This window comes from Saccostrea echinata, unplaced genomic scaffold (assembly GCF_033153115.1).
Source record: "Saccostrea echinata isolate AGI-Se365-2 ecotype Australia unplaced genomic scaffold, CSIRO_AGI_Sech_v1 ptg000002l, whole genome shotgun sequence".
NCBI classification, from domain to species: Eukaryota; Metazoa; Mollusca; class Bivalvia; order Ostreida; family Ostreidae; genus Saccostrea; species Saccostrea echinata.
The window spans coordinates 21,226,426-21,298,209 of NW_026889751.1; the positions used below are offsets into that span (position 1 = coordinate 21,226,426).

The window sequence follows — 71,784 nt, forward strand, 5'->3', positions numbered from 1 at the left end:
GCACTTAGTATATCCATGCTTAAAGAGGAAATAAATAAATTCAAGTAGGTCCAATTCTTATTTTATGTTGCGGACACTGGATTTAACTTTTCTTGATTCTTAGCAAAATGAATTAATTCTTGGGCTCAGATTTATGTTGATTACGTTAGATTTAACTTTTCTTGATTTTCAGAATAATAATTACTAGTGAAAAAGCTCACGTCAGACAAGCTTTTTAGGAGAACTAACACTCGTAAACATATACAGATGTAACAAAGACGTCATACCTTTATCTATAGGAGCATTCATCATCAGAATGAAATTGAAAGACGTGTTGTATCGTAAAGATTTTCATCCCTTTTTAGTTTTTTACCTTTAGTTCTGTCATCATTTGAATTTGTTGAAATGGTAGTCGAATCCTGCTTGTGTCAACATTAGACATTACTTTGGGGACGGCGTTTGGAGCAAGATCCCGGAAGCGACTAAATATCCTAAAGAAAAGAATTTCTCTTGTTTTCAAAGAGAACTTGCTATAAAAGTACGGTTTTAAATCATTATTTCATTATTAAAGAAGTTTCTTATCATAACACACACATGTACAAACCTTAAAATTTCTTTTTTCGTGAAAAAGGTACAGTCCTAGATGAAAAAAAAACTACACTATCACTGTTAAATACAAGAAATAAGCGGCTATAAAAAGGAAGAAAATTCTGTAAATCTATTCATCAGTCATGGAGTATGTGAAAAGGCACAACTTAAGAAGATCCTGTAGATAAACAACATATACATATATAATAAGTCTGGTCACAGACCAGGTGGACAAGGATAGCATACAGCTGTTTTTCCAAAAGCAAAAAATTGACGGTTATCAAAGAGAACTATGCCTGTCTCTTTGAGGGGAACAGTCTGGACCAAAAGGTGGAACGAAATGTGAAAATAACAAACAGTGATCATGCCCAAGCCCATTTAAACAATACAAATTGTGAGCAGAGCCAGTACGGGCCTCTGAAATCAAAGGTAGGATCAGGTGCCACGGAAGAGTAAGCATCCCCCGTCGTCGTATGCCCCTTTTCATGATCGGATAAACGGGAAAATCTGTGGACAATTCAGTGTGTAAATAATGGCCCAACAATTTGTATGAAAGACGTCATGCAGTCAACATTCGACTTAACGACAGATTATATTCACACAAGGCCATTGTATCGAACACAGAATTAGCCAAATGCTGACTTTAAAGGAGATTGTTAAAATCTTTGTTTAATTTACTTATTTGTTAAAAGCCTGTCTCGTTTTAGAAGATGTTTCTACTATCACGATGAAAATTTTACTGTTATAAGAGATTTTTCTAGTTTCTAAAATTAAGTTACTGTTTTGTGTTTTTTGAACAACTCTCTCTAAATTCTGGAGCTTTTCAAATCATTTTCTTTATTGAATTTACGACTCTTAATCTTTATTGAATTAAAACATCGGCGATTTCAGATAATCCAAGCCAATTGGGTTTAACACCTGTCATCGTTTGATATTGCTAAATTATCTTTAGGCAAAATAGCATCAAAAGGACGATAATCTGGCCCTCAATTATTTTAAGGGTTTACTCAAGTGTCAAAACCTTTATCTATTTGTCTCCAAATGTCATTTTTACACATGTCATTCTATAATTGTTATATATACTGTTGAATTTGTTTTGGATGATCAGTCGGAATCGGACATGTAAATCTATGTGTAGGTGATAATGATGTAGCACTAGTGTTACATAAATAAGGGAAGTTGACGATAGAAAAGTTGAAGTCATCACGTTTATCATAAAGTTTAGCTGTTAGTTTAACTGCCACCAATGTTTTTGTAGTAAAATATACAAATATGAAAAAGGTGTGTCAGACACTGTGGTATCTTTTGTTTCGAGTTCAAAGGGAGATATCTCGTCAACATAGGATAATTGATAAAATATCGTCGATATATTTTAATATCGAATTTAAGGCCATAGCAAAAGACTTCTTCTTTTCATTAATAAGATTTTGGATAAACTCTGCTTTATATGAATTCAAATTCATGTCTGCTGATAAGGGGGCACAATTAGAACCCATTGGAATTCCAAAAGATTGTTTGAAGACTTGGTCAAAGACTACATAGATGTTTTCAATGAGAAAATCGAGCATCACTTGTGTGTAGAATCAGAATGTTTTGTAACAAAATAAGTTTGCAGATGACCAAAGACAAGATATGCATATTTACGAGTTCCATTTTTATTGAAGAAGCAGCTCTCTATGATATCAAAAAGCTGGTCTCTAATTTATCGTGGAAAATGGTTGAATAAAGAAGTGAAAAGTTGTACATTTTGATGCTATATGATTTTGGTAAAATTTTGTGATTTCAAATTTTCTAAAAGTTCTTGGGAGTTTTTAAGTATCGCTACTTCTCGAATATGTTGTTGTACATTTACTTCAGTAGATGAGACTTAGAGACGTTTTGAATAAATCAACAGTGCCCCAATTCCATTGACTATAAAACCCATAATAAATTTAGATTTAAAGTCTTCATTAAATGACGCGCTTACCTGATATGCCTCTATTTGCTCATCAGTAAACACTCCGACTTTGTTTCCCATTTTAGATCCTCTGATATGTTTATGATTAGGGAACTTTGATCTTTTTATCTAAGGTATCTTCTGCTACTTTCACTTTGTTTAATCAGAATATCGAGCCCGAAGTTATATTTCACCCTGAAACTAAGATTATCTTTATCATACCCCAAGAACATAACCTGAGAATAGACTAAAAGTCAAAATTCCAAATTTATATAACTTTTGAAGTAATCAAGAAAATTAAACCGAATTTTCATTGTGTGATTGTATTTTAATATTTTACAAACACGCAAGAGGGCAAAGTGCTGCTGAGCCTTTGAATTTCTTTGCCGCCATTTAACATTTATTAAACTGAAAATCAAATTTCTATTTCGGGAGGAATACTTTCTGGTATTTTCAAAATAAAGTTAGGAAAAATATATTCAATTAAAATTAGATCCTTGGTCCGCTGCAACTAGATCGATCTAGTTGGAGAGGGGGAAAAAATCTAGTTTTAAATTAGATTGGCTCAGGGAGGAACCCCTCTCCTCCCCAAAGAGGTTGTAGAAATTTTTATGATTTTTCTGAGGTATGGAAAGAAATAAAGCTACTTATGAATACCCGGAGAAAGAAATGCATGGACAATTTGAAAGATGCCGTGGTCAAAGACAATACTTTTTCTTCCATTTTAATCTTGATATTTCATGTTTATATACGAGTAGTTACCTAAAATCTTTCGCATGAATAAAAGAAGTTATTCTGGTTGGAGTATTTTTCCCGGTTCCTACATATGACAAGTATATCGATGTCAATCCACAATATGGACCTTCTATCGCAAAAAAGAATTCTCGGGAATATAGGTTCTGATGAATTATTATTAGATACATGTTTTTAGATATAAACTTTGAGTTTCTTTCTCTTGTAGTTGTGAAAAAAATGGCTTTTTGATAGTCCTTTTACAATGTCTCAGTTTTGGTGCACGTGAAAAGTTTTAATATGAAGGAAATGTGATACAATAATAAATTATTCCCCAAAATTACTTTTTTGTCCATTTAATGAATTCTTCAAATCTAAGCCAAAAAGAATTTTCAAATACAAGTTTTCTTACACAAAATATTAAATTTTGAAGTGGTCCTATTTTACCTTATTTTGCTGCACTCCTAACATCTGGTATGTTTTTATTATTATTAACATTGTTTCAAAAATTAAGCAGATCGTCGTCTTCATTTTTATCATTTATTCAGTTTTTCATACATGTATTTTCTTTTCTTTAAAATATGAGTATTTGGTTAAGTAATAAATATTTTTAAAAATATTTGCTTATGTAATATATATTTTTAATATATATTTTTTGCCCGTTATGCAAATTATCCCACATATCCAACTATCGTTGATGCCCTGGCATACCCTACAAACTAGACAGTGATTCCTTAAATATCGGTCCAGATACATGTACCTGCCGGATCCAAATTAAAAGCTCCCTCGTTCTTTAAAGGTCAAAATATTGAATTTTATCAGGAAAGTCTTTATTTCCAACATAAACCATTATTATTTATTTCAAAGATCCTCAAAAATATTAGATTTTCAAAATGTCACAAAAAGGTGTTGCATTCCTGACAGTTTTAGCATCTTTTGGGGATAACTTTTTTGCGACTTTAGATGTCAATGGAATATTTGGCAGATATATTTAGCCAGTATCAAAAGACACATGCTGAGTCATAGAAATTTATTCACATCGTCTGTTTTTTTTTTTTTTTTTTTTTTTTTGAGTATAGATTGATAAATATGTGTCCGGGAGGGGGGGGGTCACCCATATAGGAATACATGTATATAGATGATACAAAACATGAGAGATTTACAGAATGACCAGCGACCACACTGGAACTCTAAATAATGTTCAAACTGGGACTGGAAGAATATAATTACGTAATTTTGTTGCAAGTTTATTTAAAGGGGTGTGCATACCCAGCACTCTTTCCTATAAAACTTGTTACTTTTTCCTTTAAGAATTTGATACGCCTGTGGAAATTGTTTGCGACTTCTAATGGAAATAAAGGATCTGATCCTGAAATGAATGCATATATACATGTACCTGCAAATCTGATGCCTGGGTAATAGAATTATCTTTCTATGTATAGGTTCTGCCTTGCTTTTGTAAGCAGATTATTAGTTATCAGTGTTTCATACACAAACAAAACAAAACAGGTTTTTATACATGTATATCTATAACGATACTTTTATTTATTAACATTATTCACATACCAATTCATTCACACCGAATCCAATCAAAACAGGTCTGTGTAACAACAGAAAAAATCTAATTAACTTCATAACACTGTGTAAAAGAATAGGTATATTAAAACGATACACACAAACATGAATCCAAATTTACTAAATATCTTATTTACATTTAAAAAGAGACTATATATTAAATCATATTTAGTATGGCTCAAATTTACCGCATATAACAGGTATTTATTATAGACATACTTTTTATAAGACATTTTCACTAATATTTTCCAATTTCACCCTTCAAAGATATTTTAATTTTCAGCTTTCCTGTTAATTTCATTCTAATCAATACACATAAGATACTGGAATATACTTTAATTTTTTTCAATTTTGTTTAAATTGCAACATACAGAGGCAGACGTACTCATTATACACTAACACAAATCAATGGATAGTTTTTAGGGTATGGAAGGGGGGGGGGGGGGTGTGCACGTACAAACAAATCTTGAAAAGTGTGTAAAAATTTGATAGTGAACTCATTTAAGGAAATCATTATAAACAATTAAAATGCAAGCATATCAAAGCTACCAAAACTCATTTTTATTTTCAACCTTATTCTGAAAAATTGACAAATAAAATGGGAACAAGCAGTAAGCACTTTAAAGAACTGAAAGCTGACAATAATCAAACCTGACATGAAAAAAAAAATCAAATGATATTTTTTTCTTAACATAATTATAACCAGAAAAAATATGAAGCAAACAATGATTTTAATAATATTTTTTTAAGATAATGAATTCTATTTTTATACAAGTTTATACAATAAAGAAAGTACAACACATTCTGACCAGCAGAACTTTAGAAAAGAGGGAAAGATTTTATCCGATGCAGATCAATGTCTACAGAATATACATATTGCATACTGTATTTCTGTGTAAGTGTAACAGGGTGTACAAAGACATTGTTAAATCATCAAGAATTAAAAAAGATGGTAGCCATCTGAAATTCATGGGGAAAAAAAATGGGTTTCATCTTTTAAAATATCAATAAACTTCTACAGGGTTTTGTGGACAATCATCACGATTTTTTTTTAGTGGGGGTGGATTCAAAAGCTGACAAAAATTTTGTTGGTGTTCTGGTGTGTGATATAAATCCAACAATTCGAAAACTGTTTTTTGGTTTCATGACTAGGTAGTTTAGAAGGTTTTTTTTTTTTTTAAAAAAAAGAAAAAAGCTTTCTTCCAATTCAGAAGTGAGGAATTTTTACTTCTCTTTGGTTCACATTGAAAGTAAAATACCACAATATAACAAGCATTAACTAGAATTGAGCCTTCTATAACAGCTGCCCACACATATAACTACACATTGTCTGATACCATGTATCAAAACAAGAAATTAATAACCATATAGTGTCATGTTCATGCATGCAAAAAAGAATTAATTGTCATATTCTAACAAGGAATACGTGTTCACTTAATTACATTTTCTTCACAAGAACTTTATTTATGCATAATTTCACTCCAACATGAAGTTCTCATCAACGGTAAACTTAAATTACATCATACAGTGGATATCTGAAATTTGTTTCTAATAATGCTACAACTTCTAATAAAAATAAAGTTATATGAAATGTGATTTACAGTTAATAAATTACATGTACTTGATTATTGTACAACGTACCTATATTGCTACAGTGCAAACTTTCTAAGTTTGAGTGCATATGGTGAAGGTTTTTAGGACATACAAGGGGACATAACCCACACAATAGTTAAAACTGGCAAGACAAAAAAGGTGAAAATGAGAACTAACTGACAGAATGCTTAAAAATGAATCCATTTCTATTATCTATTAATCTCTAACAAGCACCAAAATAAACAAGGAAAAGTTGGAGAGACTGAAAACAAGTGGAACAGATAATCTCATACAGGACAGGTATACCACAACAAGAAAGATTCTACACAAACCATTTAAAAATGCCCTGAGCACACAGTATCAATAGACAAATCAGAGTTTTGTTTGGTTTTTCAAACTTTCAAAACAATCACCATAAACCTTACTGTGTCTTACACAGAATGTTTCAAAAAGGCATTTGTCAGGGAAATGGCAGCAAGCTAAACAGAACTGAACTACTGAGAATCGGCTAATGAAACCCTTTGTGTACACGACAGGTACCTCCCAATACCCCGCCCCACATGTCTGTCTAGTGGTGTATTTTGGAATAGCTCAATGAGGAAGATCTTCAACAACCTCCACATAATTCACTGGGAAGAAACCGGTTCGGCCATGCAGAGAGCCCTCATACCAATTTTCATCGATCTGTGAGATGAGCTTGATCATGTCTCCCTCGACAAAGCCTAGTTCTCCCTCATTCTCTGGCTCGAAGTCATACAGAGCTTTTGCACATGGCTCTTTCTTGGCTGAAAACAATTTTATTCTGTATTAAGAAAATTTCACATACATGTATGTTTACTTGCACAGTTATTTGTCACTGAATAAACAGAATGAATTACTGGGTACATGTACATGTACTTCAATAGTATAGTATGATTTTTGTTACTATGTCAATGTTCAAAAATACTACTGGATAATCAAATCTATCTTTGGTGAGCTTGCATGTACATGTACAAAGTATTTCATAGTGTTACTTACACAAAATAGAAAATGAGTAAGATTAGTAATGAGTTTTGACCTTGAAAATTAGTACATATGCATTGTCTTTATGAGTGCCAACTTCAGCTAAGTCTGATTAATTCACAAGAATGAAACTTTAAATAGACTGTAATTGCCATCCCTTATAACCTGTCCATTTTGTAGAGAATATCAGTAGTTATCCCTCTTTGTTCATATAACAATGCTTCTCTCCCAAACTTTCATAATCACTAACGTTGCTTCCTGACTTCCCATGTTCAACTTTAATCACATGTTGCTAGTCATCTACTACACAAAGGCATCTTTTATGTTATGTAATAAAATTTTTACTTTAACCTTTAGAATGCTTCCATTCACCATCATACAGACAAATAAGAAAACATTCTACTGAGAAATGTGGATGTACACAAATATTGATTCTTGCCCTTTCTGAAGAGAGTATGAGGATACTTATCCCCCTTCATCTGTAAAACTTATTGCTTCTCCTTTTTACAATTTTAAGAGGTACCCCAAAAATTCTTATTGTGTAAGATTAGCCTGGTTATGTAGATCACTACTAGATGTGCTAGTGCTACATGTATTACTTTCTGAAATTTTCTTTTTGAACCCAAGAATCCCAGAGGCCTAAAAAGTATCGTTCAAAAATTAACTTTGTTGCTCAAGTTTCTCTTATAGTATGTGACTTGGCGTGTCATGTAAATGTAGATATGAACAATAAGATTTAGGAATTTTGATCTCTGCTCCTGGGCTTCCAAAGGAGCCCATAAAGATGTTTCTTGATGAAAGTTTATTAAACAAGCTTTTAGTTAAATTTAGGTTTTAAGAATTTTGCACTGATTTGAAATAGTGAGGCATAAGTTGCAAACGAGCAAGAAGGTTTCAGATTCTGAAAGCAACCGATTTTCTGGCTGACTGAACATGTTAACATCTCTTAGCAGGATTATTCTTATCAAAGATTGATGGTCAAGACTTACATAGATAGAAAAAATAAAGGTGCATTGAATCATCATGCTTCAGATGCTGCAAATGACCTATATTTTTGGATGAGTGATCAGAAAGATGTTTGGACCAGGTCCATTAACAAATAACTAGAAGTCCTAGTGGACCAACTTTACATAATTATTTCAATTTGGGATGTACTGGTATACTGTAGATTGGCAAATAATCATGATGGTTTCAATTTCAATATGTTCGTGATTCATCATTTTTCCGAGAAATTAAATCCATTGTGAATGCTATCATTAGTTTATAAAAACATTTAAATGCTTATACAAAATTTTAATCAATTTCTTTGAGCGTGAAATTAAAACCAACGCGATTGGTACTTTTTGAGAAATCGTGAAATTTTAACATCGTGGAATTAAAACGACTTACAGTATATCAGGTCATGCATAGAATACTGCATGTGACCTATATTTCCTGGATTAAAGATCAGGTGGAAGTACAATTCAGTCAAGTGTAAATGTTGCATCCTGGGATGCATATCTAGTGTAAATGTTGCATCCTGGGATGCATGCTACCAATCACGTTTCTGATGCTGTGACCTCATTTTCTGGATTGGTGAATAGATGAGCCTCCTTCCAATCTCAACTATGTAAACTCTATTTTTGTTAAAAATGTATGGATATTCATGCAATAAGCTAAGCTTTGCATGCTTCATTTCACAGATTGTGTGATAGAGCAGGCCAGTTCCCAAGTGGGTAGTCTTACAACCACTTACATGTACACTGCAAAGATGTCATCATTATGGGTGGATACTCATCCTCAGATACTACATTCACTGGAACATTTAAATTCTGAAGTTAGTGTGTATATCCTACATTGACCACACTTTAAAAAAGATATTGCATCTTGGGATACATATCAGTAATATTGCTTTGGATGTTGCTTGTACAGACTATGACTGGCTATGTACAGAATCTTTCTCTAGCTAAGTGGACAGTGTTTGAAACTCACTGCAAAATTAGCCAGACATGCAGAGCTGACTGCTAGTAAAAGTTGTCAGCCCTGCCAAAGATCTACTCACCCGAGAAAATAATTGTCTTTTATAAATTTGTTTTAAACGATTATGTGACTGGAACCAGGTCACCATAACTTCAAACCAAAATATATAGACTAATGAATTCTTCCTCTTGTCTTGTTACACTTTGCTACCGATAGTATTAGTTGATATGAAAGAGATTTATCAAATATATGAATTTTAATTATCAAAAATTTTAAGGTCCAACCGGGCATCAATACATGCAAATTTGTTCGCCCACTGCAAAATTTGCGTCTCGGGCGGTCAGGCGCACAGTTATTTCAAACACTGCAAGTGGGTCTTTCTCTAGCCAAGTGGGTCTGAACAAATTTTAAATATGACCTCACCTTGAAGACAAACAGCCGAGTGCAGGTCCAAGTTATATTGTCACTCTTGACAAAAGCTACTACTAGATTCTTACTGTTGGGGCATATCAATTTCTTTTAACCTTTATAAACTTACCTGCTGGAGTAACGGTTTATACAAACAATGCCATACTAGTACTAGTAAGAAGCTAGTGGATTTCTATGATCCATTTCACACTTACGTGCACTAGCAGGGGGAGTGTTGTTAAAATTGTAGCTGTCAGCAGTGTCATACATGTGGTTTGAAGCGGTTGAAATTCGGCTGGATGACTTTGGTACGTACTCTTTCTTTGGTCTTGATAAAGCATCACTGCGTCTGAAATAAAAATTTTAAAAATAAAATTTTTTTGTGTACTTTAATTTTTATTTTAAAGAAATAAAGATAAAATCCATTAAGAATAACCCAAACAATTTTCATTTAATTTCATGCAGTTTATAATGATTCTGGTTTGTTTTATATGAATTAGTAGCTGCTCTACTAGAGATGTAATTCTGTCTATAGAACCTTACTTTTGCTCTATGGTGTCCAGTAAATCATCAAGGAGTGATGCCGCCTGTTTATGGTACTCCCTTTGAGCCTCGATGAAGGACTGAAGCTGAGCAATCTGCTCCACCTTAAATAGAAAACAACCTTTAAATACAAAACACTTATATGTACATTGTCTTGAGAAACATTTGATCCACAGAGAAATGCTATCAGTTACAAGTATTATTACCCTTAACAAATATATTTATTGTACAATGTATGTACTAGGAACATGTGAAATCCATTTTCAGAATTGAAAAAAAAAGTGTTCTTATTAAGCAGTGACTAAACATGATTTATTGTGTTTAAAAAGTTTTTCATATATTGTGGTATTTGATAAATTATTTTTGTTTTTATAATATATACATGTATATACACTGTAGAGTGAAATTCAAGAATCGGTACCACTGCAGATTTATTTTATGTACATGTTTTCTAAATGCTGGCAAAAAAGTGCTTCTTTCACTATACAAAATTAATGTTCTTGTTATTATTTATTTTAAATTATAATTAATTTATATTCATCTGAGTAAAATAAATTAGGAAATATTTTCTTAATCGGCAGCTACTTGCAATCAAAAAAAAGTTTACTTTGCATGGGTTTTTTTTTTTCATAATTATTAGACGTCAATAAGACTTGAAACAAATTTTTATTGATGAACACACATCACATGTACATGTATATTATACAGTTTTTATCTCTCTTTAGATCCTCCCAATTTCTCACCCTTTTAATCAGACTCATGTTTCTCAATTTTACTCTATCCCATTTTCCCCCCTAATTCACCCTCTCTATCCTTTCTTGCCAACCTTTTTCTTAAAACCCTTATACTCAGCCATATTTTTACAAAAACTCTCTTATTCAGTAAAAAAATCTTTCTGATTATCAATAAAACAAATATTTACTTCATTTTCCAGTAAGTTTTGCATAGCTTTTTCTGCAAGTTCCTTGGATTCTTCAAACTTTTCCTCTGCCACTCGAATTTCTTCATCTGACACATTGGACCCTAAAGAAAAGCCAACGACAACTCAATTTTGAAACAAATAAAGAACAATTTAACCAGTACTAATATTGCCAAGTTTGATAGAGAGCTTCAAGCAGATATTTCACACTGTTAAAAGCCAATAGCACACACTGTCTAGCCTGAAATAAAAATTACCTTTCAATGGTAATATGTCAAGCCAAATTCCAGAATACATTTTATTAACAGACAAGCCAACCATAAATTTAGTTTTCAACAAATAAAATTTGATCCATTAATTTTCATCTTGAATATGCCCAATTTATATTTTTAAGTCTCAATTCTCTTCTCATAACATTGATGCTACATACAGGGTTATATATATATAGAAATTTGGGTGAAATACATCAGTAAGCTGCTAGAAAGCATATCTGATTCAATTGTTAATTAATATTATGCCCTGTCAGTCTTTTGAAACAGTATACAAAACTGATCCCACAACAAGCTTACTCAGCATGGAAAATTAGGTCTTAAGATCTGTTAGAATGCAATAATTTTTTTTTCTATTTTCACCAAACCACCAAGTTCATGCCAATGATATTTTAAAACATGCACCACCACTTAAAGTAAAAAAAAAAAAAACAACTGAAAATATGGTATACAATATGTAGCATGCAAGCATTCTAAATTTGACATTATCAAATTTCTTATCAAAATGCACTGTATAATATCACCAAGTATATCACATAACATTGATACTTCTCTGGCCAACTAAATACAGGGGCAACATGCAGGGGTCTGAAATAATGGTCAACTGAAATGTTCTTTCATCCACTTTTCTTTTTCCTTTTTTTTTAAATTAAATTAACTCAAGCACAATAATGAAAATAAGGTCCCACAATGAACTGACTTTGGCTGGAGTGATGGTTCTGACCAGACCGAATCAGAGACCACACGATTTCTATTGCACATGCAGAGGAGGAAATTAGATGTACATGTACAAAATAAGAGACCACTTGGCCACATCACTCTCCTGCGCTGTCTAGAACTCAAAAAAATGAGAAGAATTTTACAAATTTCAGCATAAAAAAGATCTGAAAGATGAAATAATTACATTTTTTCCTATTCACTTATTATTCTTATAAATCCCTTATCTGCTCCTATCTTAGCTCCACAGACCTAATTTTTAAATAGATTCTTCTAATAATTAATATAATCCAGCTCAAATATTGAACAACTCTTTTACATAACAGGTATTATACATGCAAAATGACACCAGACAAATTTAACCAGAAAAGCTCACCTGAGATTTTAGCTCAGGTGAAATGGTTAACACCAGGACAATGTTTCCCCATGCAGGACAAAAGAACTAAAGCCAGAGCTAGCCCAGTGTATACATAAATGTCATAGTATACCTGCAGTTTTTCCGCCAGCCTCTACAGTGCCAAATATAGCATAATCAGGTCAAAGGTGACATAATCAGTTCAGGTATTGTGTAATTAGGTCACACTAAATATGGTCTACCTCACATTATTGATGTCAACATCTACATGTGTGTATATTACAAAATGTGTCGGCATGTAACTTTAAATGTCGTGGTTTGAATATCCTGATGTATCATCTGATGATGTCACAAACATTCAAGTGATGTGTCAAGAGTCATGATTAAAATGCATTTACGATGTCCTAGCATGGATCATGTTGCATGATAAAACAAGAATTTTCACATGGTATTCTATTTCCTCGTGCTTTACTAAAATTTCCTTCTCCATATATAAATAAACACCATATGCCTTGTTTCCTTAATCCCCCAGTGCTTTTAAACTAGCACTGAACATCATTATGCGGAATTTCATAACAATGACACATTATCTGTTTATATACTTCTTGCATGATAACATATGCCAATCCTATTATGAGTTGGTGATTTTCTATTGAAATTTACAATTTACCAAGAACAAGCTTACAAATACATGTTCCATTATTATTTTTTTTTAACGCTCAAAGAAAACAACACTTTAGTGCAACCAAGATTTTCAAGTACCATACATAACCAAAGTTGCTAATTGGAATGTGAGCTGGTAAAAAAAAATACAAGATAAATATAAGTACTTAAAAGTGTCTCCAGGTCTTTAACATTATAATATCATATAATTCATGTTGAAATTTACTACTATTTTAAATCCTGTTCTAGTTACATTGCGTTCAGAGACATAATTACTCCAAAATTGACAAATGACTGCCAAAATTGAAAAAAAATATTTTTAAAGCAAGAATTCATATATTTCACAAAAAAATTGCATTTATTTAATAATAAAGTATTTGAAAAAAAAAAAACAACATTACTGCAGGATTAAATAAAATGACACAAATAAAACATAAATCAAAATAATGTAGAGGCACTGCACATGGAGACAATTTTTTTAAGAAATCTCCCCCAAGAAGCTTTCAACTAGCTCATGAAAGATTCTAAAATCAAAGAAAATGCTGTTTTTTCAAATATTATTCCTATATTCAACAGTAACAGACCTGTTTTACCCAAATTGTTGTCTCTCAGTATTTTTTATTAGATTTGTCAGTGAGATTTGGCATTTGCCCGTAAGATTTCACTTTTCATCGACTGTACATATATTACTAGAAAACAACTACATTTCTGATTACCAAAACATGGTTTAATAACAAAGCAAAACATCATACCCTGCTTTCTGTTGAGTTATTTCTGTCATTTTTTTAAACCACCGCGTTTTGGCAACTTGAATGTTTGAAATTTTTCTCTTTTTTAGCAATTAAAAAGCGTCAAACTGAGACAGATAACGAAAACTAATTGCTAAAATCCATATGAACGGATTTCCGTATTTTCGTTATAGCAAAACGTGAGACGTATTTTGGACTGAAAATCCGTACAAAATATGGCGAAATCGTAAGAGTAAACAGGTCTGCAGTAATGAAATTGCTGAAAAGATACCCAACATTGCTTAGCATTTGTCATAAGGGTTTTTAGATAATTAGATGCAATTCACAAATAATTAAATAATTTTGTTAAAATCCTGTGCATTAACAGTATGCCTAGTTATTTCATCTATGGATCATGTATATGGTCACATATCTGCTATCATAATATATAATACAAATTACTGATACAGTGTTTATATATATATATATATATATATATATATATATATATATATATATATATATATATATATATATATATATATATATATATATATATATATATAATATGTGCTACATAATACTTCATAAATATTCCTGTGTAGTTAAACAAATTGCTTTTTCATTTTCTTCCTGATTCAAGTACCCACTAAAATAAAATGCATGCAAGTAATATGTAGTATGGATAAAGATTACGTTTGTTACGGTTTATTTTTCCTCTTATTTATGACATAATATATATTATAGAGCTCTCTAAGATTAGCTAACTGGCATATAAATATTTCCATATAGCATAATATACATTTTGTTATTACAACTATTGCGATCTCATACTACAGTCCTACATTTTTTTCCCTCCATGGGAAATTTCGCAGAACCTTGCAGATTGAAGAAAAACTCTTTAATTATGTATAAATGTAAGCTATTCTACGTCAACACTACCAAGTAGCAATACCTGTTCTGATTAAGAATATTCCAATCAAACCTTATTTTTAATTATGTTAATTTTACATTTAATTTTATTGAAAATAATGAATTACTACAAGCAAAGTGATAAGCATTTTTGCTGAACTATCATATCTGGGATGGGGCAATAGCATAAGCTTTGTGGACAATCAACACTTATAAACGAAAGTACCAAGAGTACTGTTATGCATAATCCATGCAGTACAACATGTATATTTACTGAAAAACAATGGGGTCTACGCGGTAATCTATGAAAATGCTACGAACCCCCAACATGCACTGAAGCACAAATTATACTTAAACATTTGATGTCCTACCTCCTGCAAAGAAAAGAACACAAAAAATCAAACTCAGGCCAAGGTTACCAAACCACAAACAAACCACACAGCAAAATCATTCAAATATAAACCATTCAACTTAGCTACAATACTTTCAAGTGTCTAAAATATATCTATGAAATGATATAAAGCTGGATGAAATCAATATGCATAAATGGAAAGAAAAAAAATGATTTCAATTCCCAATATCTATTTTATTCTGAAACCAATCTCCATAATGTTTTATCCCTAATCTTCCTATATTCAAGGAAAAACCCAGAAATATTCCCATGAATTCCCCTTCCTTTATTAAAGGTTTTAAATCATTAACTTACCTTTTTCTTTCTTCCTTTTCTTACAGTCAAAATCCAGCCTTCTACCAGAGAGCTTCTTTCTGTGGTGCTGTAGATAAATAAACAGCAAATATATCTTTCAACTTCAAACTTATCAAAGAAACATCTTGTTTTTTCATCAAAATACAATGAAGAAATATAGTGAATATAATATGCAATATGCAATATAATGACCCCCTCCCTGTCCCCTTCTACCACAACCAAAGAAAGAAAGAATGACTCTTTTGTTTAAACTAGACAAAATTCAAAACAAGTCATTATTTAGGATAAAAATCTATACTTATAAATTGATGAATTTTGCAAATAAACTCTGAAACGGGTGCACCCGAGTTCTTACTTACTCCTCTAAGAATACACACGATACAAGATGATGTCCGTAAACTATAATTAGATTTCACTTGCATTGTAAGTATTGTACATTATATTAAAAGTCTACTTTTATTTTCTATAAACAGCCATGAAATAGCAAAAACGTGAGTACGGTGGTGTTTCCGGTTGGCGGATCTAAGTTACTGGCAATTTTTAATGAAACTGGCAACAAGCAATCGTTTATTTATTTCATTAAACGTCATTACTGAATTATTCAATCAAAACTTGATTTAATTGATATAAAAGAAATAAGTTGTGATAACTGATAAAAAAGGAAAATGTGCAAATTATTTTCGTCATTCACCGATCGTAATATTGACGGAAGCTTCTAGAACATCATATAGCATCGAGCCCGATGTTAAAAAGAAAATAGCTGCTTTAACATAAAAAAGCTTTTGTGTCAATGGTCATTGAAATAATGGTAAATCACTGATAACCCTGTAAGTTGTGAATATATTTATATATCGAAAGACTATTACATTTATTTAGTAGGTTTTCCTAATAAATTTATCGGTAAAATTTGTATATTCCTCACTGAGAGCATCGTGGCAACGAACCCAAAGTACAATTTGGACTTCGTAATAAACCTGCTTACACGAAAAGAGAAAATTAATGAACACGGAATTATTCAAATACAATTATGCTGTAAAATTTTGTGCTTTAATCAATACATTTCAGTTTTTTTCTGAATACAGTCTTTTGTATCAAATACTCGGCCTATTCCAGTGGCGGATCCAGACACCAAAAAAAAAAAATTGATTTATTAAATTTTATGTATATTTTGGACACAAAAGGGGGGGGGGGGGGGGCTGGGCCCCCCTCTAAATCTGCCAGTGTATTCATAGGGCGTTCCAATTTTTACACAGGTACTTGAGTCTTGGATTATAGATATGTATGTACCTTATTGATATGTAAAAAAAAAAAGGTAAGGTACAGTTTTACATATCAATAAAGTACATACATATTTATAAAACATGACCCAAGTACCTGTGAATTTTTTCAAAAAAAAAAAAAATCAATTTCTCGGTAAAATGTGCATTTCTTGACAGAAATGAAATAAGAGTATCTGAAGTACAATATCCATAATACAGTATATACAATATCAATAACATAGTATATAACAGGTTTCACAATAAACGTCAATTAATGAAATTGTTATTGAAGTTTTACAAAGGGGGTGGGGGTGGAGATGTACTTCTACTTCATGCGGGATTTTGAACAAAGTATTTCTTCCTGCTTTAAGCCTGTAGGCTGTCAGTAGAAACTACAATATATATATATATTATTGGATTTTTTATGTCGGTAGTGGTATAAATTCAATTCCCCGCGCTTGCGCGAAATTTCATCTAGTGTTATATAAAGAGAACACAGTGATTCAACAATTTTACAGAAGAGTTATCTTTCTTAGCAGGGAGTTTTCCCCCTTACTAATTACTCAGATATATTTTCTCCCTTCAGAAATCCACACAATTGTGACCTACATTGACCTCCTTAAGGTCCTTGGATTGGAGATCTGATAGAGGTCCTAGGAAATTCTGTTTGACCTCGTCCTCCAGAGCGTACTTGTGGTCAGCGATTTGTTTGAACACCTCCCCGGCCTCCGTGAGGCACTCCCCTGAAATCATACATCAAAAAGAGATCAGTTTACACACATAAAGTATATGGAAAAACACATATTTTCACATCAGAATAATGAGTTTATAATAATAACATTTGCTATTAATTAGACTTAATAAAGGTTTCAACTTTGTTGAATATTTTAGGTCCATCCAATGTACATAAATGATTTAAAAAAAAAACAAAACTTTCTTGCTAAATTTCTTGGCGCAGTGCACAATGCAGTTGCTAAGCTATTTTATAATTTGAATTTAATTTTGTTTATAGTTTATTTAATATCCAGCATTTAATGTTTTCAGTTCACTGTAATTGATAAGGTCATCAACTTAAAATTTGACTTTTAACCTCTACGTATAACCTTCACCTAATATACAGCTTTGACATTGACCTTCACATTGATTAACTTGCCCAGATTATGATGTAGTTCCTAACTCATGGTGTTTAAAATTCATGGTCAACCAAGATAAATTAAAAAAAACTAGAGAAAAAATAAATGAACAGATAAACACTACAACTCAAAGACCAAAAAAAAAAAAAAACCAATATGTGTATGCAATGAAAATGTCAAGCAACATAACCAAGATCATGACTTCTTTTCATGACAGCTTTATTTCTGTTTTATCAGGTTACCACACTTTAACTGAAGTATTTGAAAAGAGAACAAAAAAATCAAAGAAATGGGGTAATTAAAGATTTCTAACTAACTTTTCCTGCTTCTTCTATTTCCCCCCTCAGTGTAAAAAGAACTTAACAGGAAATTATCACTAGAAGATGAGAATACACTCAAGGACACTTAGAGAGCCGTGCGGGCTTTACATTAATTAACATCACAGATGTATTTACTTCTCTACAAACTGAGGGAGCCACAGAAAAAAGATCAATGAAACATAGAGAACTAATGTCACAAGGGACAGCAAGAATAATTCGATGAATTAACTGTTTGTCAATTTACATCCAAAACATAAAACATATTATCATCAACACACAGTGAGCTATGGGGAGATGGATAGCTCAGAAGGATATATACATCAACATATCCATCAATCCTAAATTTGTGTGTGTATTAATGCGCGTATATATAAACCGTAATGAATGTGGTGTACAACAAAATATGAGATTCGTCATTCGAAATGTACAACAAAATATGAGATTTGTCAATCGAAATTTCAAGGAAATATTTGTGAACTTTGAGATGCACAATTGTAAGATGATAGTTCCACTTCAATTATATTCAATCAATGCAAATCTATGTATCACCGACACCTGTGCTATATTGTTAAAGATATGTACTTGAAAAATTACTTCCCAACAAACAATATTTAACTCATGTGGTGAGAATATTTTATAAACTTCATATTAAATTGTGCACGATGTCTATCAAACAACGATCCCATCAGATGAGTAGTCTGTTTATGTTAACGGTGGCAAAACAAAAGAGCAAAGCGACCTTGTTACTAATTGTATGTTATCATTGCTGGCAACTTAAAACACTGGTTTCTGGTTGCACAAGTTTGGTGAGAAGATAATGTAATCAAAGTCATAAATCATTTGTCAGACAAAACCACTGTTTTTCCTTGAACATTTCAAAACTGGGACTTTTTCTGTAAGCATCCTTAAGACTTAGACTAAGGGTAATTAATAATTTTTAACCAAATATTTAATAGTGATAAGATTTTTATGTTGAATACCTAAATTACAATTCTACACATTTCCAACAAAATCTTTTTTGGAGGGTGGGTAAGAAGGGAGTTGGGGGGGGGGGGGGGGGGGTCCTACATATTTAAATGAGAAAATGATTGAAAAGTTAGGTTACTAATAAATTACAATAAACATGATGGATAATGATTTTAAAAAATGGCATTAATCTTCTTCTTTTTTTTGTGGTTAAAACTGCATTTACAGAAAAAAGGGTTCTCTCCATTCCAATAAATTTCCACTGTGAAAATAACACTCTGTCATGCACGTCTTCCTTTAGAAATCACTGGCTGATTTATATTCTAAAAAAAGAGATTTAAACATTCCATCTAGGGATATCACTTGTAATGACATGAACAAGATAAGCCTCAGGCCCTTCTTTTTTTTAAATTCTTTAATAGTTACATTCATTCTTTATAGCAGATAATCTGTGCAGATTTCTAGGACTATAAAAGCAATTGAGTTTAGTTGCTAAGTGAATGGCTGTAAGGTTACATAAGAAAATAGACAAAAGCATTATCTCCGACAATCATGTAGATTTTACATAATATTCTAACAGGTGCTACAAACAGCCATGCACAAATTTTACCTAGACTATATGTCAACATTGACACAGATCACATCTCAGTTAACTTACAATTGTGTTTATATTGTAAACTTGACATCAGACACTACATGTATAATATATAGGACAGTGTAGCATATGTTTAATCATGAGTAATCCAACTATACAGAACACTCATTTTAATGTCTTAAATACATTAGATTCATAACCCCACTATGTTTAGCATATATATTTTAATTTTTATATAAACTATTAATAACTACTCAACTATTTTAGGGCTGTGATCTTTTTTTAAGTGTACTTTATACTTCCGAGACATTAAGGGACTTAGTACCTGCATATTAATTATTATCAAGGAGTCGGCATAATTTTTTCTCAGAAAACATTACTCTGACAAGATTCTATGTCAAACCTTAAAGATACCTGTATACTGCTTCCTTATAAATGTCCAGTCAAAAAGATATGCCTCAATTTTCCATTGTTATGATCATAGTAAGGCCTTCGATCCATACCATAAAATTAAGGCTATATTATTAGCCCCTTTCTAATTTGCTTAACATGGAAACATACTTTACCCCACAAACTGAAGGGGTAAATTTCCTCACTCACAATTGATTAAATCAGACAAATATAGACATGATAAAATATAATTTAAATATCAAGTAGTCCCTGGAATATTGAACAACCCCTTGTCTTTTGCAGTCCAATATCATCTTCTCTCCACTCACAGTTCATGTTCAGAAGTAATGTCAATATTCTGTGAATTACACGTAACTAATTTTCCCAATTTCTTCCCCCAGTTCTAAACAGTACACTGACAATGACAAACATGGTTTCGCTTATATCAATGATCTTAACCTCTTGTCCTTGGATCTTTTAGCTAGAGACCTAAATGTCTTGAAAGGAAGACAGTAAGTTGAGATACCTTCAAGTTTTGTACATGTACTACACAAAGGTGTGTTCATAAGAAAATAAATAATTATGATCTTGACCTTCAACAAAATGATCTTAAAATCTGAAAGTTACGAGGGCATGGATTCCCAATGAGGTGTGAGAGGCTTATATTTTATGCTATTTTGTAAAGCAGGTAAACCAAACATAAACCAGATCAAAGTTATTTGGAAGGGTATTCCTGGCAGCATAAATAGATAGAACATGTGGGCTATATATGCCCCATAAAAAAAACTCACCAAACACCATATCCTCCCCCAAGTCCTTGCCATGTCGGATCATGTGTTCCCCAAGAGTTCCCTCTGGCTGTGGGTAGGAAATATTCTTTGTGTTTCCTCTAACCTTGGAGAAGTTATTTACAACCATCATTTTTGTTCTGGAAGCTACAAATTTACAGAAAGTCATGTTTATTGAGTTTGTGACTGAGTCAAATGTATTTTATATCAACAGAGCATAAATCTACATGTTTTTCTGTTAGAGACATCAGAATGGTAAACAGAAATTAGTTATACCTGGATTTGGTTGGAGATATTCCTGTGTTTTTGAAATTAAGTCATCCACCAACTTTGACATCACATCAATTTTCTATAAAAACAAAAACACTCAGTGCTTATAATAAATTACCTGTAAATTGCACTTATTAATGAATGTTTTTCTGACAAATATGTATTTTTGACTTTTTATCTATGCATTTAAATAAACAATTATCCATGACCATCTCGGATGTCAGGTTTACTTACCCTTTCCATCTCTATAAATTCTTCATCTAGTTCTGTTCCTTTAGCACCACCAATCTTTTCACTCATATACTAAATTAAAAAAAAATAGAATTTATTTGAAGTCAACATTACTTAATCTATATTGTTCTCAGGGCTCAGGGAATAAAACTTAAGCATTTTCATGCTTTTCAAACATCATTATGACTTGAGAGTAAATAACTCTTAGATTTTAACATGATACATTTTGTATCTAAAGAATTGCTGGTAAGAAGGAATGTGTGTAGCATAACTTAGTTCACTAAAAATTCTCACATTCTTACAGACCATCAATATCTAAGAGAATGTTTTGTTTTATTATATTTATCCGTTACAATTTTTAAAAACATAGTTTTCTGTTATTGCTTTGTTCTTATCAGACTTTGTTATATCATAGATATATATATTTAACGTATGATGTCTTCAATATGTATTGAATTGACTTGCATTTTTACTACATTTTCCTCTTTACGAACTTTGGGGGAAATAGAGTCAGTTTTTATTTTGCAATAATACAAACCGGTCCACAACACTGAGACCGTGGCTTATAAACTAACTCATTAGTAATTACGAACTAAACAGAAAATACCTGGTTTGCTTTGTTAAACTGCTTCTTGAATCCTTCCCACGACATGTTGATAGATATTTATCACTACAATCCAAAGCTGTCAAAATTTATTATTTAGACGTACTCCCACTAATCTGTTGACGAATTTAGTTCTAGTTCCGCAGCTAATAGTTAGAAATGGGAAAAAATTCTGAATCTGATAAATTTGGATTTCTGTGTAATTTTTATGCAAAAAGATAGTATTTCAACAGAATTCATTTAAATCCATTTTAAATTGTAAAAAAATGTAATAAACACACATGAGAATAAATTTAATTAAATGAATCAACAATAATAAACTTTTAGATGAAAGATAATTCCAAAAACATGAACAACTTTAAAATAATTATGAGATTTCGTTGATGAAAACCAGCATGATTATTGTATTGTTGATTGTACCAAATACAATGAACAAAATTTGATTTTACAGAAAATTACAATTGAAAAAGGAGTTTTAAAAATTCTGATTGATCAAAACGCTATCTATGACATGATAGGACGAACAGCGGGCTAAAGTTATCCGTACATGTACTTCTATATCTCGAGGATCACGGAAATCAAAATCAAATATCTATACAGAATACTTAAGTTGTATTGATAATTAAATATTTAAAGTTAACAAATAGAAAAGCTGAAGTTTTCTATATCACTTGAACCATGATTGTGGTTCTCATTCTAACTTAGCAGGAAAGGAGGGGGGGGGGGGGGGCATGGTCTGATCAAACCTGATCCTGCTCCGATCCCTTAGTGCATTAATACAAAAAAAATATATCTTTGATACTCTTTTCTGAATATTTTGAAAGATTTTCCTATATTTACATGTAGCTATATGTAAATCTTTTATCCCATTCCATAAAACACATAGATTTTAATTAGTTAAAAAAAAATAAATTGAAATCAAGTCCGTTTAAATCTATAGGGTATGCTTGCATATCAATTCAATAATTTGTAGTCTTGCCGTTATTGAAAAGAAATAAAGATAAAATATACTTCATCCAATGTACTTCATCCCAAGAAAAATCGTATCCCCACCTATACATGTATACGTCAATCAACTTGACGGTCTAGATGTAAATTGAAAGATCAGCATATATGACAGTAAATGTAAAATAATAAAAAAAAATATAATATTGAATAATAATTAGGTATTTACTACCGCACGGTCAAATCAAAATGTATAGGGCAGTGGCCTGGTTAATTCGCGCAGAGGTTGTGATTTAATTAACTCTTCAAACTTGAATCTTCATTGCATAAGAAGCTCTCACACAAGTTTCGTCTTTTTTGATTACGTGGTTTGATAGGAGATTGGAATATTCTATATTTAAACACGTACTTCTTTCTCTGCTCCCCTCCCCAAAGTGACACGATCTTTCCTTTATATAGATCTCATTCTTAAAAAAATACAAGAATAACAACAACTTTGAGCCAGGTTTGATTGAAACTGAAACGGTGATTATAGAGAACTAGTTGAAATTGAAAATGTTACAAGTCAAAAATTAAAAGGAAACTACGAGTGTCCAAAATGCATCAGTTCATTCCCCTTTCATTTAGGTTTTCAATAAAAAGCTTTAACTAAAGTTCACTTTGTAAGGCGAAGTCTAATGTTATTATTGTCCAGTAGAGTTGTCAGCCAGTTTGTACATTTCTCTCGATGCACGGAAGCGTGTTCCATCATCCGCAGAAACATCCGGTCCGTTTCGCTATTGGTTCCATGAAAAACGATTTTCTTCATCATGTTAAAGTTACATTGCCTCATGTTCATTTCTTCTTTTCTTGAATCCTCCACTGACAAAGGCGCTGTCCCCGGAAGAGCCAGCATGTTATAGATAGTCAAAACTGAGACCCGATCCCAGTCCAACGGCTTAGGTTGTCGACCGGAAGTATGCAGTCTAAACGCCGCCATTTCCCACGCAAAAAGGCGTGCATCCGGACTAAGGCTCTCCCAGTCTTTTGGGGGCCAGTACAAAGGTTGTGGATCAGTAAGCAATACCAGCGGACAAACATTGGTCCACTCCCGCTTTGCTGGAGGGATGATAGGCATGACCCCGGTGCTTAAAAGGTCAAATGCTGTTTTACGGGATTCAGTTGTTGGATGGGACGTGTCAAGAACGATAACCTCACAATCATTGCACTCATATTTTGCAGATGAATGGCGGGGTTGTCTGTTCGTTGAGTGCACGACAATCTCTGACACATTCTTTTCTGTTCCAAGATTAAAATACCCGGGGTCTTCTGAGGGCCCGGTGTCTGCTGAGAGTTTAATAGTGGAAGAAGGCTTGAAAAAGTTGTCCCCCTTGTATTTCTTCACACTGATGTCTTCGTGTTCCCCATCCAAGTCAGAGAGGAGAATTTCTCCCCCGTGACTCACACTCAGAGGTGAGATTTCGGCAGTGTCAGGCTGCAGTGTGTGAGAATTAGTGCTCATTATGGTCGGAGATCGTGATCGGAACTGAGAATCAGGCACTGGATGGTCATCCTCTTCCTGTTGACCGTGAGGGGGAGTATCCATCGGAGGGGAGTAAGAAGGTATACAATTCTGTGTCTTGGTCTGCTGGTGCAATTTAATACCGTAGGTGAGCTTTGTAACCAGTCGACAGGGTATTCCTAGCGTGCTTGCAATAGTTTCCTTCATCCTCAAATGATTTGTACCTACTTCTTTCATGCTTGTAGGTGGTTCTTCGAAATTTGGTTTTAAAGCAGCCTTCTTTTGAACAATGCTGACATATGACCTCGGGTCAGATGTGATCTCTTTGGCCAAGATACAGCGGTACCAGATCTGACATTGCCCCTCAGTATACAAAATGACAACGATGCCGTCCAGGGTGTCGCAGATAGAATGAATAACCAACTCCTCACGGGTAATACCAGGTCTGCGGGGGGAATACGTGTCCGATTTGTTAGTTTTTACACAAGGTTCTGCATTCTCTGAATGTTCTGAAGAATCATCTATGTCCATCATTAGGGACCTTTCTAAATTTCTCTTCGCCGTAACCTTTGACTTCGCCTCATCCGCCAACTTCCAGCCTCGTTCCCAATCGTTGATGGAGCGACTCGTCTCCCTCACTCTTCCGAGCCAGTTTCTCACAAGATCCCGAGCTGCGCTTGCGCAGGCACTTTTGGAATCTGTGGGTTCGATGCGTTGGCGATACTCACGTGGAACAAGCGAAAACCAGAATCCATTGGGCTCCGTAAACAGGTCATTTTTGAGTGACCCTAATCTATCCAAATTTCTTTTGTGTTCTTGTAGAACATGGTCTCGTAAATCCGGTGTTGCTCTTCGGAAGACTTTTTCTTGTAGGCAGAAGGGACAGAGAACGTAAAAGCTCATGGTGCCGAGGAGGGGAGCTTTCCCAGGAAAAAGAAACCTAAAAAAGAGTTACCTTTTGTTACCTTTGATGTTGTCAGCAGTTATACAAGATAACCTGAACAAGAAACACTAATATGGTTCCGTAGTGTTTTATTGCTTCGAAATTTCAAATGAGATTTGACAAGGAAGAAATAAAATATTCAAGATGTTTCGAAAGGTTGAAAATATTGAGAACTCAGAATAGAATTGAGACGACTATTTACATAACTTAATCGCTTTTTTAAAAAAAATTAAGATCATTTATGATCAAAGTTTTTGAACTCCGGAATGAAATTAAAAACGGATTGTAAATTAAAAGTTCTAGATCTTTTGCTTCAATATGAAAAGTGAAGATATTTTTTTATCTATTAATTTATGTTTACCACGAAAAATCCCACGTCTGAAGTCGCCGTTAATCCATAATCTTACTCTACAGTGTCTGCTTTGTAATAAGTATGTTACACTAAAAAAAAAAAAAGGAATACACGGATCCAGTTTCCTTTAGGGTTTTCCTGCAGCGCTTCCGGTCGGTAGTTAATTTGTGTGTTTCCTGGATTAAACATCGCTACCATCAATACGTGTACATTGGCCTGTTTGTGGCAATTTCATTGTATAATTTTCAAAATATATCGTTGTAAAAATTTTATGCTAAATCTGTACAATATCATTTCTACAATTCTACCAAATATCATATAAATTTTAATTTCCAAAACAATGAATGGGCACCTACCTGATGGATTGGCCATGCCCATGTCCATTTTTATAAGAATACACATATCTGCATGTACATTTTTTAAGTTCCTACTATTTTATTGGTAGTTAATTTGTACTCGAAATCTCAAATAACCATTGTTTCTTAGAGTTTAATGGCATTACGTGTTCACTTGTTTCGAGGGGTGGGGGGGGGGTGTAAAATAAATCATCAAGCATCTTAACAATCACTTGTATGCTGGGAGAATTCCCAGAAAACCAAAAGAAGTAATGACGCACACGGAGTTAAGGTAAATGGAAATAAATGTTCTTTTTTCTTTCAAATTCTTGAACATAGTATATATATATAGGCATTGCTGGCTGTAAAATACACATCCCCACTCAGTCTAGGCCATACTCATTGCGTCAAGTAATATTGTATTGTAGCCCGGAGTTTTATGTCCATTGTTATTAGATTTCCCATTTCCCATTTTTTCTATAAAATTTGTCGTTAAACAGCGTTAACCTTCCCATATATATTGAGATATATTGAGATCGATCTGTTCAGTTTGAACATGATCATTAATGAATGAATGAATGAATTTTTTTTTTTAAATTATTTACATTGCCCAGTATCATAATATGTTAAAAAATAAGAAAATTAACGAAATTGAAAAATAGTTTTACTACTTTTACTCACAGACACTTACTAGCTTAATTACATACAGACTCGTTCTTTAGATAAGAATTGAGAATAACAAAATGGTTAAAAAAAAGATCTATGTAATACATATATATAATCTCAACTTTACATTCTAGATCTTTCTTTCTTTCTTTTGTTTATATATTCGTTTTTATTTGTTCGTACTTTCTCTATCAAATGAATGTTTTTATCTATATTAAAGGCTTGTGCCATCGCTAGAATCAATTCTTTTGTAAGACTTGTCAGAGTAGTCGCACTTTGAAATGTGTCCGTTTTTATCCGAAATAAGGGGTTTATTTTCTCGTATCAAAATGAAAAAAAAAATATTAAGATTGTACAGAAACGGTTATATTGATGATGATATGTGACAAGATAAAACAAAAATAATTTTATAAATTTTCAGTAGTTGCAAAAATATTTCGACAGGCGCGTTTCATCTCCCGCCAACTACGAACTCCTTTTCTTCACTCATTCAGCTGACGGGCAAGTTCATACTCTGATCAAAACACAACAGTCATTTGGAATGGCTCAAGTTGAAACCACGACAGTCAAGAAAAATGGTATTTATATAAACAAAAGTATTTGTGAAGTATTTATTCGTCATCTCTTGCAGAAATAAATGTCTTCATTAATAACAATTTTAGTTTTATTGAAATGTAGAAGAATAACTTATTCTTATATCTAGCATTATATGTCTGAATATTGGTTTCAGACAGTGACTTATTGTCTATAGGCTCAGATCAATTCTGTGTCTGGGTTGTTTTTATTTGGGGGGGAGGGGGGTTAAGTGGTCGACAGTCTTGTCTTTTTTGTTACGTTATAATCATAAAATAGGTTGGGTCATGCAATCGCCCAAGTGAGATATAATAGCCCGTTTGGGGTATTATAGCCCAAATGGGATTTAGATTTACAGTTCTTAAAAAAATATATTGGCTACAAGTATTATAAATTTGCATGAATTGAATGCAGTAACTCTTTGGGGTGCAAGTTATTCTCTTTAGAGAAGTGGACAGGCTTTCGCCTACATCCATGTAGGCGAAAGCCTGTCCACTTCTCTAAAGAGAATAGGGTGCAAGTGTTTCTATGACCTCAGTTTGTAAGAGTTTAAGATCTTCGAGGGGTCAATCTTTGAAAAAGTTGGGATACAGAAAAACTTGTTAACCAAGAGTTATTGCTTTTGAAGTATTTTGATGCAGATTTATAATTTCCATGGCTAAATGAAAAATCTTAATATTTTTTTCACTGTAAATTTATCCAAAATGGGCTATTAAATCCCATTTGGGCGATTGGTCCCAATCTATTAAAAAAAATGGTTGAAAAACATCTGAATACTCTGGGATGACTTTTTATCTAGGGTGCATTTTTTCAAGGGCCCTTTTGGGATATGAAAAATGTTATAAAATTTTAATTTTTCCAGGGACAAGCACCCTTAATGCTTATGTTGTAAATTTTTGTGATTTCTATGTAACAGTTACAAAACATTAGCATGGGGGATATATTTTGTGGAAGTTAGAGTATTCAATAAGTGCATTGGGTTTTTGGTGTAGATAGTATGGTACCTCTTTTCAAAATCATTTGTGTGGTGATAAACTTTGCAATACCTTAGTCTTTGCAAAATTTGCAAAAATTTACCAAAAGCAGACATTTCTACATTTACAGTAATAACAATTACTAGTTCATTTGATATATATTTAATACATTAATTACAAAAGGTAATGAACATGAAGGAGATGAAAGTCCACCATTGAAGAAGCTGAAACAGCTAGATCTCATGCAGATGAAACAAGGTAAGACAATACAGCAGTAAACTGGTAAATATTTGTGCTAATATGGTATGAAATTACAGTTGAATTTCATTATCTCCGACTTCAATATCTTGAATACCATCAATATGTTGAAGAGAGTTAAAAGTCCCAACTACCTTTTATTTATACTTGTATTTTACTGATAATCTGAAACAGTACTTGTACATAAATTGACGTATTCAAAATTTAGTGCAATCACTGAGTTTTGAGTGGTTAGTGTAATCATGAATTAGCTCTACACACGTCCGTGTCATATTTTGTATTTATAAATGATTTTTTTATCGGTATTCATGAATTAGCTCATTGTTGTCCGCGTCAAAGCCGCTAAAATATGGACCCCGCTTTTTTAAGTACACATGCAGTATCTCAAAAGTTTTTTTTAGGTCCCATCAGGTTCGAGATAGCCAGGTTTGTGTGTATATTGACTTTAAACCAATGAAGATCATTAATATTCTTTCCTTATTTACAGGTCGGTTACCATTTAAACCTGTCGATGTCAAGCCAAAGACAGGGTTAGGTAACACACCTCCTAGTTCTAAGAAACGAAAACTATCTGATGGTGAATCTCCAAGTGCTAAACCTTCAAAAACTCCCAAATCACAGGAAAAAACAGTCATAGAAATAAATGAGTCTGAGGTTAGTTCTAGTTCAGAAGCTGATCATCAGTCCAGAAAAAATAAAATTCGTAACACGTTGGAAAGATTTGTCTGTAGGACTTCGCAAGAAGAAATCTCGTCCACAAATGACGGTGTAGATTTTACAGAATCTAAAGGTTCCCCGATTTGTATCGAGAGTGATGAATCTGATACAGAAAAGGAGAATATCCCAAAAAAGGCCTCAAAATCCACGAAACAAGCATCTCCCGTAAAATCAGAAGAAGAGAAAAAACAAGTAGAAGGAGATGCAATGGAAATTGACTCTCAATCTGCAGATGAAACTGCAGAGAATAACGATAACTCACAAAATGAGTCCGAGAATTCTTCCACTAGCCCAGACTGTGCAACACCATCAAAAGACAAGGCATCAGATTCTGTCTTAAAGACCCCTACCTCTAAACTCTCTGACTCGTTGCTAAAGACTCCAAAGTCGGCATCAGATCTAAGCTGTAGTGACAGTACACCTGGTACTGCTAAACGAGCTCCTAGGAGGGTAAGACAATAGTGGACTTTTGAGCTTGAATACTGTTCGTTATCTCCATATATTTCATTTAAAGAGAAAAAAATTAAAAGAATTTTAATTTATTAAAACTATGCGCTTGTTCTGTAGGGCTGTAGTTATGATCAGCACCGAAATAAATATGCAAATGCATTTATTTATATGCACACCAGCAGCACTATTTCAAATTGCAGGGACTAGTCCATGATCTATATTATATGTACTGATAATACAAAATATCTGTCAATATTTTAATTTAAAAATTGACTGAAGTAAATCTTAAATTGGAATGATTATACTTGTTTTATCTTAATTTCAAATTGTACAGTTGTCTGATGCTAAAAAGCAGGAAAGAGAGGCAAGAAGGCAAAAAATAAAGGAAGAAAAAGAAAGGCAAATGGAGGAAAAACGACAGAAAAAGGAACAAGAGAAAATGGAAAAAGAGCGTGAAAAAGAGAGGCTGAAGAAAGAAAGAGAGGAGGCCAAGGCAGAAAAAGAAAGACAGAGACAAGAGGAAAAGGTATTACACAATTCAAGCAGGAAAAGCGAGTTTTATTTTCTCCAATATACTTTCCTCAATGAAAATATGAGTTCATTAGTTTTACGCTTTTTATTGTGTGAAGAAAGATTATATAATTTTTTTTTTTTTTTTCGTATTTAATTTTATTTTTTTTTTCGTATTTAATTTTATTAGCAAAAGAAGGAAAAAGAAAGACAAGAAAAGTTGGCACAGAAGGAGGAAGAGAAGAAAAAGAAACAAGAAATCATTGAGTGAGAAATCAAATTAAATCGTTAAATAGACTTCTAATGCTGGTTTAGCTGGTCCTGTAGGAAATTAAAAGTGGGGAAGAATTTGTCAGTACATGTACCGTAAATCACTTTTTAAATCGTGAGAACTTTATTTTCACGTAATTACATGAGACTGCTCACAAAAATTCCATTCTCGTGTATATTGGTATTATTAAAGATGATATAGAGCAGTGACTGAAATGCATGAAAATTGGTCTTGCCTATAAAGACCAAATGACAATCCTGAGAAAATAAGGTGTCGCGAAAATTAAGTGATCAACAGTATATATGGATAATTTCGACAAAGAAAAACCAAGTACAAATAAATGTACATTTCATTTAAGTTCCAGTGATTAAGGTACATGTTTCAAAATCTGACAAAATTGTTAAACTGGAAAACTTTTGAGTTATAAAAATAACTTCTACTCTGATATACATGTAACTGTGAAACTTGCCACATTTTTTTTTCTTTTTGGATGTAATTTGTAGAAAAGATGATTTATCTTTAAAACTGACTTGCTGGTGACCTGCTTTGAACATTTTATGATCATTTTGATGTTAATTTTAAAACAGAGCTAAGCAAGAAGAAAAGAGAAAAAGAGAAGAAGAAAAAAGAATGAAAGAAGAAGAAAAGCAGAAAGAAGAGGAGGGAAAGGTAAATATTAATCATATTTGTTCCATTTGAATTATGTCTGAAAATATTTACCAAGGTAGTTGTGTCATGGCATATTTCTAGTTCAATTCTCTAAAAACCTTGTACCTGTAAAATAAAAATGTGTATAAAAATGCCAATATAAACTAATCTTGCATTAAAAAAAAGCTGCAAGTGTTTGTAAAAAATTGATGACATTAAAAAATATATCAATAGCATCACTGATCTTGAGATCCAGATACATTTTATCATAGGAATAATAGTCTGGGGGTTTTGCCACTACCAAATCCCAATTAGTACTAGCACAGAGTTCTTGAAATCTTTCTTCCGCTGTCAGTCATTTGGACTGACTGCAATGTGAAGTTTGTCAGTCCAGACAGATTTCTATCAGTCCAAAAAAAAAATCAATAAAAAGATGAAAACTGTATTTGAATTTTATGACCAATACATTTTGCACCCTGCATCAATACACACTGTACATTTCATGTCGATTTGATCAACAATTTTTATTGAATTCTCGCGAGGGTTGATTTTCTTCACAAGTTCTTTAATCTAGTTCAATTTTCTCACCTGGCTTAGCGCCGTCAACAAACTTGTTTTAACAGTTTATCAATCATAGTTTGGCACTTGTGTTCATTGAAGAAGCCATTATAAGATACAGAACAGCGTTTAACAGATTACGATTGGTTGGTTATAGGGAATTTGTACCAAATTTAGTTAGATTTTCGCAAGTTGCTTTCTCAACATCTACCAGTCATTAGGACTGACACAGAACCTAAAGTAATTGGTCCTTGGTTGTTATACCCCCCGCAAACGAAGTTTAGGGGGGGGTATATTGGAATCAGCTTGTCCGTCTGTCTGTAGACGAGATTTTGTCCGGACCATTTCTTCGAAACTGTTGCAAGGATTTGTCTGAAAATTTGTACACTTATTCTTTGCCATATGAAGGTGTGCACCTGGTATTTTCATCATGATTGGATAATTTTTTTGCATTTTACAGGTGTTTTTTTCATTTTTATTATGTGGTTTTTTCCGGATCTGTTCCCAGGGACTATTGCATAGATTTGTATGAAAATTTGTACACTTATTATTTACCATATGAAGTTGTGCACCTGGTATTTTCAACATTATTTGATAATTCTTCTGCATTTTACAGGTGTTTTTTTTAATTTTTATTGACTTAGTCATTTCGGGTTCATGTCAAAGGTTTGAGACATAGAATCTAGAACATCTGTACAAAAATGTGAACTACAGCTTAAAACTACTCATTAGAACTAGAAAAAAAATCACAAAGTATTAAAAACAGTTTTTACATTACATAGCAGATAGTGTAAATCCATTTGTCCCTTGGGAGTAATGAGTGGACATGCATCCAGTTAAAGATTAATTAATGAGTTCAGTGTGGGAAGCTGTTAGGGCATCTCTGATCAAGCAGGTCTTATCTATATCTCTGGGGAATTGGGCAGAAAGAAATAAAGATCTCTGTTGTTTAAGTCTCTTAATTGTAATTTATGTCTGTCGAAATACATAGTTACTGGAACCAGCCTTTTATTTTTAATATGAGTTTGATATAAAGGTATTAAAATCAATTTGATTTTGTATAATTAATTATGATTTTTTTTTTTTCAACAATCAATTTGCAGGTGTCATGTCTCACAAAGATGGCAGATAGTTGCAAACTATTTTTTCAATGTAATAAAAAACACTGTAATTATTAGTATTGATGTTTTATTAGGCTGCACCTTAGTTTCATTCATGAAATAAAGTGCCCCACCACAGCATGATACACCCATCAAATATTGTTAAATTATCATAACAGTTTAGATTCAATTGTTCGAATGACATTTTAGTGAGACAAGGCAGTCTGCAATTTGTTGTAAAGATATAAAAATTAAAATAAAAAATGTACAATAAATAATTAGTTTAAATTATATTATATAATATCATATAAGTTTTAATTATTATATACAATATCAAATTAGTTTTAATTACATCAAATTTATCTTGAAAGTAAGACTAGCCAACAAGAACAATTCAATACAACACAAGCAATTAATTAAGAGACTGATTCCTTTTGCCCAATTCCCAAGAGATATAGATAACACCTGCTTGATCAGAGATGCTCTACCAGTTATCTCCTCACACTAAACTCATTAATTTATCTGTAATTTGACATGCAATTTTCTGCTATCAAAATTTTCCTTGACCAGTGCCTGATCATTACACCCATGGGAGAGGTGGAATTTTTCTTGTTACAGATTGCTGTAAAGAACATAATGAAAAAAATAAGACTAGTGTTTTCTTGATTTAACACTTTTTTAATAAAGATACTGCAATTCTCTGACATCTTTTGGGATTGTGTAATTTAAAAGTTAAAAAAAGACATAGATTTTTGATTCTAATTCTAATGGTTTTCTAGTTATGATTTTTCCATATTTGGCCATAGCGTCTTTATTAAAGGTCAGAGCAACCTGGTTTTAATGTGCAACACACATTCTACCCTAGATGTATCAGCTGGCAAAGTTTGATAATTCTAGGCCTAATAGTATTAAAGTTATGAGCCGGACATGAAAAAACTAACAGACGGACGGACATGAACGCTATAACATAATACGTCCCGTCTTAAGACGGGCATATAAAAAATATAATGAGTAATTAAATTTTCACTGTAAATGTTTAAGCAAATTGTGAACACCTCTCACACCTAGAAAACATTAGTGATTTGGTACTTTCTCTGAAAAACCCAGCGGGGGGTATTTGTCCCTTTTGGACAGTTCTAGTTTTTATCGGTCTTGCCAACGGGACCGAAAGATTTCAAGAACTCTGCTGGCACCATTTCAAAGAGTTGAAAATATTGTTAATCCTCTGTTGGATGATTCAAGCTAGATCATATGAAGGACCATTCCCCACTTCTACAAATAGGTAATGAATAAATGGTGAAAAAAGGGCAGGGTTATTTTAAAGTCTTCCTCATAGAACCACTAGGCCAGAAAAAAAGACTTCTTTTTTATGAGAGCATCCTTGTTTTTTTTTCCTCATAATTTCTTTTGATAAAACAAAATTATATTTTTATGTATAAAATGAATTATTTTTTTTTACAGAGACAAAAAGAGCAGAAGTTGAAGGAGTCCTTTACAAATTTTTTTGTCAAACCTAAAACTTCCCCGACAGCAAAGGTAAAGTCATGAGAACTGAGAAAAGATACATGTACAGTAAAAATTAACAACATCACTCTCCACTGCTCTCTCTTTTTTTCTTTGAAGGATTGAATATACTGTGAAATTGCTAATTTTCTTAGGGGTTTAATTTTTGTTGTTTTCATGGTATGAAAACACTCACAAATTTATATCCTCCATGAAATAAAAATGGCAAGGTACAGTTAAAGTACATTTCTTCAACCACAAAATCAAATCACGGTGGGTATAACCGGTTGGCAGCTGATGGCACCTGATCCCACCTCTGCTGTTTTAGAGGTCCATGTTTGCTCTGCTCCAAAATTTGTATTGTTTAATGGACTTTTGAGCTTGAATACTGTTTGTTTTCTACATATATTTCATTTCAACCACAAAATCAAATCCCAATATACTTTTTTTTTTTTGGCAAATCATGAAAATTTGACCCCAGAATAATACCCGGGTAAGTGATTTTAAAATAAATGATCAGTTTATAATTTGTAAGAGCTATAACACCTATGTAATGCCATTTTGTCACTCGTTTGTAGTGATTGTGATTAATTTTGCAGACGAGCAGAGAGCCAGTGGGGATGTTCATGCCATTTGAACTGAAGAAAGACATGCTGCTAGCCCCTAAAATAAGAAAGGGGTTAGATTCAGAGTCAAAGGGAAAACTTGACCAGTTTCTTCAGAAGCAGGTACATGTACCTACATGCAATGTACAAGTATGTACGACACAATCAAAATTTAAGCTATATCATACCATGGACATATAGGTGCAAGTAAATGTCAGCACATTTTGGAAGTGTTATTTTCATACAGTGCATGTACATGTACATTAGCAGATAAATAGAAAAAGGCCATTAATTAAGGGAAAAAAGTACAACTTCTGCGTAAAAGAAGCATAATGTATGTAAGAACATTTGCTCTGCATTGGTTTGACCTTTAAATTTTTATTATATAGTTTACAAGATTTCTATCAATAATACATGTATTAGCACTGCCGTGTTGCACTTTGAAATACATGAATATTGAAAAGATTTCAAGTGTACTTGGAATCTACCTTTTCTTTAATCATAGCTCTTGAGTTTATATTTTAAGTTCTAAATGAACAATTTTTTCCTATTTTCATTGTAGGATATAAAGGATCTGTACATTTCAGAGCTGAAGGGTGGTAAATTTAAACCCAGGAAGCACAAGGGAACCCCCGACAAGTATGTGATCGGGCAGAATGACCAGTGAAAATTTATAACCACGTATACAAAGCAAAAGCTAGAGCAGTGAAAGTTGGGGTCTCTTAGTAGCATCCCACTAAGAATAATGGCACTGTTTTGGTATTGAATGTCCCCTAAAACAAATTGTATTGGTTAAAACCCTGTTTTCATAGAAAATAATGCTAAAAGAAGAAAAATAATAATGACCAAGCTGATTGCTTTAACAGTTTTGATCATTGTCTATTAGTAGCTGATTGCTTTAACAGTTTTGATCATTGTCTATTAGTAGGACTAAGGAGGATGAGGTTGTATTGGTACATGACACAGAGACAGTGAAGAGTATCACCTACCACTGTAAACTGCTACAGTTCCACATGAACTACCGACCGCCGTACTACGGAACATGGAGGAAGAAGAGCAGTAAACTCAGTCCAAGAAACCCATTCAAAATGGACACTGTAAGACCATACTAATCAGATAATAGGAGTGAAACAGTTCAACATGGAATCAATTCATTGCAGTATTTTTGTCTGTTTGATACATGGTACAAAATCTCAATTTTCGATTCTGTTCACTCTTTGATCAGGAGTGTTATTCAGTCAGATTTGGCATTCATAAAAAAAATGCTTCACAGCAAATTTTGAAATTTTAAAAAGTGTTTCTTGAAGAATAAGTTTATTGAATAATCATTAACAGTGAATTCATTCCAGTCAATTTCTTCAAGTCAATTTGCACATTAAGTACATGTAAATGTTTTTAGTGAAACAAGACATAAAACAACTTGGAATATGTTTCCTTCAAATAGAATGTTTCGTCTCAATTAATAACTGTACCCTGACAAAATTGTATGATATGTATTGTATCGTGAAGGAGGCGTATCAAGATTCTTGACCACAGTCTGTTTGGCTGTTCATAGTCACCAGCACAAAAAAGTATGAGTCTAGGCCAGGAGTGAAGAAACAGGTATACAACTGTATTGTTGATACTTTGTGAGATGCTCTGTTTTGTTGATTTCAGGACTTGTTTGACTATGAAGTGGACAGTGATGATGAATGGGAGGAAGAGGAGCCAGGGGAAAGTCTCTCAGCCTCAGAGGTAAACAATCTCAGCTACAGAAGTAAACTATCTCAGCCTCAGAGGTAAACAATCTCAATCTCAGAAGTAAACAATCTCAGTCTCGGAGGTAAACAGTCTCAACCTCAGTGGTAAACAATCTCAGCCTCAGAGGTAAATAATCTCAGTCTCAGAGGTAAATAATCTCAGACCCAGAGGTAAACAATCTCTACCTTAGAGGTAAACAATCTCAATCTCAGAAGTAAATAATCTCAATCTCAGAAGTAAACAATCTCAGTCTCAGAGGTAAACAATCTCAGTCTCAGTGGTAAACAATCTCAGTCTCAGAGGTAAACAATCTCAGTCTCAGAGGTAAATAATCTCAGACCCAGAGGTAAACAATCTCTACCTTAGAGGTAAACAATCTCAATCTCAGAAGTAAATAATCTCAATCTCAGAAGTAAACAATCTCAGCCTCAGAGGTAAACAATCTCAGTCTCAGAGGTAAACAATCTCAGTCTCAGAGGTAAATAATCTCAGTCTCAGAGGTAAACAATCTCAGTCTCAGAAGTAAATAATCTCAATCTCAGAAGTAAATAATCTCAGTCTCAGAGGTAAACAATCTCAGTCTCAGAGGTAAATAATCTCAGTCTCAGAGGTAAATAATCTCAGTCTATGATAAATGTATACCTAGATAAATCTTTTTATGTACTTAAATCAGCTCATCTGATTGACTTCAGTTATATTTGATTTTACAGAAAACTGTGAACTTTGTTATAAAAACACATTTGTAGATCCTACTTGATATAAATATTAATAACCTAAGATTGTTGGCAAGATCAAAATTACATACATGGGTTGAGGAGGAGGGGAGGAGGAGGAGGGGGGGGGAATTGTAGTGAGAGAATCAGCTCATCTGATTGACTTCAATTTTATTTGATTTTACAGAAAACGTGAACTTTGCTACAAGAACACATTTGTAGATCCTACATGCTTTAAATATTAATAACCGAAGATTGCTGACAAGATCAAAATTACATGGGTTGAGGGGGTTGGGGGGGGGGGGGAGACATTGTGACATTGTTCTCAAGATCTAGTAGAGTTCAGTGTGAATTGGTTTTATCAAATGTTCAGATTGATTTGAATGGCTGTTAGATTTAATTTGTTGGATCTAGAGTTCAGTTACATATAGATTTGATTAGCTGTAGCTAGAGTCCAGTTTGATTTGTAGGGCTGGGACGATATATCGAGATATCGATAATATCGATTCAATGTGAGGATGATATGCATATCGATACGTATGAAGAAATATTGACATACTTCCCAAAAAATTCTGACTAATGTTTTTCTTTGTTAACTTAACATTTTGGGTTTAATATGTAAAATAAATATGCTTAATATAAATATGAATATGAAATACATAATAATTAAGACCAAAATAATTAAGTTTTACAACAGATATACAACTTCTTTGAATAAATTATTCTTATTTGTGAAGAAATATCTTGTTCATTTCTATATAAAAAAAGAATTTATAACCAATTAAACATATCGTGATACATATCGTATCGTGGCTCAAATATCGGGATACGTATCGGTATAGAAAAGTTGTATCGTCCCAGCCCTATTGATTTGATTGACTGTAGCTACAGTTCAGTGAGTTGATTGGCTGTGGATAAAGTTCAGTTTGATTTGATTGGCTGTAGCTACAGTTCAGTTTGATTTGATTGGCTGTAGCTACAGTTCAGTTTGATTTGATTGGCTGTAGCTACAGTTCAGTTTGATTTGATTGGCTGTTTCAGGGAGAAGAGGAGGAGAACAATGAGGATGAGGAAGATGAAGAAGCCGATTGGATGGTTCCTCATGGTTACCTCTCAGAGGGGGAAGGCTGTGAAGATGAGGAAGAGGTTATTTTTCACAGTTCTTGGCATTGAAACTGATATTGGCAATTGTTTCTTTCTTCATGAAACTTGAGATTTTTCATTGTATTTTTTTTTTTACAAGCATTGTTTATATTTTGATGATATAGTGAGAAAAGAACAATAGGTAGAAACTTTTTAAAGCTGTAAGGACCATTCCTTATTGGGAGGATTTTTTTTTTAATACAGGAGGCAACTGATTTGAAAATGAGGTGTAGAAAGAAACTAGAACAGTGGGAGATGGAGCTGAAGAGACAGACAACCCCAGCCTTACCCATTATCATGGGCTGCTTCTGGGAGCATGCTGTCCATGAACTACAGAAAGACTTGCAGGAAAAACTGGCTATTTATAAGGTACAATAACATGTACATGTATTTCTTATATAAATGGAATATCATCAAAGGGAGAGTTATAAGTGGATGTATATAGGAGAATTAATAAGGGCCCCGCTCTGCAGGTGCCCTATAGTGATCAGTCTGTCCGTTTGTCCTTCCGTCCGTCTGTCCGTCCGAGATCTCTTGTCCGGAGCATATCTTCTCTCTTCTTGGCCCAATCTGGCTCATACTTCACTCACATAGTGTCTTTGGGTAAAGGGTGTGCAGTTGTGCAGTGACCTTTAGGGCCCCGCTCTGCGGGTGCCCTATAGTGATCAGTCTGTCCGTCCGTCCGTTCTTCCGTCCGTCTGTCCGTCCGAGATCTCTTGTCTGGATCATATCTTCTCTCTCCTTGGCCCAATCTGGCTCATACTTCACCCACAGAGTGTCTTTGGGTAAAGGGTTTGCAGTGACCTTGAATCATGTGTCTAGGTCTAAGGTCAAGGTCATAGCAGAATTATATGAAAAATCCTTGTCCGGAGCATATCTTCTCTTCTCTTGGTCCAATGTGGCTTGTACTTCACTCACAGAGTGCCACTGGTCAATGGATGTGCAGTGACCTTGAACAAAGTTTTTAGGTCAAGGTCAAAAAAAGCCTCTTTGTTTAAATTTTTGTCTAGAGCATATTTTTTCTCCTTGGCCAAATCTGGCTCATACTTCACCCACAGAGTGCCTTAGGGTAAAGGGTGTGCAGTGACCTTGAACCATGTTTCTAGGTCTAAGGTTAAGGACATAGCAGAATTATATGAAAAGTCCTTGTCCAGAGCATAACTTCTCTCCCCTTGGCCCAATGTGGCTCATACTTCACTCACAGAGTGCCACTTGTCAGTGGATGTGTAGTGACCTTGAACGAAGTTTCTATGTCAAGGGTCAATTTCAAAAATAGCCTCTCTGTTTAAAATCTTTGTTCGGTGCATAATTTCTTTCCCTTAAGTCCAGTCAGCCTCAAACCTTACCAATTGACTAAGGGTATGGATCATTTGTGATTTTCCTTCCATATTTCTGATAGAGGATATGCAACAATTTTCATAGAGGATATGCAGCATTCATGATTTTTGTGCCGTTTTTTGATGGAAGGTGTTGAACACTCATGATTTTCGTGCCATTTTTTATTATAACGAGGATAACATAAAAGCCTTTTAGACTCAAACAACAAATCCCTTAATAGTACACAAATGTTCCTCTTCAAAATAAACCCTTTCAGCTATCTTACATTTCCATGTTCATTGCTGAAAGCGGGGCCCTTTGAGATGGCCACCATCTCAATGATATCTAGTTAAAATTTATGATGAAAATTTTTGAAAGTGAATTTGAGATAATTAAAATAAATATATGTGTTCATGTAGTGACATCTTATTATAATCATAAGTGCCAATATTGGTGGTGAAGCAAATTTGGTGATAATTTAAAACAAACAGAAAAAAGTGGAATAATCTAATTTGCATTATTATAGAGTTCCAGAATTCTCACTTGTGCAAAAATCTTATCTGAGATGCTTTATAATTAAGCAGATTTGGTGTAGACAAAGATGCACTAATTTATGAATACCATTAAAAAATTATTAATGAATACAAAACATGGCACCAACACATGCCGCTAATTCATAATTAAGCCATTTTATTTTAGGCTGTTCCACTTGTTGATCAACCAATTGACACCAGTTTTACAAAAGCCAAGTCCAAGAAAGCAGAGAACACTCCATCAGAGAAGAAAGAGGAGAGTAAGAAAGGCCAGTGTAAACCAGTCCCAGAGGAAGGTCAGTACTGACAGGGTCAAATTATTGTATTCACTAATGCCAAAAGTTAATACTTAATTATACCCCCCGCAAACGAAGTTTAGGGGGGGTATATTGGAATCAGCTTGTCCGTCTGTCTGTCTGTCCGTCTGTCTGTAGACGAGATTTTGTCTGGACCATATCTTGGAAACTGTTGCAAGGATTTGTCTGAAAATTTGTACACTTATTCTTTGCCATATGAAGGTGTGCACCTGGTATTTTCATCATGATTGGGTAATTTTTTTGCATTTTACAGGTGTTTTTTCATTTTTATTATGTGGTTTTGTCCGGATCTGTTCCCAGAGACTATTGCATAGATTTGTATGAAAATTTGTACACTTGTTATTTACCATATGAAGTTGTGCACCTGGTATTTTCAACATTATTTGATAATTTTTCTGCATTTTACAGGTGTTTTTTTTTTATTTTTATTGACTTAGTCATTTCGGGTTCATGTCAAAGGTTTGAGACATAGAATCTAGAACATCTGTACAAAAATGTGAACTACAGCTTAAAACTACTCATTAGAACTAAAAAAAAAATCACAAAGTATTAAAAACAGTTTTTACATTACACAGCAGATAGTGTAAATCCATTTGTCCCTTGGGAGTAATGAGTGGACATGCATCCAGTTAAAGATTAATTAATGAGTTCAGTGTGGGAAGCTGTTAGGGCATCTCTGATCAAGCAGGTCTTATCTATATCTCCGGGGAATTGGGCAGAAAGAAATAAAGATCTCTGTTGTTTAAGTCTCTTAATTGTAATTTATGTCTGTCAAAATACATAGTTACTGGAACCAGCCTTTTATTTTTAAAATGAGTTTGATATAAAGGTATTAAAATCAATTCGATTTTGTATAATTAATTATGATTTTTTTTTTCAACAATCAATTTGCAGAGTGTCATGTCTCACAAAGATGGCAGATAGTTGCAAACTATTTTTTCAATGTAATAAAAAACACTGTAATTATTAGTATTGATGTTTTATTAGGCTGCACCTTAGTTTCATTCATGAAATAAAGTGCCCCACTACAGCATGATACACCCATCAAATATTGTTAAATTATCATAACAGTTTAGATTCAATTGTTCGAATGACATTTTAGTGAGACAAGGCAGTCTGCAATTTGTTGTAAAGATATAAAAATTAAAATAAAAAATGTACAATAAATAATTAGTTTAAATTATATTATACAATATCATATAAGTTTTAATTATTATATACAATATCAAATTAGTTTTAATTACATCAAATTTATCTTGAAAGTAAGACTAGCCAACAAGAACAATTCAGTACAACACAAGCAATTAATTAAGAGAATGATTCCTTTTGCCCAATTCCCAAGAGATGTAGATAACACCTGCTTGATCAGAGATGCTCTACCAGTTATCTCCTCACACTAAACTCATTAATTTATCTCTAATTTGACATGCAATTTTCTGCTATCAAAATTTTCCTTGGCCAGTGCCTGATCATTACACCCATGGGAGAGGTGGAATTTTTCTTGTTACAGATTGCTGTAAAGAACATAATGAAAAAAATAAGACTAGTGTTTTCTTGATTTAACACTTTTTTAATAAAGATACTGCAATTCTCTGACATCTTTTGGGATTGTGTAATTTAAAAGTTAAAAAAAGACATAGATTTTTGATTCTAATGGTTTTCTAGTTATGATTTTTCCATATTTGGCCATAGCATCTTTATTAAAGGTCAGAGCGACCTGGTTTTAATGTGCGACACACCTTCTACCCTAGATGTATCAGCTGACAAAGTTTGATAATTCTAGGCCTAATAGTATTAAAGTTATGAGCCGGACATGAAAAAGCTAACAGACGGACGGACATGAACGCTATAACATAATACGTCCCGTCTTAAGACGGGCATATAAAAAATATAATGAGTAATTGAATTTTCACTGTAAATGTTTAAGCAAATTGTGAACACCTCTCACACCTAGAAAACATTAGTGATTTGGTACTTTCTCTGAAAAACCCAGCGGGGGGTATTTGTCCCTTTTGGACAGTTCTAGTTAAAATCAGTATTTTAATACTTTGCATTTTTTTTTTATCTTTGTTCAAAAAGAAGGAATGGTTGTTTGTTCCAAAAATATTTAGTTAAAAAAGCAACATGGATTTAAAGAAATGTAGGATAGGGTTTTATCAAACATTGAAGGCAAATTCTGATTGATAAGTTTTCCTATACTCCTGTATATCATATGAATATAGAGATTGTCATTAGAAATACATGTACTAAGCTAGCCATTACCTGGAAGTAATGTTTCTTTCGTACACATTTTCAGCCATGCCAGATCTTATTAGACTTGTTCATGGAAACTTGGCAGGGATTAAAAAGCTAGTCAAGGAGTTCCGCTTATACTGGAAACACAAAACAAACGAAAAACAAATGGAGGTAGATGACAAAGCTGAAGAAAAGATGGATGTCGAGGAGAGTGTTAAAAAACCAGAGGAATCCAAAACCGTCAATCTGGATGAATCGGATGCTAAAGATGGCTCTGAAACAAAGCCAAACTCGGAAGCAGAGGACGAATTCAGTATATCAAAAAGGCAGCTGGAAATGAAGATTACCTCCATAGCTACAAGGGAGAAAAGGGACTCCTACAAAAAAATCTGCTGGTATGTGAATGATTCTGTGCTAGAACAATACAACCTTAAGGATCTGCCTGTACCTAGTGCTTGGGAGTTCATCAGTCAGCCTAAGAAGACTCCGATTAAACCTAAAGTCGAGGAGCAGGTAAATGCAGGCCGTAAAACGCCAACTGTCTCCATCACCCAGTTTGCAAGACCTATGTCTCCTTCCGCCATACAAGCTCAGTTTGCAGCTGCCAATGCTGCAGCACTGGCAAATAAACAGAAACAAGCAGACGAGCAGGCTGCAAAAACTGCCGAGCAGGTCAAGGTCACTGAGGTACCTCAACAGAAAACTGCAGTACAGTCCAAAGAGGAATTAAAGTCGGACCAATCCAAGCTGAATTTCTTCTCCCCCACCAGACCACAACAGTGGAAGATGGTGTCCACCGGGTCCTCCCCTAAGGACAGCAAGCGGTTAGTCCTAATGTCCAGTCAGCCTTCTGTAGGACAAAAGGGAGTCACAACTAACAAAGATGCAGGGAAAGTTGATGCTGTTTCAAGCCCCAGCTCCAGCAAGGCAAAACTGGTACCATCCAATCAGTCAGTAATACCTGCTAGTTCTGATGGAAAGGCTGCTGCTGAGAGCAGGGAGGGGAATACAATTTCTGATATTCAAACGGCAGGAGAAAATTCTAGGGAAGCTATTGTGTTGGACTAAAACACAATTGTGATATGGGAATGATGTGAAAGCCAAGACATCTTGATTTGTGTTTGAATGAAAAAGACAACTTTTGTGCAACTCAATTTTGAACAATATTTATTCATACATGTAGTAATTTGCTTTATAAAACCAATATACTTTGTATAGAATAAAAGTATTTATAATTTTATTAAAAAATCCACTTATGTTTACATTTTTAGCTCTTCTGGTCAGAGACCAGAAGAGCTAATGCATAAGTACCAGTAAGGTGTTCGTCATCCATCCATCTGTCCATAAAAAAATGTTTAAAACAATACTCCTCCTACAGTAATAAGACTTGATGCACAAGTAAATTATACAAGGATACATAATTCTATATATTGGTTTTTGATTTCAACATAAAACAGTGCTGCCATGGTTACTAAAGATGGAAATTTCTGTGAAATTTATTTAAAATGCTACTCTTCCTACAGTTTTGGTCTGAATTCAATGAGACTTGGTGCACAAATAAGGTTTATGAATTTCTATGTATGGGTTTTAGATTTCATTCAATGTTACCAATATTAGAATTTTTTATAGAATTTTTACAAAAGACTCCTCCTCCTACAGTTTTGGTCTGATTTCTGTGTATGATTTGGTAAACAATAAGATCACTCTAATCTGTTTATTGGGTTTTATTTAGATGAAAAACTTGCAATGTTTACTATAAATGGGATAATGTTGGAATTTGTTGAAAACATTACCCCTCCTATATTTTTGGTCCAAAAATAAATATAAATCTTGGTACACAAGTTAACTTAACCTTGTTCATTGATGTTGCTTCAAGCCCAAATGCAGCTTATAAGACCAAACTAGTAGAGCTACAGTCTCATCGGAGACTTCTGGTTTATGTACTGGGCCTACAAGGTTATTGGGAGGTCTCAGTCCTGATGGTACACACCTGTAGCAGTCAACCATCTGAGGACGATTCAGTACTATGTCATTTTATACAATGGAAATTGCAGAATGCCCTCTGATTGCTGAAATGGTTGCTGAGTGACAATTTTCTGAAAGAAAATAGAGATCAGACATGGATCCAGGAATTGAAGGGGGTGCAAAAAGTAGGCAGGGGGGTCTGGGGCCACCTTGAGGCCTCCAGTGCAAAGCCCCCGGAAGCTCCTGGATTCTAGAGATTTTGTAGGGTAAAAATGAGATCTATCGAGTAGACATTTTTACATTTTCTTGACGGAATTATGATTTACGCTAACTTTGACAATTTTAGGGGAGTGAGCCCCCCCCCCCCCCTTAAATCTACCACTGGAGATAAAAGATGAAACTCAAGTAAATTTAATTTTACCACACTAGTTAAAATATAAGATGAAACATTGCTGGATATTATTATTTTTGGGAAACCGTGATTTTAATATCAAAATTATTAAAAGTCCTGCTCCCTCTCTTCCCCTCAACCTTGTCACCAGTTAAAACATTTTAAAAACCTTTAGTTTGCCACCATTGAAACTAAATAAGGTGATTAAAATTTCGTTATAAGTTTTAAGGAAAGGACGCTTGCCTTGAACAAGGTATTGTTATCCTTATGTACATGCTGATAATCTGTAGCCCTTCTCACAAAAAAAAATCTTATGACTATTAGATTGAAGTTTGACAACTACTGTAATTTCTTTGTTCAATTAAGATATATTCATTCTCCCTTTATGATTGTTCACGATATATTGTATTATAAAATTTTTGTGACTCACTGTAGAGTACATACTTTTATGATAATTGTGAAGTTTTTGTCTTTGTCTTAAGATATTTTGTTAAATGGTCCCACTGTCCAAGGGTTCCGGGGGGGGGACATTTTGTCTTCTTTTCCTGAACCGTATCAAAACACACACACAAAGCATCATTGTGTAAGGGGAGTTCAATTTTGTTCAAATTAAGGGCCAATGGGGGGTGGGGTGGGGTGGGGTGGTTATAGCTCATCTAAGCTGAATGTTTGAGTAATCTTTTCTAATCATTTGTTATGATGTTATCTGTGGTCTATCTGTCCACGGTTATAACTTTTCACATTTTGTCTTCTTTTCCTGAACCAGTATCAAAACACACATACACACACACACACACACACACACACAAAGCATCATTGTGTAAGGGGAGTTCAATTTTATTCAAATGAAGGGTCAATGCCCCGTTAAGAATTGAAATGTTTGAAGGCTTTCTAGCATAGTGTACATTCAAGTCACAAATCATTGTCTTTTGGGATCAGATGGGGCTACAATGGAAAATTGAAATTTTTGTAGGAATATATAAAGAAAAAAAATCTTGAGAACAGCAGGGCCTGATTATGAAGTTAATTTAAGGACATACGCAATGTACCTTACCTGCTGATAATTTTTCAAGATATTCTTAATTTAAGATTATAGTGCCATCAGATGTTCAAAGACAAAAAATCAGCATGCATTACCAGGGGTTTTGAAAATATATCAATTGATGAAAATTCTCGTATAATTCAAAGAAAAATACACAAAAATTACTAAACATATATTCTAGATGTTTTGTTTATCTAAATTTGTTTTAGAAGAAGTGTACAACAGCATATATAGACATAAAAAAGTAACACACAGTTCCTTTAAGTATTGGAACTATTCAACTCCAGGGAAAAAGAATTCAGTTCAAACTACGTTGCGTTTGTCCTTAATATGCAAGCCTTTTCATGTAATGTAGAATGAAGTTTGTTCAAATCAAGGTCCCAGGGGGTAGGGTGGGGCCAAGATAGGACATCAAAGTTTTATATGGAAAGATAAGGGAAAACCTGACGAGAACAGCAGAGCCATAATTTCTGTTGCAGCAGTCGTATTGATATGCAAGCATCCTCAGATAGTGTAGATTAAAATTTGTTACCCAGGGGTAGGAGGTATTGATATTAGATCATGGTTTTATATATATATTATAGGAATGTATGTAAAATGAAAAAAAAAAAATATCAAAAACAACTGATGGCCCCAATAAGTCATTAAAATGCAAGCATCATCTTATATATAGTGCATATTCAAGTTTGTTATCTCCCCCTGGTCTCGGTAGGGGATCTAGTGGGTGACGGTCTAATATTAAAATTAGATCTTTTATCCACTCCAATTAGATGGTTTTGTGTAGTGATCTAGTTGCTCTAATTTTAGTTAGATGGGGGGGGGGGGGTAAAATAAGGTAGCGATCTAGTTGCTCTAATTTTAATTAGATGGGGGGGGGGCTAAAATAAGGTATCTTTTTTTTTTTACATAATGCTTATGAACTAAATTGTTAAATTTCAATATAAAATCAGTCTTTTTGAAATTTAGAAATTTGAACTAATATATTGAAATTCTAAAACTCGAGCTAAATCATTTTAGAAAGAATTGTTATAACGTTACATGTGTTACATGGACCTAGTAAACTAGCATACTGTATGAAACAAGCGCCTGTGCATGCGCATACTATATTAGGAGTATTTATTTTTCATGGGAATATATAAAGAGGGAAAATATTGTGAAGAACAGCATGACTAAGGTGATCACTTCAAGTGAGCGCAGTGGCCAATGGGCCTCTTTCCAAACGACTGCTAGCGGCAGCGAATAGAATCAAGGGCAGAGAACCAGTGATGTTCTTTTTATTGTTCGAAACTAAGAGGAGAAGTGACGTAGCCTAGCTCTGTCTTTTTAACCACGCGGTGGACAGGGAAGGGAGGAAGAAAAGCAGCTCGTAACAAAACTTCAAACAAAATGCCACAGAAACAAGTTAAAATCAAAAAGGTATGTGAAATGGCTAGGAAATAGATTGAATTTAACTATGGTATAGTGACATACTGTTTACATAGTTTGTTAAGTAGGAGAAACCGTGTTAATTCTTGTGTTTACAACAAGCGTTTCTTTTCTCCATGAAATAAATACACTTATACAGAATAAGCTAGGTCCATTAACTTCTCCAAAAATAGATATCATTGTTTAGGACCAAAAAGAGATACTTATAAATGAATTTATTTTCTTAAAAGCGAACGTGGAAGTAATTTGAAGACCATGAAAACAAATTAATTCTGAACTTGGATAACCACGTGGTGTGACCTAGTTTTGAAATTTTTTTCACCCTTATGATGAGACACCACTTTTAGTTGGGGGCACATGGTCACATTGTGTGGCATGAATGATGTGGGCCATGTTCAACAGCAGCAAAAAAATATATGGTTGATCCATCAAAATATTATAGTTCTGTAATGAGAAAGTTGAATTCAAAACTTTAAGTAAAAGTTAATAAGTAGATTTATTTCAATGAATCAATTATAAAAAAAAAAAGTAAGGCTGATAGTATTTTAAACTTTTTTTATGTCCTTATTTCAGCAAGCTCAGTGGTGAATCCAGAGGATGAAATCTCCTGCTTGCCACTGGTCATTGCATTTAGTTGTACATAATAATCTGTCCCCAACTTTGAATCTTAAAATCCCTTCCAGAAAGGGAGAGTCACCTATAAATGTGGTTATCCCAGTTGGTATGGGATTTAGAGGGAAATCCTAGTTGGCATGGGGTTATCCCAAATGAAGCATGTATTCCCAGCAAGGGATTTTGGGGTTAAGTAAATCCCTCATTGGTAAGGCTATGGGAATACTCTTTGAAGCAAGAGAATCCCTGTTAGTATGGGAACATGTCCCTGTCAGTAAGGGATATAATATCCCAGTTGGCATGGGATATGGGGCAGACTTGGCAAAAATCCCTGTTGGTAAGGGGTTGGCTTAGCATCTCATATGGCAACCAGTTGGTTCAGTCTCATATGCTGGTGTCTCCAAGCCTGTGGTATCTGCCATGTTGTAAACCAGTAAGTCATATGGTGTAAGATTAAACAATGTTATGAATCGGGGATTAATCTAGGTTTGTAAGGAATCTTTTTTTTTTAAGAAATTAGGAATTTTCAAGATTCATTTTAACTTGTTTTAAAACAAATTATGATTAAATAATCATAGTTACAAAGAATCAGAAAAATACTGCAAGGACAAATGCTTTTTAAGTGATAATATTATATAAAAGCAAATGGAAATATACATTCCATAATAGAAGAACAACAAAAATATTGTTTGATCTTTTTGAGGATGTACAAGAAATTTTCACTCGGTAAAAGGGAAAATGAGTTTTCAAAGGAGAGTTTTTCCTTCAACAAAAATACTTTGTATTGGTCATAAATATAGCCTAGATTAATCCAGGGTTAGAAACTCCCTAAAATTACAACTCGCAAATAATTGCGAGTACCAAGAAAGTGAACTCGGAATTTTATAAGACTACTCGCAATTTTCATATAAAGTTAAATTTATATAAATTAAATACATGTAACTTAAGGAAAAAGTAACTACTGTACAATACACAAAATACAACTACAGTGTGACTTTTAGTTAAATTACTGATTTAAATCAAAAGCATTGTGTTCTGTCATATTATATAATTCTGCTACAGTATCAATGCAAAAAAATCAACTCGCAAGTTTTTGCGAGTTACCTAATTTTTAACTCGCAATTTGGGAATTCTAACTCGCGTTTTGCGAGTTGTATATAGTGAATTTCGAACCCTGTAATCCCTGTAAATGTAAAAAAAAAGAAAAAAAAAAGTAGATTATTGTTGTGAAGATGAAGTGAACTGTTATCTTTGAAATGGAAATATGACTAAGAAAAAGAATCCCAAAAGATAAAAGCACAACTGAAATGCTAGACATTTTCTTTTAGGGGAAAGTGCAGGCCCAGAAATCGAAGAAGGCCCCTCCCAAACCAGCACCTGTTGAGGAGTCAGATGAGTCATCTGAAGAAGATTCTGATGATGATGAAGATGATGTAGAGGTACTTTAATGAAATACAAGTGTTATAGTACCCAAAATTTATTCATTTATGAACAGTTGCTAATTGTCAGTATCTATTTTATAGAAATGTTGTATAGTTATAGTAGAGGCTGCATATATGTTGCAAACAATTGACTTTTCACATTTTTTTTGAATGCAGATGGCTGAGGTTAATGGCAAAGCTTCACCACAGAAAAGGAAGGCAGTAGAGCTAGAGGAAGATAGTGATGATAGCGATAGTGATGACAGCGAAGAAGGTTAATCTCATGTCCTTTTATTTATTTTATGATTTATCAAACCATATCAAATTGTTATCATTGTTATCATTTGTTGAAAATTTATTTACAATTGTAGATGAAGTTGCCAAACCAGCTGCACCTAAAAAAGCAAAAACTACACCTGCTCCCAAGAAAGAAGAGAGTAGTGATGATGATGAGGAGGAGGAAGATGATGATGATGACGATGAGGAAGAAGGTATTACTTCTAAGTGTATTAAAATCTTTTAATGTGTACATGTATATTATAGATTTCAAAATGTTAGTAAATTTTAAGATTTGAAATGTTCAGAGAATAACAAATTTTTTTTCTTAAATTTTCAGAAGAAGAAACAAAACCAACCCCTTCAAAGACAAAAACTCCAATAAAACCAGCTAAAGCTACTGAAGAGAGTGATGATGACAGCGATGAAGACGAGGATGATGATGATGAAGATGATGGTAGGTGACTTGGCTTGATGAGAAGAAAAATTTTCAAGTAATGTACCATAAGTTTAAAAGTTTTGGAGATGAGTGGATTTCAAAAAACTTGTATTTTCAGATGAAGATGAGGAGGAAGCACCTGCTCAGAAAACAAAGGCAGTGAAGAAAGCTAAACAAGCTGAGGAAGAGGAAAGCGATGATGATGAGGAAGATGATAGTGATGATGATGAGGAAAGTGATGAGGAAGAAGGTAATTTTTCCCATTTATTGAGTGTTTATCAGATACAGTAGAGCCTTGTTAATCCAAACATGTGACCATGATCAAAATGTCAGGTTAATTGAAGCTTTCAGATTAATGAAAAGTCCCGTGCTTAATATATAGAAATGTAAATTCTATTCCCCCCAAATTTCTTCCAGATGGAGAAGCGTTCGGATTAAAGAGGCTCCACTATATTTGTATATGGACTGGAGTAATTATCATGCAAACACTGTTGCTTGTAATGTTATCCAAGGGGAATCACAATTAAAAGTTGACTAAGTGTAGTCAGTTAATGAAATGATTTAATGTTCAGAGACATTGAGTTTGAAAATAAATTTGTTTCCACAGAAGAAGAGGAGGAGGAAGAAGAGAAACCTGTCAAAAAACAAAAGGGAAAAAAGGGTAATTAAGATTTGTTTGAGCTATGTAAACTGGACAGTTAAAAAGCTCACCTTTTATCCTGCCAAGTCTAAAATATAACCGATACAGTATTGGTTGATATCAAATTCAAATGAAGTTGCCTATTCCAAATTTTGTAATGAGCACATCAACAAATCTTGCGACAACAAATTTTGATGTTCAGTTAAAAATATAAATCCCAATTATCAGAATAATTTTAGTACAATTGTACAAGCAATATCAACAGTCAAATTTCGGTTCTCATGGAAAAACATGTTAACCCATTGTAATACCATTTAGTGAGGCTGTCAGTGAGTTATAATGTGAGTTATTCCACATGAAGGCCAAGACCAGTCATAATCTACAGATTATAAGAGTTGTACACATACGAATGCTGAGGTTACTTTACCCAAACAATATATATAGTGCTCTGACTGTAGCAGTCTATAAAGTTTAAAATAGCTTGGTAATGCCTTTCTGAAATTATAAAGAATCATTAGAGGAGAGGGCTAATACATGCAGTGTGTCTGCTCTCTAATCCTATGTTGTATTACAGAATAAAATACTCTTAATTTAAGTCTGGTCTGTGCTGAAAACTAAAATATTATTTGAATCTGGTCATTACAATACAAAGAAAGGATAAAGTTCAGAAAGACTCCATTGGTCAAGAGATTTTTACTGAAGTTGGCATGTTATCTTTCAGAAAAAAAGGAAAATGGATTTGGAGAACAAGCACAGGAAGAGTCTACACTGTTCGTGAAGAACATCGCTAGCAACGTAGACAAAGATCAACTCTCAGAAATGTTCCCAGGAGCCAAAGAGATCCGCATGCCTACTAAACATGATGGATCCCCAAAAGGGTAAGAAAACTACAGTAATATCAAGGCTTTATGAGTATAAAATTTTGTTAAGTTAACACGTCAGACATTGAGTGATGAATTGTCATTGTTAAATTTTAGGATTTTAAATTTTAATTTTGAAACATTTTCTAATTCTGAGTATGGTTTTGTTATACAGATTTGCATACCTTGAGTTTGATGATGCCAAGAAAGTAAAGAAATATATTGAAACTAAACAAGGAGCGGAATTAGAGGGACAGGAACTGTTCCTTGATTTAGCCAATAAAAAACCACCCAACAATAGAAACCAGAGGGGAGGTCGAGGGGGGAGAGGAGACTTTGGAGGGGGCAGAGGTCGCGGGGGCGGTGGTGGTGGTGGTGGCCGAGGAGGCAGAAAAAGTGGTAGGGACAGTTTCTATTAAAAGAAGCATGGTACCGCCATAAAAAATAAAATTTTTGCATGGTTGTATGACATTAAAGCTGTTGAATAAGTTGAAGTAGCAATGCAAAATGTTATACTTGAGAAAAAAACCCAGTTTTCTTATATGTAAGAAAATGCTTGAGCTCATGAAAAATGGGTATTTTTAATATGAGTTGTGTATTTTGATGAATCTGTTGTAGACCCAACCAAGATTCTGTTTGTGAAGAACTTGAACTACTCCACCACGAACGACAGCTTGACTGAGGCTTTTGAGGGATGTTCTGCTGCCAGAGTGGCCATGGAGAGGGATAACCCAGGTAGATCTAGAGGGTAAGTTACAGGAAATCTAGAATCATCTGTCATACTGTAGGAATAATCTTCAAAAGATCTTGTCATTTGATACATGTATTTAATGTTGTAGATTTGGGTTTGTGGAATATGACTCTGTAGAGTCAGCTAAGGAAGCATTTAATGCAATGAAAGGACAGGAAGTTGATGGTCGAACAATCTTCTTAGACTTTGCAGAGGAAAGATCAGGTTAGATTTAAAAAGTATCATTAATATACATATTGATTAGGAATTTCATTCTAGAATCAATTTCGGATCATAGAAGTATTCCTTTAAAAAAAGATAATATTTTCATCTGTAAAATATCATAAATAAAACTGACAATAAGTGCTGTAAGATTTATCTAAAGTGTAACCTAAGTGTGCAAGAATTTTTTGTATGAAACATTAAAATAAATGTTTTGAAGAACTGTAATGGTAAATAATAGTATTGTGGTAATTTGATGTCATCCTTGTCTTTCAGGAGGAGGAGGTGGTCGTGGAGGCCGAGGTGGTGGTCGCGGTGGTGGTGGTAGAGGTGGTGGCGGTCGCGGTGGTGGTTTCAGAGGAGGACGCGGCGGTAGAGGTGGTGGACGTGGGGGAAGAGGAGGAGGAGGATTTGGCAAAAGTCCAGGTACACAGTTCTTCATTTGTTTGAATGAAAAAAATGGGAATAACTTTATTCTTTTTTAGTTCTCATTCTTAAAAAAATTACAGACATACTTTGTTATCTTGAAATTGATGGTACCAAGAAAACCTTAAATAATCTAGGATTGGAGATCATGAGGATAAAATGCATAAAAATAGGTGTTGGGACCTAACTGGCATCAATATATTGTTCGTACAGGTGTTAAGATAACAAAGTTCAACTGTATCATCCATTGTTAGAGTTTGCAAATAAATGTGTATTTATATTGTAAGTAAGAAAAAGTTTTATATATACATGTACATTAATGTATAATTTCTGTCTGTTGGTAAATGAAATTTAAACTTAATGTTTAAATTTTTTTAAGCTGCAAAAGGAGCAATTCAAGAATTCTCAGGAAAAAAGAAGACCTTCAGCATGGACGATTGAGGAGTTGACTCATTGACCGTCTTTTCATGTCCATCAGGCCATGTCTGTCTGTGCAATCATGTTGAAAATTTTCTTGAGGAAGGCAGAGACCTTTAGAATCTAATTTTAAAAAAAAAAGAGGCTGACTTTTTACAAAGTTTTTCACACTATGATATTTACATCTTGTGAATTTTTTCTTTGTTTTCACTGGAGAATTTTTAGTACCATGTTATTGTATACAACCATGAATTAATGTCTTTGATTTTATATAGGATTTTCATTACCCATAGTCCTTGACATATCTCTGCCTGTTGTATATTTATTGTAGTTCTCCCATTGTGTCAGATCTTGGCTGAGTGTAGGTTGTACAGAAATCTTGATGCATTTATATACTACCCTCCCTCTCCATTCATCTTCTTCATGATCATGTTGATAAAATTGTTCACATTGTTAATTCTTACATCTTGTTTTATGATAAATGTTGTTATACATTGTATAAAGATGAATAAAGTAGAGCTGCTATAAGTCTTGTTTTAATCTTATTACTGTGTATGATGGAGATCATGATATAGTGGACATTCATTAAGGAATTCATACGTAAAGCAGTATGTACATCCTGTATACTGACAGTGATACAACTGGAGAGAAACGAAACACATTCCATGAAGGTTAAGAAGATTCTTAAGTGCTTAAATATAATGGGTACATTTAATCCCCAAAGCTAATGTCTTGATGTTTTTTGAGAATGATAGGTCTGAAAAAAAGAAATACATGTAGTGATATAACTCAATTTGTAATCAATTCAAGCAGTCTCGGCGTTTTATAAGCTTAAGGTAGATTAATTTATCAAACATTTTATTTGAATATTTTTAGTACTTTTTGTATTCCAGAAAGTGAATTCAACAAATATTTTTGGGGTTTTTTTTGGAATATTTTTTCCAGAACAGCTCTGAGCTACGTGCCCTGTGTTGAAAATCCCATCTACATTTATAAGGATATAGCTCCATGTTAAAAACAGTATTATAAGGAGGGTACTTTCCACAAGTACGGTTGATGTTAAAATCTGATTTTTTTCTCAGTGTTGAATTTTTGGGAAAATTTCATTATGGATTCACAATTGGAGTCTTACAATCGAAGCACTGTTGGTGAAGTGTAACTTTAATATAGGCCCTAAATACATGTACATGTATTTTCATGCAAGACAACTTGTATCACATTCTGTGATGCGTCCATCTGTAATCTTTTAATGTTAATCTTTTAACCTCTCAAGAACCAAACTTGCCACAAAACATCCTTGGGTGAGAGGAATTCAAGTTTGTTTAAATGCCCTCTTTCAAGGGGAGGTAATAACTAAGAATGACGTCGCAAGTAGATTTTTCACTCTTCTGAGCCAAAAGGCTCAAAGAGCTAATGCTATGGCCATTTGTGCAGTGTGCGTAATTTTTTTAGAATATGGCCCATAACTCAAGAACCCCTGGCCAATTATTGTCAAATTTGTCACAGGGTATCCTTGGCCCAAGGGCTCCCGTTTATACTAAAACTAGGGTTGTGACCCTTAAACAAGAGGAGATAATTAGGAAAATAGAAACAAAAGTACTGGTTGCTAAAAAATCTTCTCAAGAACCACTGGGCAGATTATCACCAAACTTACACAAAAGGATGAGGATATGTTGTAGATTAAAAATTATACAAGGCATCACCCTGGGGCAAAGGGCGTGGTCATAGGGTCACTTCAAATTTAAAAATTACATTTTATTAAAATGTTGATATTTTGCTTACTATAAGGACTAGGATCATCAAAACTTGTCAGTTGATGCATCTAAGGACCTCATATCATGTTGACTCAAAAGTAGTCATGGTGACCTACTTTTTAAATTTTGCGGCAATTCTTTTTCAAAATAATTTAGAGGCATATTTTGAACAATTTAAGGCCTTTGATCATCAAACTTTGTCAGTTGATATATCTTGGGTCCTCGGAGTACGTCGACTAAAAAGTAGGTCACCTTGACCCACTTTTTGAATTTTATGGCTAATCTTTTTCAAAACAATTAAGGTAATTAATTCTAAAACTGAGAGGTTTAGAATCATTAAATCTTGTAAGATGATGCATCTTGGGGCCATAAAACATATTTATTAAAAAATAGGTCATAGTGACCTACTTTCTGAACTTTGCAGGCGTTCGATTTCAAAGCTATTTAGAGGCATAATTTGGACATTTTAAGGCCTATGATCATAAAACTTTGTAAGCTGATGCTTTATATATGATAAACACTGCATAATTGGGTACGAGTCAAGGTAATTTAACTACTGAAAAAATCATTAATCAACTGGTTAAGAATAATACTTTGAATAAAACTTTGGCAAAAATTTCAAATATAGGCGAGTCAAATAAGGATAGAAGGGGGTGCGTTTTTATATTTTTTTTTATCATTTACGGCAGGTTTTTTCTATATTTTCAAGACTTCAAAACATGATTATTTGCAATGTGTAATTAATGTTATATATATATATATATATATATATATATATATATATATATATATATATATATATATATATATATATATATATATATATATGTTATTCTTAAATATGTGTTTTGTGATGAAAACTAGCTATTTTCTGAAGTGACTGTAAAATGTCTGTAATTAGTTGATAAACATAATGTTTTAAACATCAAAAAGTTATAAGCATTTATTTTCAATTTATTTTTAGTAGATAGATGAAGATCATTTATACATGTAGTTATAAAACAGCTTTGTTGCACTCCTGACTGCAGTCCACTTAAATTTTAAAACCATAGAACACAAAACTTCATAAAGTGTTGGCAACATCAAGTGGTAACGAAATTGCGCAATATTTGTAGTCCAATACTTCTTAATTAAAACACATAAAAGTATTAAAATTTGGCTTTATCTCTTGAATTATTCCGTATTTATGTCAAAAAAAAAAAACTAGTTAAAATATATATTTAGAAGATAAAATATATTTTATAGTATATATTTTCCTTTACAGGACAAACACTGTAAGCAACTGAGGTCAACCAGATATATTCTGATTTGATTTGATTTAAACATATTTTATTGAACACAATCAATAGGATTGGACACAAGTTATACCAACTTAGATTGTCCTCTCCAACAGATATATTCTACTCACCAATTTTTTCTTTATATTTATTCATTTGATCAACAATAATTCTAACATATTTGTTGCACTCCTATCCATGCGAGTCTTTAAAGTAGAATTGTGAAGCGAAAATTACATAAGAACTTGTCCTGTTGTTTCAGTGACGTTGAGGTGGAATTACTTGAATTTTATAACAATTTTTCAGTTTGTTTATTTTTTTACATTCATAAAAAAATCAAAGAAAAGATAAAAACACATTTGAATTGATAAAATTGGAAAAGAGGAGGGTTTTAATAATACGAGGGCCATTCAAAAAGTTTTGTCCTTAGTGCAATAAAAAAAATAAAGACATAAACTCATTAGGATTTCTTTATTTCATTCCTTCAAAGTACTCCCCTTTAACACGTATACACTTTTTCAAACGAGAAATCCACTCCTGAAATGCTTTTCTATATTCCTCTTTAGGAAGACCCTTCACAAACTGATGTATTGCAGAGCCAAGTGATGCCCTAGAGTTATAGCGTCTTCCAGATAAATGTCTTTTAAGTTTTGTGAATAGAAAAAAAGTCACAGGGGGAAAGATCTGGAGAGTAGGCAGGGTGAGGGATGACAATAACCCCCTCTTTACTGAGAAAATCTGTCACTAATTTTGACTTGTGGGCTGGAGCATTGTCGTGCAACAAGAAGATACCCTTGATACCAGTTTTTGGACGTTTCTTTTTGTATTGCTGTTTAAGTTTATGCAAAATTTTATATTTATACATCTTTCCAGTAACACTCTTCTTCTCGGGAATCGGAAATTGCAACACAACACCCTCCCTATCAAAGAATATAGCATAGAGAATCTTTTTGGTGCTCTGACAGCGTTTAGCAATAACTGGACGCTTTCCATGTTTCGTCATCCATACTTTATTATTAAACTTTCTTTGAGGCTGAAAATAATGCACCCAAGTTTCATCTCCTGTTACCATATCTGAAAATAGTCGATTTTTCCTCTTTTTGAATAGTTTAATGATTTTTTTCGCACATGACACACGATTAGCTTTTTGTTCCTCATTCAGTAAATGGGGTATCCATCTTGCAGAGATCTTCCTGTAACCAAGGTCTTTTGTAAGAATTTTATGAACTGCTCCCATTGATATCCCTACCATTCGAGCGAAGTCCTTAACAGTGTATCTCCCATCTCTCTCTACTAAATCTTTGATTTTCAGCAATTTTTTTGTATTACTAACCGTTTTTGGTCTTCCAGATCGTACATCATCTTTAACACTTTCTCTTTCATCTTTAAATTTCTTCAACCACCTGGAAACGGTTCTATATGACGGTTGTTGGTCTCCATAAATATTATGAACTTCTTCGAATGTTTCCATTGCTGATTTTTTAAGTTTAGCACAGGCTTTTATGTGGCTTCTTATTTCTGCTGTTGTACTTACTTTCTTTTCCATGATAAAACAATAGAGTATCACGTGTAGTGTATTTTCAAAACTTGATAAATCTTCAAAACCTCAAGCAATTCTTTTTCGGCAAGGACAGTGTGGTTGATAAAGAATTCAATGAACCATAACAAGCGTGTTTGAAGTGATCTACATTCATTTTTTTTATGGAGGACTGGGTAGGACAAAACTTTTTGAATGGCCCTCGTAAATATGTCAATAATTTAGTACTTAATTATTCAAATACATGTAGATGATTATTAATTAAAGAATATTCCTTAGCACGAATATAAGTCTATTCATCAAATAACTTGAATCTTTAAAATAATGTGTTGCACTCCTGACCATAGAAATATAGATCTGAAACACAGACAGACCCTGTTATCGTTAAATCTATTTGGTAAAAATGTTCTTTGTGTCTTTGTTTTCCAAAATATAAAAAAACAGAGAATCATATACTGATATTTTTTTTTTCATGCTGGGGAGCAAAACATCAATTGTTGCACTGCTGGCACTATTGGGTATGCACAGATACTTTACTCTCATTATGTTCCCCAAACGAAGTTTGGGAACATATTGTTTTTACTCTGTTTCTTCTTATTATTATTATTATTATTATTATTTTTCTTCCTGGGTACTTTTTTGTCCGTGAGTGATCTCCGAAACTACACATCCGATTGAGGTGAAACCTTTTTAGGGTTAATAGGAATGTTATGTAGATTTGCGGAACGAAGGTCATTTTGCGCGCACGTGCATGCACGTGCGTGCGCGTGCAATGCGTAAAATGACCTATATACTTGTTATAGCTGTAACTTTTATATTTTTTTATGAAATGCTTTGATACTCAGAATATAAGGATGTATTAATAGTGTAGACAAGATGACATGGTCAGAATGCGCATGCATGCACGTGCGCGCATGCGCATTGATTGAAATAACCAATACAATCGATATAGACGGAACTTGTACATTTTTTGATGAATTGCTTTGAAACTCAGAATATAAATATATATTAGAAGTGTACACAAGAAGACTTGATCAGCGCACACATGCATGCACGTGCGTGCACGTGCAATGAGTAAAATGACAGATATACTTGATATAGCTATAACTTTCATATCCTTTGATGAAATGCTTTGATACTTTGGATATCAGGATATATTAAAAGTGTAGACAAGATAACATGGTCAGAATGCACATGCATATACGTGTGCGCATGCGCAATGATTGAAATAAACAATGCAAATGATATAGACTTAACTTGTACATTTTTTGATGAATTGCTTTGAAACTCAGAATATAAATATATATTAGAAGTGTACACAAGATGACATGATCAGCGCACACATGCATGCACTTGCAAGCACGTGCGTGCGCGTGCAATGAGTAGAATGACCAATATACTTGATATAGCCAAAACTTTCATATCTTTTGATGAAATACTTTAATACTCAGAATATAAGGATATATTAATGTGTAGACAAGATGACATGGTCGGCATGCACATGCATGCACGTGCGTACGCGTGCAATGAGTAAAATGACCAATATACTTGATATAACCATAACTTTTACGTTTTTTGATGTAATGCATTGATACTCAGAATATATAGACCCTTTATAAATGTAGACAAGACGACATTGTCAACATGCACATGCGCGCGCATGCAATGCTAAAATGACCAATTTACTTGATATAGCTGTAAATTTTACACTTTTTGATGAAATGCTTTGATACTCAAATATGTAGATATATTAATAAGTGTTGACAAGATGACACGGTCATCATGGACATGCATACACGTGCGCGCGCTTGCAATGCGTAAAATGACAGATATACTTAATATAGCCGAATTTTTTTTATCTTTTGATGGAATTTGAATATAAAGATGTATTAAAAGTGTAGACAAGTTGACATGGTCATTTTTTTACATGCATGCCCGTGCGCCCGCGTGTAATGCGTAAAAAAACCAATATACTTGATTGCCTTTTTTAATGAAGCTTACAGGGAATAAGACACCAAAAGGAAGTTGGGGAGCGTTTGGGGAACATCTGTAACGGTCCCCGTTACAATTAATACTAGTTAATGCTGCTTTTGATTTATATAACATTTTTAAGTTTTAAATTGTGTATCATGAAGAATCGGTCTTTCTGTCTGTAATTAACAATAAAATTTTAAAGATCAACATTAACAAAGCATCAGACCAACGAAATTATAAAATACGCGCATAGAAGACAGAGATGTTTGCGCTTCGTTGACAGTCTACTTTTGTTTGGTTCACTGCAGCATGGTTTGTAAAAAGCTGAAGTTAAACAATAATAGTTGCAAAGTATGGCACATGCATCCAGTTATAACTCAGAAATCAGAAAGATAATTATAAATGTCTACATACACAATAATTATGTCGGTATAAGTTACCAACCTATTTAGAGAATCTGATTTTTATGTTGGTAAATTTACCAAAAATACATAGTTACCTCGCATGTTGACATAAATAAGTCGTATATCTATATAATTATCTCGCATGTTGACATAAACAAGTCGCATGTCTACATGTTTATCTCGCATGTTGACATAAATATGTATCATGTCAACATGATAATGTTGCATCTTTGACAAATGATGCCAGATACTGGCGGAAATAAGTAAAATATTTAATGTTCAAATCAGACTCTCTGAAAAGATTGGATATTTGCATGTAAACATCATTATTTTACATACAGACACAATTATCTGGCATGGTAACATAATTTAACTTGCATGTAGGGGGCAGAAATTTGCTACCATAATTAAAGTATTCTTCAGGGAAAATATAAACACTAAAATTGTGTTTACCTTGCAATTTTTTTAAAACATTAATTTAATTTTTTTGAAATTCTTAATATAAAGTCATTTTATTCTGAATCCTTATATATTTTTATCTGTATTTAAAATGGGTCGAGAAAAATCAAATTTCTGTAATATATTAGATGAAACGTGAGCGATAACAGCTGATTCTACTACATTCCAAGTCCCTCTTTGAAGACAAAATGAAGAGTGGGTTGATGATATAGCAATCCTTGTAAATTACCATTTAACAAAAGATTTTAATTCTGAATTCCCTGAAATTGAAAAAAAATGCGTATATTGAATCCTAACATATATGATTTACTCACTTTTTATTATTGCTGATTTCTTTCTATATATTGCAATTTGTTGCTTTTGAAATATATTTAAAACTGTTATTTCCTATGGTTGTTTATGTTTTCCCGAGCTGCGTGATTTTTATGCTTCCTCATAAAATTCGTGTATAATGGCCATCCCCGAACATTACAAGACTGTGAAGTCACATTAATGAAGAACTTCTGATGTACATTAACCTTAGTTATCATATTGTTTATGTGATATATAACATTTGTGCAAAAAAATATCAGTTACTGCACAAATGCAACAAAAAGCATTGACCTACCTTTCGATCGAGTTTGAAGCATGCGAATTCGACCCCCCCCCCCCCCCCCCCCCGTAAAAGCGACTCTCCCGTTCTTCTTTGCGATTCTCTCAAAGTATCGGTTAGACACGGTGATGTTGTTTTTTCCAATGTGAGTTCGCACATGAGCATGCGCATTCACTTCCGAAAATCTGTTTTTGATCATCGAATTCGCTAGTAGATTTTAACATCAACAGGACATCCGCCATTACTAACAGAAGTCAGGTAATACATTCTTATACTTAGAATTCTTATCCATCTTCAAATGAACAATACATATCAATTTAATCTCCTATGATTGTAGAGCTCTTTAAACTCTTACATAACTTATTTCAAGAAAAAATATGCAAAAAGTAATATCCCTGGAAAGCATCTCAAAATTGGGGGGGGGGGGGTTGTTCAAATAACATAACATGACCTCAGTTATTATTTAGGTTTGAGCTACCAAGGTCTATCAAATGTCAATGTTTAATCTTTAAGCCATATTCTATGTTACGGTAAAAATACACTTCTGTTCCAGTCAAAGGAAACAGGACGTACAAATGAGAGAATCAGGAGATTCTATAATTTGTACATGCTCTGCAGTTCACTTATGGTTTTAATATTACCCCACCCCTTCCAAAAAATTAGGGTAAAATTCAAAATACTTCAGTTGAGCATATAAGATGAATATTCATTTTTACAAACTTCAAAAGGTTTCATATGTATACTCTCTTGCCAATAGACAATTACGAGGGGTTATCAAAAAGTTCGTGGACTAGCGTCATAAAATTAAAACCGCTTTAGGTACATCAATGAATTTTTACACATTTAGTTAGCATCATCTTTTCTATCTATAGAATAAACCATAAATCATAATTTTTATTTTTTAATAAATTGTTAGTGTTTTTGTAAGCAAAGGTATGTCCAGGCGGCGCAACCTCTAATATGACGTTTTTTTTCTACCTGAGTGTAACTGAGAAAAACTCTTTAGATATGAGTATTTGTCATCAAAAAATCTCGTTAATTCAGGCATGTGGTACGACACATTTGTTCAGTAAAATTTGCAATTTTTACCCCATTCTGTAATTTCTATGAAATTTTATCGTAAATTTTATATGGAGTGTCCAAACAATTATGGGCTTGAAAATAACGTCAAAAAGGGGGAGGGGTTTCTTTTTCAAACACTCTATAGAGTTTCGCTCCTGGAAAAACTGGTATTGACCTAAGGAATGTTTAAACTTGCTACAGAAAAATAAAATGCATCCAGAGTACTTATTTTTAATGCCCAAAAAGATTCAGAGAGATGAAATATGCACAGTTAGTGTCGATTTGTAGTCAGTGTGTCAAAAGTCAGTCACGTCGAAAAGTGACGTTGATCATGTGTGGTAGAAATTGAACTCCAACAAGCTAAGTATTCTGGCATAATCAGGTGAGGATCTTCCCCATATAAAGATCCATTTACAATATTATATGTATTGAAAACAGCTGCTCATGACATTGTAAATTCATATAAATAAGACGGGTTTAAGTCCTTACTTAACCCCAGGTAATCTCATCAAGATAATTGCATGAGGTAGAGAGAGCGGACATTAAGAAACAATGACGTTAAGCGGACGTCATGACACTAAACGGCGACAGCGCCGGGTGGTCACATAAAGTCTTTTTAATTTTAGAATAATTTGGCAAATTATCAACGTATCTAGCTAAAATTTTCAACATTTCTTAAACTTTTGTTGTTTTATGTTCCGCTTAAATTTTGTAAGCAAAGACTACATATTATTAATTTTATCGCGTCAGTCCACGAACTTTTTGATAACCCCTCGTAATCACAGACAGATTCCAAAATTGTGAAATTCATGGCCCCAGGGACAGGGGTTCTGGTTCTAGGGTGGCAAAGAGACATAATGACAGAAAGACCCATACAACAAGAAATACTTTAGCAACATGTGACAAAGATACAAAATTTAATTCAGTTTACTGTTTTTATTTAATTTGTGAACGAAACTACTTGAGTAATCTATTTGTCTATAATTCAATTTCAGAGCCCAAGTATAAAGAATGGACCCTCGCACCAGTGCCCAGGACGTGATGCGATGTGACCTGTGTGAGACTGCTGTGGTACAAATGCACTGTGATACATGTCTTGTCAATCTGTGTAAGTCCTGTGTGGGAGAACATGCTTCAGCTGATCTTTTCAAAACCTCATAAAATTGTCGACTTCAAGGAGAAAAAATCTACTTTCCTCTACCCTGAATGTGTAACACATGACAAAGAAAGATGTAAAATGTACTGTAAACAATGTGACATTCCTATCTGCACTAAGTGTCTTATATCCGATCAACATCTAGGTCATAAATTATCTAAGAACTATTACAAATCCTAGATGAAAAAAGGGACATCATCATCCAGGAACAAATTGAATTAAAGGAAACAATTTATCCAACCTACCAGGAGATTGCCTCTGATGTACAAAACAGAATGAGTCAGTTAGAAAAGGAATATGGAGATCTTTCAACAGCCATAACAAAACATGGAGAGGACTGGCACAGAGAAATTGACAAACTTGTCAAGAAACTTAAAGATGAAGTTGATGTTATGAAAAACACACAGTTACAAACTCTACAGAAACATCTGGATGAAATAAAAATGAAAATCTTTAACCTGAGGAAGGAAATAAATTCACTGGAGGATGTTGTAGCCTCTAAAGACATTTCCAAAATCTATAGTGTTAAATCTCACATAGAAAAATACAGGAAACTTCCACAAAAAATTACATCTTTTTTACCCAACTTTACACCAGGAAGAATCCAAGTAGAAGAACTATGTAATTTGTTTGGGGTTTTATCATCAAGTTCTTTAACATCAGATAAACAGGGTTACAGCATGAAGACAACACAGAAATCACCAGAAGCTGGATCCTCTCCTCCAGTCAAACAGCTGCTTGATGAACCAGAGATTATCACCACCATAGACACTGGATACGAAAGACTTTACAATGTGGCCTGTCTGAGTGATGAAGAAATCTGGACAAGTGGAAATGGCAACACAATAAAACTCTTCAGCATCAGTCAGGGATTACTACTGAAGTCAATCAGAACCAAGTCAGGGAACTGGCCATGTGACATAGCAGTGTCAAAAATTGGAGATCTAGTTTATACTGATTACAAAGATAAAACTGTAAATATTGTGAAGAATGAGAAGATAGAGGTGGTCAAACAAAAGAAATGGAAACCTCTGGGTAACTGTATTACATCCTCTGGTGATCTTTTGGTTATTCTAATGAGTAATGATAGAAAACAAACAAAAGTTGTCCAATACTATGGCTTCATAGAGAAAGAAAGCATTCAGTTTGATGACACTGGTAAACCTCTCTATTCTGATTCAGAAGAAAAATACATTACAGAGAACAAGAACCTAGATATCTGTGTGTCTGACAATGAAGCTGGAGCAGTAGTGGTGGTCAATCGAGCCGGGAAACTGAGATTCAGGTACACTGGACATACTCCTGCCCCAAAGAACCAACCATTCAGTCCACGAGGAATCACGACAAACAGTCAGAGTCACATTCTTACAGCTGATATTAACAATGACTGTGTCCACATCATAGACCAGGATAAACAATTCCTCTTCTACGTAGAGTGTGGACTGAGTTATCCCATAGGACTGTGCACAGATACAAATGACAATCTGTTTGTTGCTGAATGGGAAAACAGAAAAGTGAAGAAAATCAAATTTCTACAGTAAAATCCATCCCTTAATGCCGGTTTACACTATGCTTCTTGACACATGCATCTTGGATGCATGCATCTAAATTCAGAGTGTAAATGGGCCTTGTGTTAAATTTAATAGGTGTTGCATCTTGACAGATGGAATAGAACTTGTTCTGTTCCGTGTGTCAAGATGCATGGAACTGACCAATTAAAGGAAGGGTCAGAGTTGAGTTTAGATCATAAGCCTTATTTTCCTCCATATTGGTGCAAAATTCTTCATCCCAAAAGAACCAAAAACAAAGAAAATACTAATTAAGGACAGATGATACAAACAAAAAATGGATGTCTGGATTGGTGTGTATTTTTTGACCCATTATTATTGTTAATGATGCAAATAATAAATTTCTAAATTATTAAGAAATTATATGGTGTTTAAAATTATATCTTTCCGCAACCATCCTTATTATTCTATACAAAGTTTTGTCACTTTAAATCCCATTATTGTAAAGATGTGAATGAAAAATTAAAATCTATATTCGGTTAAACTTATTCACTTTACGTATATAAGCATGACTTTAGATGTTATTTTTTAAGTTTTTGATAAAAGTTTGTTTGTATCATTTTTCCTTAAAATACAATAAGAAAAAGTAATTTGATTATTATCATAAAGAGGAGTTTTCTTTAGAATATATATTAAATCATATCTTCCTTATGAAAATAGGAATGATTCGCTCTGCTAACATAAATCTATAGAAAGATTTGAAGGCTTTGTTATTTTTTTAACAGGATAAAACTTCATATTTATAAAGTATTCTGAAGATGCATGTGTCAAGACACATATATAGTCTAAATAACAAGATGCATGAGGCAAAATAGAAGCATGAATTTAGATGCATGTATCAAGATGCAGTGTAAACCGGCCTTTATGTAGATTACAGTAAACAAGATTTACTTGTTGAAATTTATCAAATTGATGCACTCCAGCTTCATTCCTCAACAGAGCAATCTGATTAAATCACCTGTTCTGACACGCTACCACTTACAAACGATATAGCGTACCAGAACAGCTGATTTTATTCAGATTGTCAATAGCTTGTAGCCCATCTCTAGCTTGATTTTAAATTAACACAAGTTGCATTATTCTTAAACTCTACATATATAACAACCATTATCTTTATTGCCTTTTGTACAGGAACTTTATGTATTGGAAACATGTCAAGGAAACAGGCTTGAGACAAAGTAACAGTAAAGATATTTTAGTTCATTATCTTGAAAGAGTAAATTTTGTTGGTGTAAAGAAGTTTGAGTTAAGAGAAAGTTAGCAAAACACGAGGCTCTGATTACTTTGATAATCAAAGACAAATACAAATAAATACACTGTAGCATCATTTGTTATAATTCTCCAAACCTTGCTACATTTGGACGATATCAAACTTCGGCGAAAAAGAATGCTCACAAGTAAATTTACCCTAAATAATTGCAATAAAATGTAATCCTTATTTTCCCTTTTATGATAGAATAAAACCATGAAATTTAAACAATGCGGTTTTCATATATTTATATCAGGCTTGGGGCAAATTACATTGTAAAGTAATGCATGATATTAATTACCATTTCTTCAAGAATTTAGGAATTAAATTACCATTACCATTACTTTAATTTCTTGAAGTAATGCATTAAATTACCATTACTTTAGAAAAGTAGTGCATTACCATTTCTATCACTTTTGGAGGTTTTCAAAAATAAAAATACAAAACTTTGCAACTATTTACATAACATGCATTCCAACCCTTCAAAACTATAACATGATGAATGATAATTCAAATTTAATTTCAAGTACTTGTAATTATTTCACTGTAAATAATTAACATATTTTTTTTATTATTCATAGGAAGTTCGAACTTTTCAATTGCCAATAAGATAAAGACATGTACAATATGCACTTTTTCTGTAACTATTGATGTCATAATGCAATTTAACTTTTGGAGCAATTTGCTCCCTCCCCAAAACTAAAACTAAACTTAATAAGACATATAAAGATTATTTGGATCTAGTACCTTAAATTATGGCAAAAATTAAATGCATCGACAAACTTGTAAAAGGGGTTGGATAGTATGTACATTCTAATCTTCTAAAAGTAGAATGCTTGTCTTCTATTCCTTTTTGGTGCAATGGAGTTTGTTATGGTCATGCAGCTCAAGCAAGACCACCTCAATTGATGTTTCATAACACAGTCAAGTTCAAATTCATTTATTCACTCAAGTCAGAAGAAAGGGGCTGGTTTTTGGAGTACGTACTTCTTTAAAAAATACATCGTTTTAATTGTTACATAACCTTGGTGGTATTGTGTGTTTCGATGACACTCTATTCAAAAGGTGACAATTATAAGTTGACAGTGTACAGTAATTAATGTGCCTCATACCGGAATTATTTTTAAAGAATATATTTTTAAAAAAAACTCTTTAAAATATATATTTTGTGAAATTAAATCTGATCTAAAATAAGTATGACATTTTTAATGTGTGGTAATTGTACTTTCAACAGAATAAAAATGTATTTAAATAGATAAATAGATACAGATAGTTTATTCATAACAAATAGGTTAACTTTTTTCCATTTATTTCTATTATTTAAGGAAAAAAAATATTCTAAACAACAATTTCCATGTCTATTTTTAATTTTTTGAAATAGGTATATACAAAATAATCCTTTGTAATGCTATGTAATGCAAGCATTACTCTGGATTTGAAAAGTAATGCATTACATTACCATTACTTGTAATGCTAATTCTATGGCATTACACATGTACATTACTAGCATTAGTTCAAGTAATGCATTGCAATGCATTACGGTAACCATTACATTTAGCATTACCCCCAAGCCTGATTTATATTAACAAAAAGATTGCAATAATGCCAAATCAAACTTGAAAAAAAACATATTTTCTATAGTAATTTGATAATTTGCATGAGTAAAATCAAAACTGCAGTGTACACATACACATATATTTGTGTCTCTCTCACTTTTTGTGAAAGTATAGCAGCAGAAAGATAAGCCACTTCCTGACACAGGAAGCCTCAAAGACATGCTGTCAGTAATTTGAAATTTAAAAACTGTTTTATGACATTTCCTGGGTGCAACCACAATAATTACAGAAAGGTATATGTCTAAGTCAGACTAGAGTACTATAGAAAGACATAATCTGTGCTCAATATTGATTGATTTTCTACGATTTTATGCTGATTTCGTGATATTATAAATAAACATTTTCCCACGGGGTTATATTTCCAGGGAATGCTAATTTCTGATCAACCCTCTGGTAGAAATTATATAAATTTCAGGTAAATGTATGGGCATTGTACACCTGTACAGGGGACCTTCAACTATCCGAATGCCAGATATTCGGACGCTTCAGTTTTCGGACGATTTTTCATGGGAACGAAATTTTTTAACGTTGTCTCGTTTAACAGGACTTATCCGGACGGTCTTTTTTCACCACAAAATGACTTTTAACATTATACTTTGCTTCATTTATCCGGACGATATTTTTTTAACTGGTCTGTCAAGTCTGCTCAAATTTCTTAATCTGGGTGTTAATTGTTGTAAAAACACTGGTCTGGCTGTTTGTTTCAAAAGATGATCACATGCGTCCTGTTATCAATGGCTTGCGGCAAGGGTAATTGTAGGTCGATAGGTACGCACGAGTCTCTCGCTTCTCTAACATGGTTTTGATACGTATTAATTAATGGAAATAATTCTAAGTCTAGGATGATTTTTTCGCAGTCGGCAAATATATTTCTTTTACTGTTAGAATACAGTCATAACATGGTTACATTATGTATTTATAGACATGACATCGGAGTTTTTTATGCACAGTATTTTGTGCACAAAACGCATTTATGATTTGATGACATTTATAAAATCACTTTCAAAACTACACAATCGTTAATACGATCTCGCTTTGCATGATTACGATTAGCGTTCGTATACATGTGCAGATTATGTCACATTTAGCATTGACGGGCGTTCATAATAAGACTCTATACTGACAGTACCGACATGGCTAATAGGAGAAGTTGATTCATTAGACACTGGGTCATAGAAATTATTAATGTGACCATATAAACACGTTTTTTCCAATGACACATATACTTTTTTTTAGATATGTTTAACAAGTATTGAGTAGTACTAACTTATATTAAGGTATTTAAACAATAAAACATATTGATATAAAGCAACATTCTTTACTACTGAAAATGGTATGAAAGGCCATATAACAAAAATCAATGCAATTCAGTTATCCGGACGCTTCACATATCCGGACGAATTCACTTGGAACCAAAGCGTCCGGATAAATGAGGCTTCACTGTATACACTTTAAGTATGATGTGACAAAAATCAACGACAACTTTGTGTCCGTGTAAAAAGGATGAATGAATCCCAACAGGAAAATTATGTCTAGAGTATTTCAGCCATATTAAGGTCTAAGTAGACTCTATTTTCTTTAGGATAGCGAATTTCTATATTTCTCCTAACTTTTAACCGAACTTGTATGTGGTAATTCGCAATGCACAATGGGTGAACATAGCCTCCGAAGTTGGAAAGTATTTTTTTCAGAACACCTCCTGCCTGCCTTCCTTCTGCCTACAAGTAATTGGAGAATGCAAGCACCAGATTGCTTGTAATTGAAAAATATTTAAATATTCAATGATCAATTGTATTTGTTTTTTGAGATTTTATGCTACATGTAGATATTTTACAATGGATTTTCAAAATTTCCTTAAAATGCTTCTTTAAAGGTTGTTGAATGCAAGCTTATAGTTTTCTTAATACTTTATTTAATTTATTTTTTTTTTACTAAAGATGGTTTTAATTGTTCAATTCGAAACAGCGGTTATAAATATATATGTAATATAAAATAAATCAAAAATTAACAGACGATGAATAGCCCGAACTGAACACAGCTGGAAAAGCAGTTCATGAAGGCATTAATCTGTTTAACCAAAAAGCTTAGCATAGTGTTCAACCAGAGCTAAATCATTAACACAGGTGATTTTGCCTCTGAGGTCGGTCAACTTCTCACACCCCAGTACTAGAATGGTCTGAAAAATGGACAGCTGGAAAGAATTAAATCAACCAGTTCATTACCAGTATATGATACACGTCCATTTAGATTTAGATTTACAGCAACCTGTACACAGAAAGACTTCGAGAGAACAATATCAAATATTCACATTATGATATGTATGGAGATAACGAACAGTATTCAAGCTCAAAAGTCCATTAAACAATACAAATTTTGGAGGAAAGCAAACACGGACCTGTAAAACATCAGAGGTGGGATAAGGTGCCATGGAGGAGTGAGCATCCCTTGCCAACCGGTCACACCCGCCATGTGCTCCTTGACATGATCGGGAAATAACGGAATCACTTCTCAAGTCACCAAGAACCAAGTCAATGAAGATACCAGACGACATAGCAGTGACAAAAAGTGGAGATCTAGTTTATACTGATTACAGTGATAGAACTGTGAACATTGTGAACAATGAGAAGATAGAGGTGATCAGAGCTGGGGACCTTAAGGTGTCTGTAGTACCTCCTCTGGTGATCTTTTGGTTATTCTTATTAGTGATTATACAAAACAAGCAAAAGTTGTCCGATACCATGGCGCCATAAAGAAAGAAACCATTCAGTTTTCTAATAAAGGTAAACCTCTCTATTCTGATTCTGAAGAAAAATACATAACAGAGAACAGGAACCTGGATATCTGTATTTCTGACAGTGAAGCTAAAGCAGAAGTGGTGTTTAATCGAGGAGGAAAACTGAGATTTAGGTACAATGGACAAACTCCTGCTCCAGAGAACGAACCATTCAGTCCACAAGGAATCACAACAGACAGTCAGAGTCACATCCTTACAGCAGATTATAATAATCACTGTATCCACATCATAGACCAGGATGGGCAGTTCCTCCGTTACATAGACTATGGGCTTATTTATCCCTGGGGACTATGTACAGATACAAATGACAATCTGTTTGTTCCTGAATGGCAAAACAATAAAGTGAAGAAAATCAAATATCTGCAAACGATTGATTTATTGTAATATTTATCATACTTTGACCGTTTTGTGATATATTTTGGTATATTT

The 71,784-nt window shown here is 33.4% G+C and overlaps 7 protein-coding genes across 10 annotated transcripts in view; 4 read left to right on the top strand and 3 right to left on the bottom strand.

Annotated features, from left to right (window-relative positions):
• LOC133178125 (mesenchyme-specific cell surface glycoprotein-like) overlaps positions 1-2,605 on the bottom strand; it is a 22,037-nt gene extending 19,432 nt beyond the window's left edge. Inside the window, exons 1-3 of the mRNA XM_061312882.1 lie at positions 2,534-2,605; positions 584-618; positions 353-470 (exon numbers count right to left, since the gene is read on the bottom strand). Coding sequence (XP_061168866.1) covers positions 353-470; positions 584-618; positions 2,534-2,584 — 204 coding nt within the window. The 5' untranslated portion in view covers positions 2,585-2,605. The remainder of the gene's footprint in view (positions 1-352; positions 471-583; positions 619-2,533) is intronic.
• Positions 2,606-4,745: 2,140 nt separating this feature from the next.
• On the bottom strand, positions 4,746-22,288 carry LOC133174271 (endophilin-A3-like). Of its 3 annotated transcripts, XM_061309359.1 has the most exons (11): positions 22,144-22,288; positions 21,540-21,608; positions 21,312-21,384; positions 21,039-21,182; positions 17,453-17,586; positions 15,584-15,651; positions 12,709-12,731; positions 11,238-11,338; positions 10,316-10,419; positions 9,988-10,121; positions 4,746-7,188 (listed from the first exon to the last, which is right to left on the bottom strand). In XM_061309359.1, the coding sequence occupies exons 1-11, from the start codon at positions 22,186-22,188 to the stop codon at positions 6,995-6,997; spliced, it is 1,089 nt and encodes a 362-aa protein (XP_061165343.1). In that variant the 5' UTR covers positions 22,189-22,288; the 3' UTR covers positions 4,746-6,994. The 3 variants fall into 3 exon arrangements, with proteins under 3 accessions (XP_061165343.1, XP_061165356.1, XP_061165349.1); XM_061309372.1 differs by lacking the exon at positions 12,709-12,731 and having other exon boundaries at positions 15,585-15,651; XM_061309365.1 differs by lacking the exon at positions 12,709-12,731 and having other exon boundaries at positions 11,238-11,359; positions 15,585-15,651.
• Positions 22,289-27,394: 5,106 nt separating this feature from the next.
• LOC133174292 (chromatin assembly factor 1 subunit A-like) lies at positions 27,395-44,267 on the top strand. Of its 2 annotated transcripts, none has more exons than XM_061309381.1 (15): positions 27,395-27,460; positions 28,613-28,687; positions 29,175-29,854; positions 30,189-30,380; positions 30,555-30,631; positions 31,223-31,304; positions 34,403-34,477; positions 35,044-35,172; positions 35,612-35,688; positions 35,975-36,146; positions 36,706-36,783; positions 38,544-38,648; positions 38,850-39,014; positions 40,662-40,791; positions 43,109-44,267. In XM_061309381.1, the coding sequence occupies exons 1-15, from the start codon at positions 27,424-27,426 to the stop codon at positions 44,113-44,115; spliced, it is 3,081 nt and encodes a 1,026-aa protein (XP_061165365.1). In that variant the 5' UTR covers positions 27,395-27,423; the 3' UTR covers positions 44,116-44,267. The 2 variants fall into 2 exon arrangements, with proteins under 2 accessions (XP_061165365.1, XP_061165375.1); XM_061309391.1 differs by having other exon boundaries at positions 35,978-36,146.
• Positions 44,268-47,731: 3,464 nt separating this feature from the next.
• On the top strand, positions 47,732-54,441 carry LOC133174511 (nucleolin-like). Its single transcript, XM_061309627.1, has 11 exons — positions 47,732-47,861; positions 49,811-49,921; positions 50,081-50,177; positions 50,275-50,394; positions 50,520-50,636; positions 50,737-50,868; positions 51,226-51,279; positions 51,980-52,136; positions 52,294-52,487; positions 53,356-53,496; positions 53,876-54,441. Exons 1-11 carry the CDS (start codon positions 47,832-47,834, stop codon positions 53,935-53,937), a joined length of 1,215 nt encoding a protein of 404 aa, XP_061165611.1. The 5' UTR covers positions 47,732-47,831; the 3' UTR covers positions 53,938-54,441.
• Positions 54,442-57,409: 2,968 nt separating this feature from the next.
• On the bottom strand, positions 57,410-58,637 carry LOC133201417 (histone-lysine N-methyltransferase SETMAR-like). The gene is made up of 2 exons (XM_061337223.1): positions 58,278-58,637; positions 57,410-57,977 (listed from the first exon to the last, which is right to left on the bottom strand). Exons 1-2 carry the CDS (start codon positions 58,488-58,490, stop codon positions 57,588-57,590), a joined length of 603 nt encoding a protein of 200 aa, XP_061193207.1. The 5' UTR covers positions 58,491-58,637; the 3' UTR covers positions 57,410-57,587.
• Positions 58,638-62,106: 3,469 nt separating this feature from the next.
• LOC133174520 (uncharacterized) lies at positions 62,107-66,170 on the top strand. The gene is made up of 2 exons (XM_061309636.1): positions 62,107-62,168; positions 63,968-66,170. The coding sequence occupies exon 2, from the start codon at positions 64,404-64,406 to the stop codon at positions 65,667-65,669; it is 1,266 nt and encodes a 421-aa protein (XP_061165620.1). The 5' UTR covers positions 62,107-62,168; positions 63,968-64,403; the 3' UTR covers positions 65,670-66,170.
• Positions 66,171-71,092: 4,922 nt separating this feature from the next.
• LOC133178126 (tripartite motif-containing protein 2-like) lies at positions 71,093-71,739 on the top strand. The gene is made up of 2 exons (XM_061312883.1): positions 71,093-71,220; positions 71,265-71,739. Exons 1-2 carry the CDS (start codon positions 71,093-71,095, stop codon positions 71,737-71,739), a joined length of 603 nt encoding a protein of 200 aa, XP_061168867.1.
• Positions 71,740-71,784: the final 45 nt, after the last annotated feature.

What these genes read in the sequence shown, in the direction of transcription:
- LOC133178126 (XM_061312883.1), top strand. Translation starts at nt 71,093, where the DNA reads ATGAAGATACCAGACGACATAGCAGTGACAAAAAGTGGAGATCTAGTT. An exon ending in AGAGCTGGGGACCTTAAGGT is followed by an intron (nt 71,221 to 71,264) that starts GTCTGTAGTACC and finishes TATTCTTATTAG; the next exon opens with TGATTATACAAAACAAGCAA.
- LOC133174292 (XM_061309381.1), top strand. Translation starts at nt 27,424, where the DNA reads ATGGCTCAAGTTGAAACCACGACAGTCAAGAAAAATG. An exon ending in TCTCATGCAGATGAAACAAG is followed by an intron (nt 28,688 to 29,174) that starts GTAAGACAATAC and finishes CCTTATTTACAG; the next exon opens with GTCGGTTACCATTTAAACCT. An exon ending in GACAGAGACAAGAGGAAAAG is followed by an intron (nt 30,381 to 30,554) that starts GTATTACACAAT and finishes TAATTTTATTAG; the next exon opens with CAAAAGAAGGAAAAAGAAAG.
- LOC133174511 (XM_061309627.1), top strand. Translation starts at nt 47,832, where the DNA reads ATGCCACAGAAACAAGTTAAAATCAAAAAG. An exon ending in ATGATGAAGATGATGTAGAG is followed by an intron (nt 49,922 to 50,080) that starts GTACTTTAATGA and finishes TTTTGAATGCAG; the next exon opens with ATGGCTGAGGTTAATGGCAA. An exon ending in CATGATGGATCCCCAAAAGG is followed by an intron (nt 52,137 to 52,293) that starts GTAAGAAAACTA and finishes TTTGTTATACAG; the next exon opens with ATTTGCATACCTTGAGTTTG.
- LOC133201417 (XM_061337223.1), bottom strand. Translation starts at nt 58,490, where the DNA reads ATGGAAAAGAAAGTAAGTACAACAGCAGAAATAAGAAGCCACATAAAA. An exon ending in GATCTGGAAGACCAAAAACG is followed by an intron (nt 57,978 to 58,277) that starts GTTAGTAATACA and finishes CATTATTTTCAG; the next exon opens with CCTCAAAGAAAGTTTAATAA.
- LOC133174520 (XM_061309636.1), top strand. Translation starts at nt 64,404, where the DNA reads ATGAGTCAGTTAGAAAAGGAATATGGAGATCTTTCAACAGCCATAACA.
- LOC133174271 (XM_061309359.1), bottom strand. Translation starts at nt 22,188, where the DNA reads ATGTCGTGGGAAGGATTCAAGAAGCAGTTTAACAAAGCAAACCAG. An exon ending in AGTTTAACAAAGCAAACCAG is followed by an intron (nt 21,609 to 22,143) that starts GTATTTTCTGTT and finishes TTTTTAATTTAG; the next exon opens with TATATGAGTGAAAAGATTGG. An exon ending in ATATCTCCAACCAAATCCAG is followed by an intron (nt 21,183 to 21,311) that starts GTATAACTAATT and finishes GTAAATTTGTAG; the next exon opens with CTTCCAGAACAAAAATGATG.